Consider the following 72,089-nt stretch of genomic DNA (forward strand, 5'->3'; position numbering starts at 1 on the left):
AGGATTTCTTTTCCTTCTTCTTCCCCTTGTTGCGGGACTCTTCCGATGAAGCCTTCCTGTGGCTTGTAGTGGGCTTGTCGCCGGTCTCCATCTCCTTCTTGGCGTGATCTCCTGACATCACTTCGAGCGGTTAGGCTCTAATGAAGCACCGGGCTCTGATACCAATTGAAAGTCGCCTAGAGGGGGGGTGAATGGGGCGAAACTGAAATTTACAAAGTTAATCACAACTACAAGCCGGGTTAGCGTTAGAAATAATAATGAGTCCGAGAGAGAGGGCACAAAACAAATCGCAAGCGAATAAAGAGTGTGACACACGGATTTGTTTTACCGAGGTTTGGTTCTTGCAAACCTACTCCCCGTTGAGGTGGTCACAAAGACCGGGTCTCTTTCAACCCTTTCCCTCTCTCAAACGGTCCCTCAGACCGAGTGAGCTTCTCTTCTCAATCAATTGGAACACGAAGTTCCCGCAAGGACCACCACACAATTGGTGTCTCTTGCCTCGATTACAAATGAGATGATCACAAGAAAGAATGATAAAGAAGCAATCCAAGCGCAAGAGCTCAAATGAACACAACAAATCACTCTCTCTAATCACTAAAGCTTTGTGTCGAGTTGGGAGAGGATTTGATCTCTTTGGTGTGTCTTGTATTGAATGCTAAGCTCTTGTAAGTAGTTGGAAGGTGGAAAACTTGGATGACTTGAATGTGGGGTGGTTGTGGGTATTTATAACCCCAACCACCAAACTAGCCGTTTGGTGAAGGCTGCTGTCGACGGGCGCACCGGACAGTCCGGTGCGCCAGCCACGTCACCCGGCCGTTAGGGTTCGACCGTTGGAGCTCTGACTGGTGGGGTCGCCTGGCTGTCCGGTGGTGCACCGGATAGGTATTGTAGACTGTCCGGTGCGCCTCCCGCGCGTGCTCTGACTCTGGCGCGCATTGTAGTGCATTAAATGCCTCTGCAGGTGACCGTTGGCGACGTAGTAGCCGTTGCTTCCGCTGGCACACCGGACAGTCCGGTGAATTATAGCAGAGCGCCCTTGGAAATTCCCGAAGGTAGCGAGTTTGGCTTCGACCGCCCTGGTGCACCGGACACTGTCCGGTGGCACACCAGACAGTCCGGTGCGCCAGACCAGGGTGCCTTCCGTGTTGTCTTTTGCTCTATTGTTTGAACCCTTTTTCTTGGTCTTTTTATTGGCTTATTGTGAACCTTTTGCACCTGTAGAACTTATAGACTAGAGCAAACTAGTTAGTCCAATTACTTGTGTTGGGCAATTCAACCACCAAAATCAATTAGGAAATAGGTATAAGCCTAATTCCCTTTCACTTCGCCACTTTCTTGTGTTCGTAGGGTTTAGTCGAGGCCAAGTCAGACACGTCCCTGTTCATCCTCCGTCGCGGTCGGGACACTGCGTACCTCCTCCTCTACGTTGACGATATCGTGCTCACCGCCTCCTCCCCCGAGCTCCTGCGTCACATCATCTCCTGCCTCCAACAGGAGTTTGCGATGAAGGACCTCAGGGCCCTCCACCACTTCCTAGGGGTCACCGTCGAGCGCAGGCCCCAGGGCATGTTCCTTCACCAACGGTAGTACACTGTCGACCTCCTCGAGCACGCTGGCATGGCCGAGTGCAAGCCATGCGTGACCCTAGTGGACACGCAGGGCAAGTGAAAGGGAAATAGGCTTACACCTTTTCCTAAATAATTTTGGTGGTTAAATTGCCCAACTCAAATAATTGAACTAACTAGTTTGTTCTAGATTATAAGTTTTTACAGGTGCCAAAGGTTCAACACAAACCAATAAAAAGTTCAAGAAAGGGTTCAAATAAAAAGAGCAAAATACAACCGAAGGCTGCCCTGGTCTGGCGCACCGGACTGTGTCCGGTGCACCAGGGTGGATTCCCTCAAACTCGCTAGCTTCGGGAATTTGGAGAGCCACTCCGCTATAATTCACCGGACTGTCCGGTGTAGCACCGGACTGTCCGGTGTGCCAAGCGGAGTAACGGCTAACAGCGCCAACGGTCGTCTGCAAAAGGCGAACAGTGATCAACTGTGCGCGACTGCGCGCGCAGAAGTCAGAGCAGGCGCAGAAGGCGCACCGGACAGTGAACAGGACCTGTCCGGTGCACCACCGGACTGTCCGGTGGCCCCACATGTCAGAGCTCCAACGGTCGGAACCCAACGACTGGGTGACGTGGCTGGCGTACCGGACAGTGTCCGGTGCGCCATACGACAGAAGCCCTCACCAATGTCCATTTTGGTGGTTGGGGCTATAAATACCCCCAACCACCACACTTCAATGGATCCAAGTTTTTAGCCATCAAACCTTATACAAGAGCTCTAGGCTTCATTCCAAGACACAAACAAAGAGATCAAATCCTCTCCCAAGTCCGGAATCACTCCAAACAAATTAGTGACTATAGAGAGAGACTTTTGTGTTCTTTTAAGCTCTTGCGCTTGGATCGCTTTTCTTCTTCCTCTATTCTTGTTTCCAACTCACTTGTAATCAAAGCAAGAGACACCAAGTTGTGGTGGTCCTTGTAGTGGACTAAGTGTCCCATTTGATTGAAGAGAAAGGCTCACTCAATCTAAGTGGCCGTTTGAGAGAGGGAAAGGGTTGAAAGAGACCCGGTCTTTGTGAACACCTCAACGGGGAGTAGGTTTGCAAGAACCGAACCTCGGGAAAACAAATCACCGTGTTCATCCACTTTATTTCTTTGTTGATTTGTTTTCCCTCTCTTTCGGACTCGAATTTAATTCTCGCTAACCCCGGTTTGTAGTGTGTGCTTAAGTTTGTAAATTTCAGACTCCGCCTATTCACCCTCCTCTAGGCAACTTTCAGCAAGGTCTCTGCCGCAGGCCCCCCCATCGCTGACCCGACCGGCTACCGCAACCTTGCTGGGGCCCTGCAGTACCTCATCTTCACCCGGCCCGACATCGCTTACGCCGTCCAGCAAGTGTGCCTTCACATGCACAACCCTCGGGAGCCGCACCTCACCGCGATGAAGCGCGTCCTGCGGTACTTGCGTGGCACCATCGACTTCGGGTTCCTTCTCCGCCACTCCTCGGCCACGGAGCTTCGCGTCTATTCCGATGCCGATTGGACGGGCTGTCCAGACACGCGCCGGTCCACCTCGGGCTATGCCTTCTTCCTAGGGGACAACCTCGTCTCCTTGTCATCGAAGCGTCAGCCGGTCGTCTCCTGCTCTAGCGCCAAGGCCGAGTACTGCGCCGTGGCAAACGGCGTGGCTAAGGCAACCTGGCTCCGTCAGCTGCTCCAAGAGCTCCACAGTCCGCTAGCACGGAGCACCCTCGTCTTCTGCGACAACGTCAGCGCCGTCTACCTCTCCACCAACCCCGTCCAACACCAGCGCACGAAGCATGTCGAGATCGATCTTCACTTTGTCTGCGAGCGGGTCGCCTGCTGTGGAGATGTTCGCATCCTCCATATCCCGACCGCCTCCTAGTTCGCCGACGTCTTCATCAAGGGGCTTCCGACGACCGTATTTACGGGGTTTCGGTCTAGTCTCAACATCTACAGTGGCTAGAATTTCGACTGCGGGGGGTGTTAGAGTATTATGGGCCGTATGTGTGCTGGCCCATTAGGGTTCTATATTTTGTACCCGTTACTGTAGCTAGGGATTCCATTCTCTCTGTATTGCAACATTCACCACTGCGCATGCCTGTCCTTCACATTGAAACTTACTAATTCTACTGAGATTTTGCTGCCATGACTTAGATAGGATTCTAATGCTGCTTCTACAATGCAACAATGGTCTTGCTTAAGAATTTGATATTATTGTAAGATTATTGAACTGTCTTCAATTAAGACTACTATCCTTTGGTGATCAAAAGGTTCCTCGTGGGAGGATGCAACCGCCATTGATAAGGTTATTCCAGAGGCTGCGCTACCAGCTTTTTCTTTGGAGGTTACTATCAGACTGTGACACTTTTCTCAACATACATGTTCTGCCTAGAATCAAGTAGTGATTATGTGGTTAAATGTGCATAACATACTTTTTTCGCTTCACTCAACTTACCTGTTCATTCTTCGTGGTATTTTCTTACTGTGGAAATTTGGCTTAATCTGTTGGATCTTTTATGGGCTTGGCCCATTTATTGAATAAACTCTATGGTGTGTAATGGTGGAGAATACCAATAGTACCACATTGGAAGTCCAAGGGTCTTTTGCCTTGACTTATATGGTGGGATTTATTCCACTTAACTTGAGAAGTCAAGAAATGGACAAGGGCGTGCCACACGCGCGCGCGCGCCGCCGCCGTCGCCGGCCGGGCCGGGCGTGGCGTGGCGTGGCGTGGCAGGCAGGCAGGCAGGCGAGCGGGCGTGGTTGTGTTAATTTTTAGCACTCACTAACCGTGTACTTCAGCCGAGTGACCCTGTCTCTTCGTCTGCCGAGTGACCCTGTCTCTTCGTCAGCCAGCCGAGTGACCCTTCTCTTTCAGCTGGCCGACTCATGGCATGACTCGGCGAGTGCTGGCCGACTCATGGCATGACTCGGCGAGAGCTGGCCGACTCTTGGCGTGACTCGGCGACCTTTCTCCTTTAACTTCCCTCTGCGAGAGGTTAAATAGAGGAGCATACCTGTCACTCGGTACACACGAGAAAACACTTTCAGTCTCACAGTCCAGCCGCCGAGTGAGGGTATTTCCATCTCGTGACTCTGCGGGCACAGAGAAGCGAGAGGGCAGGTGCCTCCGAAGCCGGTGTCGTTCGAGACCTTGCACGGGGGATTGGCAATTAGGTTTTTGGGGAGCGTCCATGCGACTGCCCAACGTCCGTCGTTGTCTTCTTCACTGGTTCCTGGCGTCTTCATTTCGTACCGGATGGCAAGAGAAGTTGGACAAGGTTCAGGATCATCGGAGCGCATGGGAGGGTATGATCAATTCAGTTCGTTACTGTTTTACATTCTGCATATTATATATGTCGTGCATAGCTCTATTCTGTCATATTATAATATGTTTGTCGGGGACCATAATTAGGGGTACCCTCAAGACGCCTAATTCTCAGCTGGTAACCCCCATCAGCATAAAGCTGCAAAGGCCTGATGGGTGCGATTAAGTCAGGGATCAGTCCGTTCGAGCGACTCGATCATGCCTCGCCCGAGCCTAGCCTCGGACAAGGGCAGCCGACCCCGGAGGAACTCCGTCTCGCCCGAGGCCCCCCTCCAACGGCGGACACATCTCCGGCTCGCCCGAGGCCCTGCCTTCGCTAAGAAGCAACTCTGACTAAATCGCCGCACCGACCGACCGAATCGCAGGAGCATTTAACGCAAAGGTGGCCTGACACCTTTGTCCTGACACACGCCCCCCGGCAGAGCCGAAGTGACCGCTGTCACTTCGCCGCTCCACTAACCGGCCTGACAAAAGGACAGCGCCGCCTGCGCCACTCCGACTGCAGTGCCACTTGACAGAGTGAGACTGACGGGCAGTCAGGCCCTGCCAAAGGCACCATAGGAAGCTCCGCTCCGCCCGACCCCAGGGCTCGGACTCGGGCTAAGTCCCAGAAGACGGCGAACTCCGCTCCGCCCGACCCCAGGGCTCGGACTCGGGCTAAGTCCCGGAAGACGGCGAACTCCGCTCCGCCCGACCCCAGGGCTCGGACTCGGGCTAAGTTCCGGAAGACGACGAACTCCGCTCCGCCCGACCCCAGGGCTCGGACTCGGGCTAAGTCCCGGAAGACGGCGAACTCCGCTCCGCCCGACCCCAGGGCTCGGACTCGGGCTCAGCCCCAGAAGACGACGAACTCTGCTTCGCCCGACCCCAGGGCTCGGACTCCACCTCGGCCTCTGCCGAACGACCTCCGCCTCGCCCGACCCAGGGGCTCGGACTCGGCCTCGGCCACGGAAGACAGACTCGACCTCGGCTTCGGAGGATCCTCCACGTCGCCCAACCTAGGGCGCAGGCCAGCCACGTCAACAGGAAGCGCCATCATCACCCTACCCCGAGCCGACTCGGGCCGCAGAGAACAAGACCGGTGTCCCATCTGGCTAGCTCCGCCAGATAGGCAATGATGGCGCCTCGCAAGCTCTGTGACGACGGCGGCTCTCAGCTCTCTTACGGAAGCAGGAGGACGTCAGCAAGGACTCAACCGCTCCGACAGCTGTCCCTCCGCCAGGCTCCGTTGCTCCTCCGACGGCCACGACATCATACCAGCTGGGTGCCAAGATCTCTCCGGCTGCCACATCGGCATGTACTTAGGGCACTAGCTCTCCCCTGCTAGACACGTAGCACTCTGCTACACCCCCGTTGTACACCTGGATCCACTCCTTACGACTATAAAAGGAAGGACCAGGGCCCTCTTAGAGAAGGTTGGCCGCGCGGGGACGAGGACGGGACAGGCGCTCTCTTGGGGCCGCTCGCTTCCCTCACCCGCGTGGACGCTTGTAACTCCCTACTGCAAGCGCACCCGACCTGGGCGCGGGACGAACACGAAGGCCGCGGGATTTCCACCTCTCTCACGCCCATCTCCGGCCACCTCGCTTCCCCCCTTCGCGCTCGCCCACGCGCTCGACCCATCTGGGCTGGGGCACGCAGCGACATTCACTCGTCGGCTTAGGGACCCCCCGGTCTCGAAACGCCGACAGTTGGCGCGCCAGGTAGGGGCCTGCTGCGTGTTGACGAATAGCTTCCCGTCAAGCTCCAGATGGGCAGTCTCCAGCAACCTCTCCGACCCGGGACGGTGCTCCGTTTCGGGAGTCTTGAGTTCATGTCCTTCGACGGCAGCTACGACATGATACTCCTTCCACCACCGCGCGACAACGACAATGGCGGCCGGCAGCCCGCCTGCCGGCGGCGGAATCGACGACGTCTTCCCCGCGTGGTGGAAGAACAACATCCGAGCTCGCCCCGTCCTCTCCCCCGCCAACGGAGGAGGAGGCGGGGCAACCAAGGCCAAGCGGGAGGCTGCGCCTCGTCGGCTGTCGAGCGAGTCGACATCCCTAGCACCCCAACGGGGGGCGCGTCGGGCGTCGACCTCGCGTTTGAGACGAAGGCGAGCGCCGTCTCCCCGCGACACGCCAACCCCGAGCAAGTGGACGACGCCAGTGCGCTCGTGGAGAGCTTGCAGGACGTCGCCCTCGTACCTGGGACGGCGGTGCAATCAGTCCCCGACGTGACTATGTCGCTGCTCGCCGACCGAAAGGTACCAACCGATTCCCATCCTACGTCATTTCGACTCAGCCTCAACCCGCCTAGCGACCTTGGTTTGGCGGGCGCTCTCGTAGAGGCGAGATCAAACCCTCTGGGGTTTCGCATGCGGTCGCCTTGGGACCGGCTGACGGACGTCTCGACCTACGGGCCCTCTGGGTCCGAGGAAGATGACGACCCCAACATCTGTTGGGATTTCTCTGGATTTGGCAACCCCAGTGCCATGCGGGACTTCATGACCGCATGTGACTACTGCCTCTCCGACTGTTCCGATGGTAGCCGCAGCCTCGACGACGAGAACTGCGGCCCAAGCCGCGAATGTTTCCACGTCGAGCTAGGGGACCCCTCCGAAGGCAACCATCTCGGCATGCCGGAGGACAGTGATCTCCCTAGGCCGGTGCCTCGCGCCGACATCCCGCGGGAGCTAGCTGTGGTCCCCGTTCCGGCGGGGGGTCACGACCCACAGCTCGAGCAAGTCCGCGGGGCGCAGGCCAGGCTCGACGAGGGAGCAGGAGCGCTTGAGCCGATCCGCCGGGACGTCGGGCAGGTATGGGCGAGTCAACCCCCGGCCGGAGAAATATGTCACCTGCCCCAGGGTTTCCAGCACCGCGTCGCCAACAACGTCAGGGTCAGGCCGCCACCCGCATCCAGTGGGGCCGGTCAGAACCTGGCTGCAGCAGCGATGCTTCTCCGCGCGATGCCGGAGCCATCAACCACCGAGGGTCGGCGAATCCAGGGAGAGCTCAAGAATCTCCTGGAAGGCGCTGCGGTCCGACGGGCCGAGAGCTCTGCTTCCCGAAGGCAGGGATACCCCTCGGAACCTCATGTCGCGACTTCCCGATTCATGCGGGAAGCCTCGGTCTACACCGGGCGCACGCGCAACACCGCGCCTGCGGCCCCGGGCCACCTCGGCAACAAGCACCATCATCGCGACCGTCGGGCCCACCTCGACGAGAGGGTGTGCCGAGGCTACCACCCCAGGCGTGGGGGACGCTACGACAGCGGGGAGGATCGGAGTCCCTCGCCCGAACCATCCGGTCCGCAGGCCTTCAGCCGGGCCATCCGACGGGCGCCGTTCCCGACCCGGTTCCGACCCCCGACTACTATCACAAAGTACTCGGGGGAAACGAGACCGGAACTGTGGCTCGCGGACTACCGCCTGGCCTGCCAACTGGGTGGAACGGACGACGACAACCTCATCATCCGCAACCTCCCCCTGTTCCTCTCCGACACCGCTCGCGCCTGGTTGGAGCACCTGCCTTCGGGGCAGATCTCCAACTGGGATGACCTGGTCCAAGCCTTCGCCGGCAATTTCCAGGGCACGTACGTGCGCCCTGGGAATTCCTGGGACCTCCGAAGTTGCCGGCAGCAGCCGGGAGAGTCTCTCCGGGACTACATCCGGCGATTCTCGAAGCAGCGCACCGAGCTGCCCAACATCACCGACTCGGATGTCATCGGCGCGTTCCTTGCCGGCACCACCTGCCGCGACCTGGTGAGTAAGTTGGGTCGCAAGACCCCCACCAGGGCGAGCGAGCTGATGGACATCGCCACCAAGTTCGCCTCTGGCCAGGAGGCGGTCGAAGCCATCTTCCGAAAGGACAAGCAGCCCCAGGGCCGCCCATCGGAAGATGCTCCCGAGGCGTCTACTCCGCGCGGCGCCAAGAGGAAAGGCAAGAAGAAGTCGCAAGCGAAACGCGACGCCGCCGACACGGACCTTGTCGCCGCCGCCGAGTACAAGAACCCTCAGAAGCCCCCCGGAGGTGCCAACCTCTTCGACAAGATGCTCAAGGAGCCGTGCCCCTATCATCAGGGGCCCGTCAAGCACACCCTTGAGGAGTGCGTCATGCTTCGGCGCCACTTCCACAGGGTCGGGCCACCCGCGGAGGGTGGCAGGGCCCGCGACGACGACAAGAAGGAAGATCACCAAGCAGGAGAGTTCCCCGAGGTCCGCGACTGCTTCATGATCTACGGTGGGCATGCGGCGAATGCCTCGGCTCGGCATCGCAAGCAAGAGCGCCGGGAGGTCTGCTCGGTGAAGGTGGCGGCGCCAGTCTACCTAGACTGGTCCGACAAGCCCATCACCTTCGACCAAGCTGACCACCCCGACCACATGCCGAGCCCGGGGAAATACCCGCTCATCGTCGACCCCATCGTCGGCGACGTCAGGCTCACCAAGGTCCTTATGGACGGGGGCAGCTGCCTCAACATCATCTACGCCGAGACCCTCGGGCTCCTGCGCGTCGATCTGTCCTCCGTCCGAGCAGGCGCTGCGCTCTTCCACGGGATCATTCCCGGGAAGCGCGTCCAGCCCCTCGGACGACTCGACCTTCCCGTCTGCTTCGGAACGCCCTCCAACTTCCGAAGGGAGACTCTGACGTTCGAGGTGGTCGGGTTCCGAGGAACCTACCACGCGGTACTGGGGAGGCCATGCTACGCGAAGTTCATGGCCGTCCCCAACTACACTTACCTGAAGCTCAAGATGCCGGGCCCCAACGGGGTCATCACCGTCGGCCCCACGTACAAACACGCGTTCGAATGCGACGTGGAGTGCGTGGAGTACGCCGAGGCCCTCGCCGAGTCCGAGGCCCTCATCGCCGACCTGGAAAGCCTCTCCAAAGAGGTGCCAGACGTGAAGCGCCATGCTGGCAACTTCGAGCCAGTGGAGATGGTCAAGGCCGTCCCTCTCGACCCCAGTGGCGACACCTCCAAGCAGATCCGGATCGGTTCCGGGCACGACCCCAAATAGGAAGCGGTGCTTGTCGACTTTCTCCGCGCAAACATCGACGTCTTTGCGTGGAGTCCCTCGGACATGCCCGGCATACCGAGGGATGTCGCCGAGCACTCGCTGGGTATTCGGGCCGGAGCCCGACCCGTCAAGCAGCCTCTGCGCCGATTCGACAAGGAGAAGCGCAGAGTGATAGGCGAGGAGATCCACAAGCTAAAAGAAGCGAAAAGCGTCAAGCTCTACCCTGAAAGGTGGGTCCTCGGGGCGCCCCAGGGCATGGTCTTGGAGTTCATTATCTCCAAAAGGGGCATCGAAGCCAACCAGGAGAAGACCCCGACCATCGCACAGCACCCCGAGCCCTTGCTGGGGGTACCCGGGGGCTACACGCACCCCCGGGAAAGGCCGCTTGTCACCGCCGACGTTCTGGAGCCCGGAACGTACAAGCTGGCCGGCGGTCAAGGCGAGGTCTACGGCAACGCTTGGAACGTCCGACAGCTACGTTGCTTCTACCCTTAAGATGTTTTCGAGCTGTTCGTATACCTCGCTCCCACACAAGTCTTAGTCGTCAAGGAAGGGTCGGCCTCGCCTCGGCAGAGCCCGACCCTCCCTCGGGGGCTAAAAAGGGGGAACCCCTCTGCGTCAAGATTGGGTGTACCTCTCCGCATCCAAAATTTTCGATCAAAAAAGGCTTTTGCGTTCTCCCGGCTATGTCAGAAGCAGGGCCCCGAGAAGCGAACGTGGGTACATGTAAGTGGCGAGGCCGACTGAGCCGAGGAACTCCTATGCCTCCGGGTTAGGGACACCTCACTCATCACCCGCCACGAAAAATGACCCAACTCGGGAAGCCACCCTATTATTGACAGGCTAAACCGGACACGCAAAATAAAAGGAAGAAGAGTACGACTTCATGCAATGAAAACAAAGTGTTCAGGCCTCAGCGGCCGCAGTAAGACACACGCACATCCAACAGAAACTGTTTCAGCAAGAGTTAGGCGCCACCTTGGGAAGGAGCCGCGCCCTCAGCTCCGTCCCCGCCTTCGGTAAGGTCCATCTCAGCTTCCGGCGACGGCGCAGGGGGAAGGATCTCCGCCTCAAAGGTGGTCGCCAGCACTGCGCTCGGACCCGCGGCGACCGCGTCGAGCCGCTGAACTTCTGCCAGGGCAGCTTCGTCTTCGTCAGGAAGCCAATACCCCTCACTAACCCGCTCTAGGTCCACAACGTAGTGGGAAGCGAGCACGGCAAAGGCCCGCCTGACGCCGTGGTGTAGCGCCTCGCGGACTCTGCCGCGCGCGTGATCACCCAAGGCTTGAAGGCGGCTTTGAGGGGAGCTTCCTGAAGGGACGTCGCCGGAGCCAAGGATCTGATAAACGTCCGAGACGGCCTCGGACATGGCCGCGAGGTCGGCCTCCCTCTGCTCGGCAGCTCCGGCAAGCGCCTCGGCAAGCGCCTTGGCGGACTCGTCAAGGGCGGACTCGAGCTCTATGAACAGCCAGAAGAAAGATCTCAAACACAAGCGGAGGAAACAGACAAGAACAAGAACCAGGGACGGCCAAGGCGTACCTCCGGCTCGGGCACGCTGCTCCGAGGCAGCGACCTGGGCTGCGGCTAAGTCGGCTGCGAGGGCTTCAGCCCGGCTTTCGGCCTCGGCAGCCCGGTCCCGAGATTGGTCCCGCTCCTCGACGACCTGGACAAACTCCAACCGCTGTTGTTGCGCCTCTGCGCGCGCCGCTGCTGCCTCGGCTCTCAGGTCAGTGCAGAACAACTGGAGGTCCGCTACCTTGGCACCCTGCTGAGAGAGGCGCGCAGTAGCCCCGGCGAGCGAGGTCCTCAGGGATCGCGGCGAGCCCCAGACATCGACCTCGCGGTGGATGAACGACGACTTGGCGGCGCTCCGATCCGTCAGATCCTGGGGAAGGAAACGGGGCGTCACGAAGAACGCCTCGTTCACAGAAAAGAAAAGGTATGCCTGAAACCGTTACCTGGAGGATTTTGGGGACGTCTCTGCAGAAAACCTCCAGCGACAACCGGAGCGACCCCACCGTTGCTTCAGCACACTCGCGGAGCTCATCCCAGGACTGGTCCTCCTGTTCATCGTCGAGGACAGGGTCCGAGGCCTCGCGGGTCCGAAACCGGAGCAACTGGCGCCGGGCCCCGGGGCTCCGCCGCACAGCGATGAGGCTGCCACCCGACTGGACGGGTCGCGCCTCCACGCCCACCTCTTCCGAGGCACTGGGCGCCGACGCATCAGCCGTCTCGACGCCGGCAGCAACCGGCCGCTCTCCGACTGGGATGGCGTCGACTTCGGTAGCAGCAGGCGCCAGCATGGCCGGCACGATAGGCGGGCTCGGGACCACGTCGGCGTCAGCCGCCTCCCCTATCACGATGGCCGCCTCGGCAGAAGAGCCAGCCTCGGGAACCTGCTCCCCAGCGACAGGTGTCACCCGAGCCCCCTGCGGTGAAACGCCCTGCGAAAGGGTCGGCTGAACGACAAGGCCCGGAGCGGCGCTGGCCGCGTAGGCCGGCACCGTCTTAAGGGCCTTCCGGGGTGCCAGGTCGATCTGGCCATGGCTTCGCTTGCTGAGGGAAAAAGGAAAATCATGGCCGAGACATATGAATGGAAAGCCAAGACGAAGACATTCCGAGATACTTACCCGCTCCGGGCCATGATCCACCGCGCCTGGGGGGAAGTTTCTTGGATCCCAGCTCCCGGAACAGCCGCCGAGGTCCGCTTCGCCGGCAACTTCGGCGCCACCCTTGCTTTGGACACCCGGGGAGCAGATTGCCCGGGCACTGTCGCATGACTTGAGGGTCACCTCCATGCGCTGCCGGTACGAGCGGCGGCTCTTGGGGAGCAGACGCCCTGACCTGGCCCCCCGGAGTCACCTCAGCTCCTCCAGCCGAGGGGTCAGGTGCCCTCTCGGGTTGCCCCCGTGCCTCGGGCCGGGACCCCGACGCCCCGACTCCGGGGACTGACGGCGTCGGCCCGCTCGGGGGCTGGCTCGACGGCTCCTGGTTGCACCCCAAGCCGGGGCTGAGGCCGAGATGGGCGGTCATGTCGTCCTCCTCCTCATCATCATCGTCGTCGTCGGGCGTCTCCGGCGACGGCTCCCTCGGGAGTCCCTCCCTCTCCTGCTGGCGACGACGCTTTTCCAAGGCGTCCTGAGCCCGCCTCCGCTCACGGGCCCGAGCCTTCTCCGCGTCCTTCTTCTTCTTCTTCTCCTCCGCGGCGACCCGCCGCGCTGCTCGGTCCACCGCATCCTCTGGGACCCGTGGCCGGGAAGGCTTGTGCCACCCCACCTCCTGAAGAAAGGGGGGAAAGAAGCCCGATCGTAAGAACCAGGAGCAACCCAATGTATGAAGAAGGAAGGAGCGAACACTCACCAGAGTCACGCACCCCTGGTCGGGGCGCATCTGAAGCTGGGAGAAGGCGTGGGGGTCCGGCTTCCCCAACGCAGCCGACACCCGCCATTGGAGGGCGTCGAAGGGAAGAGGATCAGGGGACATCCGTGAGCCCTCCTGGTCAGCCTCCGGGGTCATCTCCCAAAGCGACAGCCGTCGCTCCGCCAAGGGAAGCACCCTCCGACGGTGGATGGCGGCAATCACTCCCGCAGCGGTGAGTCCCCCCTCCCGCAACGCCTCCAAGGCCTGGAGAAGGGGTCCGAGGTTTTTCTGTCTTTCGTGCGGGGTCCCGTGACGCCAGGCGTCGGTGGCGGCGGTGACTACTCGCTGGGAGAACGGCGGGAGCAACTCACCGTCGTTCCGGAGGTAGAACCACCGGCGCTGCCACCCCTTGTTCGAGGACGTAGGATGGCAGGAATATACGAGCTCGGAATATACTGCGACGCCCGCGACTGCCTCAGTAGGAGGGTGCAGCCGCCGGCTCGCACCGCTGCGCGGACCTTCCTCTCCCCCGTCGGCGAGGCAAAAAGCTCGGCGAAAAAGAGATGAGTCCACAAATCCCAATGGGGGGCGATCCCCAAATACCCTTCGCACACCGCTACGAAGATAGCGGCCTGCGAGATGGAGTTGGGGGTGAGGTTATGCAACTCCACCCCATAGTGGTACAGGATCGCCCGCATAAAGCGGCCCGCTGGCACACCGAATCCCCGCTCGTGGAAGGAGACGAAGCTCACGACGTACCCCGGCGGTGGGGATGGAGCGGCTCCGCCCACGGGAGGAATCCATTCTGGTCGCTGCTCATCGGTGAGAGGGCGAAGCAAACCCTCGCCGACCAGCTCCTCCAGATCGCTTGCCGTCACCGTGGAAAAGGGCCATGGATCGCGCGGCGAGATGATGGTCACCCGGTCAGCCATCACCAAAACGGAAGGGATGGCGGCGCAAGGGGCAGGAAGGGCGGTTTTCTCTTCTCTGGCTAAAGTCTCTCGGGTTGCGAAAACCTAAAGGAGGAGGCAGGAAGCGGAGCGAAGAACCGTCACCAGACCCTCTCCCAGGTATATAAAGACCAAGGCGAGACCGTTTCCAGCGTTCCGCCCGGACCGGATGCGGGATTCAAAAAACGCGAAGTGAAACAGCCGTTCCTCGAACGACTCGCACACGCGCAACGGCCGCCCGGCCAACAACTCGCCCTGTCGCATTAACTCCGCGGTGGGACAGGCGGCGCCTCTGGCGGGAGAGGCGGGCGACGCTTTGCCTTCGCCGTAATAACCGCGCCAAAAAAGGTACGCCACATCGTTCGATTTCGTATCCTTTTCCTTTTTTCCTCTTTCTCTATCTCTTGCAACAGGGACCGGGAAAGGGGGATACCCCGAAAAGGATCCTTCCCCGTGAAGGAACCGGGCTCCGAGCCTCCCTACTGATCAGAGGTTCGAAGGCTGGCCCCCCGAGGGGTTCAACAGCCGCCTCAGATCGCGTGGGCCCTACACCCACTACTGGTCAGAGGTTCGAAGGCCGGCCCCCCGAAGGGTTCCACGGCCGCCTCAGGCTACTCGGGCTCCGCGCCCATTACTGATCAGGGGTTCGAAGGCTGGCCCCCGAAGGGTTCACAGCCGCCTCAGACGCCGAGCGAGGGATGACCAGGGGTACGTTCGATACATAACCAAGGCTCGGGCTGCGCTCCCGAGGTACCCTAGGACATTTCCGAGACCAGCGGGAGCGATCTTGTAACGGAATCCCATCAGAGGGAGGCATCGAGCCCTCGGACCCCGTCGCCAGGGGACCGGGTCCGGCAGATCACCCGCAGGTACTTTTGGGCGTGCCTCTGGGCCCCTAGCCGACCCCTAACGAACGGGGCACGAACGTCCACTCGGATTACCCGCTTGCAGCTCACCGGAGACACCATGTTCGGCGCCCATCGAGAGTAACATGGCGCTTTCCCCCCCTCCTTGCGGAAAGGCGACGCAGGGGCGTATGTAAAAAGCCGAGTTTGTCCCTGATCGTCCTCTCGCCCTGTGCGGAGGCTCGGGGGCTGCTCTCGCAAACCCGGCTCCGGCCGAACCGTTGACAGCGTCAACATACCAGCCCGAGAACTTGGGCCCCGACCGTACACCCGGGCTACGGCCAGTTCGCATGAGGGAACAACCAGGCCAGCCGAAGCATTACGCAAGGCATTAAGACCTCGGAGGAGTGAAACCACTCCTCCGAGGCCTCGGGGGCTACACCCGGCGGGTGCGCTCGCGCGCACCCACCGGAACAAAATGCAACCGAGAAAGGCTGGTCCCCTTGCAAAAAAGTGCGACGGAAGCCTCCAAGCGAGTGCTAACACTCCCTTCGAGGCTCGGGGGCTACTGTCGGGGACCATAATTAGGGGTACCCTCAAGACGCCTAATTCTCAGCTGGTAACCCCCATCAGCATAAAGCTGCAAAGGCCTGATGGGTGCGATTAAGTCAGAGATCAGTCCGTTCGAGCGACTCGATCATGCCTCGCCCGAGCCTAGCCTCGGACAAGGGCAGCCGACCCCGGAGGAACTCCGTCTCGCCCGAGGCCCTGCCTTCGCTAAGAAGCAACCCTGACTAAATCGCCGCACCGACCGACCGAATCGCAGGAGCATTTAACGCAAAGGTGGCCTGACACCTTTGTCCTGACACACGCCCCACCGGCAGAGCCGAAGTGACTGCCGTCACTTCGCCGCTCCACTGACCGGCCTGACAAAAGGACAGCGCCGCCTGCGCCACTCCGACTGCAGTGCCACTTGACTGAGTGAGACTGACGGGCAGTCAGGCCCTGCCAAAGGCACCATAGGAAGCTCCGCTCCGCCCGACCCCAGGGCTCGGACTCGGGCTAAGTCCCGGAAGACGGCGAACTCCGCTCTGCCCGACCCCAGGGCTCGGACTCGGGCTAAGTCCCGGAAGACGGCGAACTCCGCTCCGCCCGACCCCAGGGCTCGGACTCGGGCTAAGTCCCGGAAGACGGCGAACTCCGCTCCGCCCGACCCCAGGGCTCGGACTCGGGCTAAGTCCTGGAAGACGGCGAACTCCGCTCCGCCCGACCCCAGGGCTCGGACTCGGGCTAAGTCCCGGAAGACGACGAACTCCGCTCCGCCCGACCCCAGGGCTCGGACTCGGGCTAAGTCCCGGAAGACGGTGAACTCCGCTCCGCCCGACCCTAGGGCTCGGACTCAGGCTCAGCCCCAGAAGACGACGAACTCTGCTTCGCCCGACCCCAGGGCTCGGACTCCACCCCGGCCTCTGCCGAACGACCTCCGCCTCGCCCGACCCAGGGGCTCGGACTCGGCCTCGGCCACGGAAGACAGACTCGACCTCGGCTTCGGAGGAGCCTCCACGTCGCCCAACCTAGGGCGCAGGCCAGCCACGTCAATAGGAAGCGCCATCATCACCCTACCCCGAGCCGACTCGGGCCGCAGAGAACAAGACCGGTGTCCCATCTGGCTAGCTCCGCCAGATAGGCAATGATGGCGCCCCGCAAGCTCTGTGACGACGACGGCTCTCAGCTCTCTTACGGAAGCAGGAGGACGTCAGCAAGGACTCAACCGCTCCGACAGCTGTCCCTCCGCCAGGCTCCGTTGCTCCTCCGACGGCCACGACATCATACCAGCTGGGTGCCAAGATCTCTCCGGCTGCCACATCGGCATGTACTTAGGGCACTAGCTCTCCCCCGCTAGACACGTAGCACTCTGCTACACCCCCGTTGTACACCTGGATCCACTCCTTACGACTATAAAAGGAAGGACCAGGGCCCTCTTAGAGAAGGTTGGCCGCGCGGGGACGAGGACGGGACAGGCGCTCTCTTGGGGCCGCTCGCTTCCCTCACCCGCGTGGACGCTTGTAACCCCCTACTGCAAGCGCACCCGACCTGGGCGCGGGACGAACACGAAGGCCGCGGGATTTCCACCTCTCTCACGCCCATCTCCGGCCACCTCGCTTCCCCCCTTCGCGCTCGCCCACGCGCTCGACCCATCTGGGCTGGGGCACGCAGCGACATTCACTCGTCGGCTTAGGGACCCCCCGGTCTCGAAACGCCGACAATGTTATATCTATCTGTTTTAATTTTACAGTCATTCTGTTTATGTTACTATCTGTTTACTTTCAGTTGTTCTGTAATAATTCATGAAACATGCTTATATACTTATTATATTTATATGCTTTATGTTCTCTTGATCCATATTGGTATGGATCAATTTAAGATCACGATCTCTATGGTTAATTATTCATACGTCATCATTATAATGTTAATTTATGGAATTAAAATGATATGGAAAATGCCTATAATTCTAACAATCCAAAAACCTAATGTTAGGCATTTTTCTGTCAGAGGTTTTGCTGCTGTGCTAAAGCCTGATCCTTTTGATGGTAAAAACTTCTTGATATGGAAAGCTAAGATGGAATTGTGGCTAACTGCAATGTCTTGTTTTCATGCCGCTGAGGGCAAGCCTGCCAACTTACCTCCTGAGGATGAGGCTAAGTTTAAGGCTGAAGACAACCTCTTTCGAGGTGCAGTGATTAGCGCACTTGACACAAAATTCCAGAAAAGCTATATCATCCTTCCCACGTGGAAAGAGCTGTGGGATGCTCTTGTTGGAAAGTTTGGAGTTACTGACGCTGGTAGCGAGCTGTATCTCATGGAGCAGCTGTATGACTACAAGATGGTTGAGAACCGATCTGTAGTGGAACAGGCTCATGAGTTTCAGGCACTAGCTAAGGAACTCGAACTTTTTCCTTGTCCTTTGCCTGACAAGTTTGTGGCTGGCGATATAATCGCCAAGTTGCCACCTTCTTGGAAGGACTTTGCTACCTCTCTCAAACATAAGAGACAAGAGTTCAATGTGGAAGAGCTCATTGGTACTCTTGATGTTGAGGAAAGGGCTAGAACAAAGGACAGTGGAAAAGGTGTTGAGACCTCTACTGCTAATGTGGTGCAGAAGAGAAACTTCTGCAAGTTTAACAAGAAGAAAAACCAGAACAAACAAGAGAATGCAAATAAACCTGTTCATACAGCACAGTTTAAAAAGAAGAACAACAATAACAAGGGAAAGGGAGGATGCTTTGTCTGTGGCAGTGGTCAACATTGGGCAAGAGAGTGCCCTGATCGCAAGTTCACTCAAGACAAGAAATCAGCTAATGTTGTAACCACTGAAACTGAAGGTGGAACATCTGGGTATGGTAATTCTTTACCATTTGTTCTTTCAGTCTGTAATTCACCTGAGTGGTGGGTGGACAGTGGTGCAAACATTCATGTGTGTGCTGATGCCTCTATGTTCAATTCCTACCAGGTCGGGAGGTCTGGCGCCTTGTTGATGGGAAATGGGTCGCGTGCTCATGTTCTTGGTGTTGGTACGGTCATTCTGAAGTTTACTTCGGGAAAGACGGTGCCATTGAAGAGCGTACAACATGTGCCCTCTATCAAAAAGAATCTCGTTAGCGCTTCTATGCTATGTCGAGATGGATACAAAGTTGTTCTTGAGTCTAATAAATGTGTTGTGTCGAAACATGGTACTTTTGTTGGTAAAGGATATGACTGCGGAGGCTTGTTCCGCTTATCACTGCATGATGTGTGTAATAAACTGGTGAATTCTGTTCATTTTTCTGATGAGTCAGATTTATGGCATTCACGTTTTTGTCATGCAAGCTTTGGCTGTCTTATGCGGTTAGCAAATATAAATTTAATTCCTAAATTTAACTTGGTCAAAAAGTCTAAGTGTCATGTGTGTGTTGAATCAAAACAACCCCGCAAGCCTCACAAGGCTGCTGAGGCGAGGAGTTTGGCACCTCTAGAACTTGTTCATTCTGATCTGTGCGAGATGAATGGAATTTTGACCAAAGGTGGTAAAAGATACTTTCTCACTTTTATAGATGACTCCACTAGATTTTGTTATGTGTATCTCTTAAAAACAAAAGATGAAGCGTTCAATTATTTTAAGGCCTATAAAGCTGAAGTTGAGAACCAACTTGAGAGGAAAATAAAACGGTTAAGGTCTGATCGAGGTGGAGAATATTTCTCTAATGTGTTCGATGAGTTCTGCGTGGAACATGGTATTATTCATGAGAGGACACCGCCATTCTCACCACAATCCAATGGGATTGCTGAAAGGAAAAACCGCACTCTAACAGATTTGGTGAATGCCATGTTGAGTACAGCGGGATTATCCAAGGCATGGTGGGGTGAGGCGATTTTGACAGCATGTCATGTCCTGAATAGAGTTCCAACAAAGAACAAAGAGATCACTCCATTTGAGGAATGGGAAAAGAGAAGATTAAATCTCTCATATTTGCGCACTTGGGGTTGCTTGGCTAAAGTGAATGTGCCAATCAACAAAAAGCGTAAACTTGGGCCTAAAACTGTTGATTGTGTATTCCTTGGGTACTCTTTTCACAGCACTGGGTATAGGTTCTTAATTATAAAATCTGATGTGCCTGATATGTATGTTGATACTATCATAGAATCAAGAGACGCAACATTTTTTGAGAATGAGTTTCCCATGAAGAATACACCTAGTGATATAAGTCATGAGACTATAATTCCCCATGAGCACGAACTGTCGATTCCTATAGATCATGCTGAGGATTCTCACGTGCACATCCCTGAGGAGGATGACACTATAGTCACTCGAAAGAGCAAGAGACAGAGGGTTGCAAAATCCTTTGGTAATGACTTTATAGTATACCTTGTGGAAGACACACCAACTACCATTAGTGAGGCATATTCCTCTTCTGATGCTGACTTATGGAAGGAAGCAGTAAGGAGTGAGATGGAATCTATTATGTCTAATGGAACTTGGGAGGTCGTTGATCGTCCTTATGGTTGTCAACCTATAGGTTGCAAATGGATCTTCAAGAAAAAGCTTAGGCCTGATGGTACAATTGAGAGGTACAAGGCAAGGCTTGTGGCCAAAGGATATACCCAAAAGGAGGGTGAAGATTTCTTTGATACCTACTCACCAGTGGCTCGATTGACTACAATTCGCACATTAATAGCCGTGGCAGCCTCTTATGGTCTTATCATTCATCAGATGGATGTTAAGACAGCTTTCCTAAATGGAGAGTTGGATGAGGAGATCTATATGGATCAGCCAGAAGGGTTTATTGCGGATGGTCAAGAGAACAAGGTGTGCAGGTTGATAAAATCATTGTATGGCCTAAAACAAGCACCTAAGCAATGGCATGAAAAGTTTGATAATACTCTTACAGCAGCTGGCTTTGTTGTAAATGAATCTGACACGTGTGTATACTATCGGTATGGTGGGGGTGAGTCTGTTATGCTGTGCCTTTATGTTGATGACATTTTGATCTTTGGATCAAATCTCAATGTGATTGAGGAAGTTAAAAATCTTCTATCGAGCAATTTCGAGATGAAAGATTTGGGAGAGGCTGATGTCATTCTAAACATCAAGCTTGTTAGAGAAGCTGATGGTGGGGTAACTTTGTTACAATCCCATTATGTGGAAAAGGTATTGAGTCGCTTTGGTTTTAGTGACTGTGATCCTGCTCCAACACCTTATGACCCCAGTGTGCTATTAAGAAAGAATCGGAGAATAGCAAGGGATCAATTGACATACTCCCAGATCATTGGCTCGCTCATGTACCTTGCAAGTGCAACAAGGCGAGACATCTCTTATGCTGTGAGTAAGCTAAGTCGGTTTGTGTCGAAACCAGGAGATGATCACTGGCGTGCTCTTGAGAGAGTGTTGCAGTATTTGAAAGGTACTATGACATACGGTATTCATTATACCGGAAACCCAAAAGTGCTGGAAGGCTATTGTGATGCCAACTGGATTTCTGATGCTGATGAGCTTTATGCCACAAGCGGATATGTGTTTCTGTTTGGAGGTGGCGTTGTTTCCTGGAAGTCTTGCAAGCAGACTATCTTAACGAAGTCTACAATGGAAGCAGAACTCGCAGCATTAGACACTGCTGGGGCTGAGGCCGAGTGGCTTCGTGATTTCCTATTGGACTTACCGGTAGTTGAAAAACCGATACCGGCTATTTCCATGAACTGTGACAACCAAACGATGATTACAAAGGTTAACAGTTCTAGGAATAACATGAAGTCTACAAGGCATGTTAAGAGGAGATTGAAATCTGTCATAAAGTTGAAAAACTCCGGAGTTATAACTGTGGATTATGTCCACACATCAAATAATCTGGCAGATCAATTCACTAAGGGTCTATCACGCAATGTGATAGAAAGTGCATCGAGGGAAATGGGTATGAGACCCATGTGAGATCTACTCTAGTGGTAACCTGCTCTATGTGATCGGAGATCCCGTGAAGTAAAGTGGAGAAACAAGCTAGGAGTAGATTGTGAGGAAAGATCCCTTCTTTAACTCATTTCTGATGCACACCTTTCCTATCTGTAAGGCAGGATGGTTTTTACCTTAATGTATTCCAAGAGTCTTATAAAGGTGAGATGTTGTCCTACAGAACATCTTCTAAGGAATACACCTATATGAGTCAGACTGCTAGTCACAGTCTATGAGACTTGGGTAATCCCTAAATACTCATGAAAGGCACTGAAGTGTGACTTATATGCTTCTAAACAGCGGGAATACCCTTTTGCAGCCTAGTATCAGCAAAGGATTTGAGTGAATCTTATTTCGCACAAAACTGTCAATTCAAGGCATAGTCCATTGTTCAGTTGCGAATGAGTGAAACTCTTATTCTAGATGGATGTTCAACTTAACAGTCTCCATCGGAACACTGGTATATCAAAGGATTGTGATTCTGATACTTCATCATTACAAACCCTAGAGTTTGGTGGGGATTGTTGGATCTTTTATGGGCTTGGCCCATTTATTGAATAAACTCTATGGTGTGTAATGGTGGAGAATACCAATAGTACCACATTGAAAGTCCAAGGGTCTTTTGCCTTGACTTATATGGTGGGATTTATTCCACTTAACTTGAGAAGTCAAGAAATGGATAAGGGCGTGCCACACGCGCGCGCGCGCGCCGCCGCCGTCGCCGGCCGGGCCGGGCGTGGCGTGGCGTGGCAGGCAGGCAGGCAGGCAGGCGAGCGAGCGTGGTGTGGTTGTGTTAATTTTTAGCACTCACTAACCGTGTACTTCAGCCGAGTGACCCTGTCTCTTCGTCTGCCGAGTGACCCTGTCTCTTCGTCAGCCAGCCGAGTGACCCTTCTCTTTCAGCTGGCCGATTCATGGCATGACTCGGCGAGTGCTGGCCGACTCATGGCATGACTCGGCGAGAGCTGGCCGACTCTTGGCGTGACTCGGCGACCTTTCTCCTTCAACCTCCCTCTGCGAGAGGTTAAATAGAGGAGCACACCTGTCACTCGGTACACGCGAGAAAACACTTTCAGTCTCACAGTCCAGCCGCCAAGTGAGGGTATTTCCATCTCGTGACTCTGCGGGCACAGAGAAGCGAGAGGGCAGGTGCCTCCGAAGCCGGTGCCGTTCGAGACCTTGCACGGGGGATCGATAATTAGGTTTTTGGGGAGCGTCCACGCGACTGCCCAACGTCCGTCGTTGTCTTCTTCACTAGTTCCTGGCGTCTTCATTTTGTACCGGATGGCAAGAGAAGTTGGACAAGGTTCAGGATCATCGGAGCGCATGGGAGGGTATGATCAATTCAGTTCGTTACTGTTTTACATTCTGCATATTATATATGTCGTGCGTAGCTCTATTCTGTCATATTATAATATGTTATATCTATCTGTTTTAATTTTACAGTCATTCTGTTTATATTACTATCTGTTTACTTTCAGTTGTTCTGTAATAATTCATGAAACATGCTTATATACTTATTATATTTATATGCTTTATGTTCTCTTGATCCATATTGGTATGGATCAATTTAAGATCACGATCTCTATGGTTAATTATTCATACGTCATCATTATAATGTTAATTTATGGAATTAAAATGATATGAAAAATGCCTATAATTCTAACATAATCTACAGTGCTTTTCCGTGCTGTACTGTTATATGCTTCCTCAACTATAGAGGACATGGTTTAAGACTTTAGGTTAGGTATAATGCTTGTGGAGGCATTGGATAATATGTCAGATAATGATGTCTTGTTTAAGACAGTAACTCCTGGCATAGCAGCGGAAAACTCCACCAATTGATGTCTAGATATAGGTTTGTCACTTTGATAAATAACTGGTAGCCACCAGTTCTCAGAAACTCAGAATTTTATCACGTCAATTGTTACTGTTAGTGTTGCACATTGGTTTGCTATGGGAGTATAATTATCATTTACTAGATTTATTATCTTGGAAATAACATTCTAGAATGAGTTACTAGTATTTATTTATTTGGTTATTTCATAAATAGCGATTATAGTATTCGGTTTATTTTCATATGTGCGAATCGGTCTCCAGCTGAGTTGGTTAGATGGCTCTAGTAGAATCCTCGGATCCTGGGTCGATTCCGTGTAGGACCAAATTTTAGATTGGAATTAAAAAGTTCCCCTCGTTTGTGCCACACCAAACTGGTGCCGCTGTATATGGGTAGGGCAGGAGTTCCAAGGTTTTCTCGGCCTTCTTCTTAGCAAAATGCCTGGGAGGCTGTATTACCCCTCGCATATCTAGTTTTTTTTTCATATGTAACATGTAGCAGCACTCACTCAGTTTACAGATCAGCAAAAACTGTCTTGTACTATATGTTTAGCTAAGAATTGTTTGTTAGTATACTTTGGCTGTATAGTTTTACTGTATAGGTTATATGATACAGTGTCTTTTCGTAATACTGAAGGTTTATTTTCTTTCCTCTTATATTTTCTTATTCAGGGACATATTGAATAAACTTAAAAACACCTTTCTCTAATTGCTGTTTGATATCTTTGATACTGCTTTTGTGCGTGCCATTTTTTTCTTGATACTGCTTTTGTGCGTGCCATTTTTTTTTCTATTGGCAGACTACTCGAGACATCATTAGGCAACACATAGCAATGACATTTCTCCATCTTCGAAGTGAAATATCAGGTCCCCCCCTCCCACCATACTTCTGTGTACCTTATTCTGCATTTTTTCTCCAGAACTGACTACATCCGGGGCTTGAAGTTCAGATGTGACTTACCAGTAACTAATTTTTGGTTTAGCTTGTAATGCTACAAGTATACAAGGAAAAAAATCACATCTGTTGTACATGGGTGAGCAGATGCACTGGTTAGGACACATTCAACATCAAATGAGAAGCTAGAAGAGTCACAGCTGCAAACTGCTATGGGGGCAAGCAAAATCAAAGTATCCCAAGGATGCATAGATCTCCTGCAGGTACATTCTTGGAAGCTTCAGGGCTTTTGAATAAACATCTGTTTTCTCATGTTGTCAAGCAACACTATGTTACATGCAATCAAATTTCATAACTTTATCGTGCTCTGTTTTAATGTTCTAATTCTGGCCATGCTGCTTCCAGAGTTTCTTGTAAAGTTGAGAGATTTGGTCATTGATTGGGTACAAGAAGGTTTTCAAGATTTTTTCCAGAAACTTGATGGGCATTTTCATGTGCTTTCTGGGAGAAGCAAAAAAAATCCCCAGGAGTCAACTACTCTGGATTCTGTGCAAATTGATAAGGTTCCAACAATCTTGGTACTTATGCTTGCACAACTTAGTGTCTACATTGAACATACAACAGTTCCTAAAGTTACAGAGGTATGTTGTGTCATTGCCAATCACTTGTCCACTGTCCAATGTGAAACTTCATAATGAAACAATTATGGCTTTTGTTACCTCTTTTAGGAGCTAGCTTCTTCTTTTTTCGGAGGTGGTGCTCGTAGCTACGAATATGGACCACCTTTTGTACCTGGAGAGATATGTCGGCTATATCGTTCATCAGGAGAGAAATTCTTGCACCATGTAGGAAGTATTCTTTATCTTCTGTTTTTTTTCATTCTGTTTTTTTTTCATTGTTACTGGCCTTTATGTAGAGGTTTTATCTCACTGTCCCGTATGATGGTTTATTTTCTTTGCTTCTCATCAACTGCTATGTGTGGAATTAAATAACCACATGAAGATAGAAAAGAAGGCTTGCAGAGTAGTATTTTCTTTTGTACTTTTGGATCTTCTTTTTACAAAAAGTTGGGTGCACTCTTGTAATAGGCAAACAGTGCTATGTGTGCACTGTTTAGTCTTTCAGTTTTTGAGAATCATAAATTTATTGCATTGTGGATAACTGGATACATTTAACTTGGTAAGCAATGTTAGTACATGCATGCATGGTACCTTGTGTCATGAAAACATAGTATCTATAGTACCATACCATTACTTTCTCTAGAATTTTGTTACCAAAACCACAACCAATTTCAGTCTCTAAGCAGCCAAGTCTCAGTTTGCATGTGAAGTGAATCTTCTGTGCCATGGCAGCATAATCAGAAACTCCACTGCTTGTAACCTGAAATAGTTTAATATTTTTCTGCTTTGTACATTTTTTAAAGTTGATCTGACAGTGTCAATAACTGAATATTGTGTTCCTTGGAGCAGTACATAAATATGAAGACTCAGAAGATCTCCAAACTTCTTAATAAGCGATTTACAACACCGGTTTGGATTAAGGTTAGCCTTTGTATTCAACAGGATATTTGTAACCAGTGATTTCGCTTTTTCAGGTTTTGTTGCTCAAATTTGCATTTCCTTTTTCTTTGTATGTTCAACTAAAACAGCACAAGGAACCGAGGGAAGTGAACATGTTTGTTGATCTACTACTTCTTGAGGTTTGTTCAGTTCCTTTTTTATTGCATTATGTCTACTTCTAATGCTACTATGGATACAAATTCATAATTGAGCATGCAGTTCCATGCCATTTTAGGTATTGGAGTCTACTTTCAGAAACATGAGTTCTTTTAGGCTATCTCCAGCAGATCGTGCATATGATCGACAACATTGTTTACAGAGTGCAGTTTGAAATAGGAGGTGGATAGGGGATAGGATGGGACTAATATAGGAGAGCTGCTGGAGACAGCCTTAGTGGAAATTCTGGTTCTAATAAAGTTCTCTCTGAGTAAACAGTTGCCATTTTTATTTTAGATCAATGGTGTGGTATCTGAAGTCAAGCAGATCTTACCTGGTCTAGTTCGGCAGCATCGGCATTCTGATAGCACTGGTAGCACAACTTCCTCCAGAAGCAATCCAATGCGAGAAGAAATGTTGAACCGATCAAACACACATCAAGCTAGAAGTCAGTTTTTAGAAAACCACCTGGCAAAGTTGTTTGAGCAGAAAATGGAAATATTCACCAAAGTTGAATACACACAGGTACCCGCAGATTCCCTCGTCCTTTTAGAAGTAAAAAGTTGTTATCAGTTTTTGGTTTTGATAACAGAATCATGAGATCCGGCTTTAGCATGATAATGCGTACAACCAATACAAGTCGACTATTACAATCGAGAACAGTTGCATGAATAGTGATACTAACTCAAAGGAATAAAATTACAAGACTATGACTAACACTAGCCATACTCAATTCTTGCATTTGAACGACATCCATGGTTTGCGAAGACTTCCATCGCCACCACTTCCAAATCTTGCGAAGCATCGAGGAATTGTTGTTGCGATTTCTCCTTTTGTAGCAGTCTCCAGAATCTTAACCAGTGAGTACATCTGAAAATAACCTGCACAATTGATGAAATTGGTTTATGATTAAAAGCCACCCCATTTTGACTGAGCCAAATAGCCCAAAATAAAGCTGCTATTCCAGAGAGTAATTTTTTTTGTAACCTGGACCCCTATTAGTTCCCCAAGACCCGATAATATGATTAATGCTAACGGGCATTTCTATTTTTAAGTCAAAGTAAATTATTCTCCATATTTGGTTTCATTAATCTTTTAGTTTGTTAAATATTTGGACTAGGGACATAATACTGCATCAGGAATCACAATGGTATCTTGTATTTATGTGGGTTATAATAGAAGTTCAAATGTTTGAATACATGTTCCGATTGTTTTAAGTGAAAACAGTAATTCATAATGCGTTGATAGTTTTGCTGTTGGCTGTTGCCAGAATTTTGTCAAGTGCAATGCATACTTGCTCATGAATTAGTTATTTCCAACAGCTGAGAGGAATATTTGTGTTTACTTGTGCCCTTGTAACAAGTTGAATATAACGAACTTTTTTTTGAACGAAAACGGCAGGAGCTCTGCCCATCATTTAAGGGGAAAGAGTTTAGAGAGTACAAACAACGGTCTGAGACAGTAGCGAAGCTAGCAAATAATTTATCGGGGTCATCAGTATTATCTACTGGATCTTTACTATAGAACTTTTGTTATTAACACCGTTTTTCTATTATATATTCAAAAAATTACCGGGGTCAGCTGACCCCAAAATAAGGGCTGGCTCCGCCCCTGGTCTGAGACCGGACAAGTCACACCCAAGCACACTCAAAGGGAGGCTAAGCCCCACACCCTAAATCCTCCAGGCTAGCAGGAAACAGCAATATGAAAATTACATGGGAAGCAAAGCCCGCCTAAATTGTGAAACATCTTCTTTAATTCTTAAGGCGACTTGGACCGGGGGAAGGGCGACGCTTTCGAAAATCCGTCTTACCGTCCCCAATTGTGACAGTAGTGGAGGCGCTAAAGAGCAATCTGTCAACCCGGTTACAAGGCGCTTCGAAACCTTTCCAAGGGTGATCGTCTCTCGTCCATTCCTTCCAAAGCCAGCGAAGGCGAAGGGCGCGTCCGAACTTGTCAAGGTTGAGAACCCCCAAGCCGCCGAGGGCTTTGGGCTTGCAAACTAGTGGCCATGCGACGAGGCAGTGACCACCATTTGACTCGGCCTTCCCTTTCCAAAGAAAGGAGCGCCGGATCCTGTCAATGCGTTTGCGTGCCCAAACCGCGAGGGAAAAAACCGATAAGTGGTAGGTGGGCATGGAGGACAGAACAGAAGATACGAGCGTGAGCCGGCCAGCTCGGTTTAGAAGATTTCCTTTCCATCCTGCCAGACGGTTGCCAATTTTTTCAATGAGTGGTTGGATGTGGATTTTCCGAAGTGGTCGGGTATAGAGTTGGAGACCTAGGTAACGACAGGGGAAAATCCCCCGAGTCCCGTGGAATGGCTGGAGCACATGATCAAGGTCGATGTCTTCACACCGGATCGGGTGGATGGAGCTCTTTTCAAGGTTAGTAACCAAACCCGAGGTGCATCCAAAGGCGTGTAGGATGTCTCTGACCGCCACAATTTCATCCCTAGAGGGGTTGATGAAGATAGCAGCATCATCAGCATAAAGAGACGTCCTAAGATTGGCTGTGTTTAGCAGAAGGGGGGATATAACGAACTTATAGTCATGCTATAATGTTATCCATGAGAATTGCTAAAGGACCACCTGGGATTATTGTAGATTTTTATTACCTGGTCATTTTGTGCATCATGTAGTATTTATGATCTCTGCCTTTATTTCCTTTTTTACTTGATGTTGATGACTAAATTGAAGTTTCATTTAATTTTGCTTAGGTTGCAGGAAAATACCGCACCATGTTGTGAGATTTACTGATCCTAGCAAATTTTTTCTGTCAACGTTTAAAGTAATATTTTAACAACTTGTAATTAACATTGCAATCATATGAGTTTGTCCCAGTTGGAATGACAAGGTAATTTTTTTAAGTCTGTTCTTCTATAGTTCTCCGGCTTAACCATCTGAACCCTACCAATATGCTTGAATGCTCATCTAGTTTATATCCCAAGCTTCTCAAAATAAATAAAGAAGCATAAAAATGCAGAAGGCATAAAAACCTGCTGATTTACCCTAGTATCAGAATCAGTCGCCTCCAGTTTTGGCCTTTTGGGTTACTGCAAATCCCACAGATTCTTGTAAAATCCACATCAATGCGAACTGCATCTTTTAGTTTTTAGAATGCATTGTCTGAATGTGGTCATAGAACAGCTTATCTATTTATTTTTCTATTACTTATTAGGGCAGATATGCTATAGTTCAAGTATACTTTTCTTCCATCTACAGGAATATCATTTAGCTGTTTTTGACTGGAATTCCTTGTGTTCTGGGTAAATTTCAGGAATCTGTTATTTCAACTGTCCTCAAGCTCTGCCTGAAAAGCCTGCAAGAATTTGTCCGTCTTCAGACTTTCAACAGAAGTGGGTTTCAGCAGATTCAGCTGGATATGGAATTTCTCAAGACCTCTCTTAAGGCCCGTTTGTTTCGTTGAAATTAAATTCTATTTTAATAATTATAATTTACACAAAACTAATTAAGTTTATATATTTATATATGTAATATATTTGTATATTATCCTAAATCATATGAAAAAGATAGTTATATACTACATTTATGTTATAGCGGCGCAAGTAGAAGAGTGTACTATAAGTTGTACATCGGAAAAATAACATTTAAATCTATAGAATCAATTTTCATATCTCACCCCATGAATTTGAGATATACTTATATGATAATTTTGGAAAGTGGTGGAATGTCACATTCTAAAAAAAGTAGCATATTACATTAGTAAGATTCCAATTCCTCAAAATGAAAAGAAACAAACGGGGCCTTAAGGAATTTGTGGATGATGAAGCAGCCATTAGCTTTTTACTCAAAGAGGTCATATACTTTTTCCTGAAAAACGCAGGAGAACCTCTTTCTTAAAGAAGACCGAAAAAATACAAGGCACTCTTTACGGAGGCCAGAAACATGTATACAAAAAAGGATCCGTAAAAACGGAAACCACCACTACAAACTCCATAGACAGCAGCCCTCAAGATTCAGGTGAAGGAGCTGCCAGATAGGATAGCCCTTTGGCCCCTGCAATTTCCCACATTCTCCTCTCTTCATCAGCGAGTCTTAGGCAAGCTGGGTGTTCCGTTATCAAAAACACATCAATTACGGTGTTTCCAAATCATCCAGGCCTGGCACTGTACATTTTGACTTGCCACCGATTGATTTTGCCCGAGACCAGTCAAAACTGCACTTATATGTAATTTATTGTGCTTACCTGTAACTCACATCTTCATATCTCTGCAGATGAACAATGCAGCCCATGAGAGATGCCTTGACCCACTCCCTCTTGAGTCCCCCATATTGGATAAGCTGATAAATGCAAAACTAGCAAAAATTAAAGAGGAAAATCCAAATCTTTCGGTAACTATGCACAGATTGGTACCATTTACTAGAATTCAGTTCTGTCCATTTGAGTCGACTGTCAGAGTTATGTGCAGCTTTATAGAGTTTAGGACACATAACATGTTGCTGACCGCATGTAAATTTGGAGACTGGAGTCAGACTCAGAATTGAATAACACTCCCAAAATGTATAATAGTATACTTAATTTGAGGCGGTTGAGCTCAGCTCGGCATCCCCTTGCTTGTTGTTGAGCTCTAAAAAGAGCGGTGCGGACGGTCCGGCCCCGAGGCCGGACGGTCCGCGGTCTGGACAGTCCGCGGTGGTAACGCGGACGGTCCGCGCGTGCGCAGAATCAGTTAGGGTTCCTAGTTTCTCGCGGGATTTGTTACCTAAAACCACGGGATTAACTCAGAAATCAGTTTGAAGCGGATCCAGACCTCCCCCTTTATATAGATGAAGGGCTACGGCCGATTCAACCCCCAACAATCGAACCAATACCACTTCTATCTCGCATTTATTTCCAGCACAATTAGGAGTAGTTCTAGTCTAGTTCTAGTTTAGCCCTAGTTTAGTATTCCAATCCCCAAATTCTCTGCCTCTCCTCGACTCTACGTCGATTAGAGGAGTCTAGGTCGGTCTGCCCGAGCCTAGACAACTCCTAGGATCTCTGCTCCCCGACGGGGTCCCTCCCGGGAGCGAGATCCAGGCGCCGCCGGCGATCTTCCGCCGCCCCTGCGCACGCGCGGACCGTTCGGCCCTAGGGCGCGGACCGTCCGGCCGTCAGGCAGGGGATCCTAGCTCCTGCACCAGGTCGCGGACCGTCCGGCCCTGTGTCGCGGACCGTCCGCGTCTGACCAGGGAGCACCGCCGCCTCGCGCCAGGTCGCGGACCGTCCGGCTCTGTGCCGCGGACCGTCCGCGCCTGACCAGAGAGCACCGCCGCTGGTTCTTTTGAGTGATTGGCGCCTCCAAAAAGGTGTCAACATACTTTTTGATTATGCCCCCCTGCCTTTTGGTGAAGGTTGACGAACCAAAAGCATATGAACTACACCTGATGTAGGTCACCGGCTTTTCGATATGGAGATTATTCAATAAAGCACCAATATAAAGGCCGTTTCGGGTTATATCTTTCTCGGCCATGACCATTTGATCAATGGATCAAAAGGAATAGAATGGAGGTGCCCCCCAGTCTGGATAGACGAAGGGACTATACATGTACCATGGATTCATCATCGTGCCATTCCATGTTTGAACAGGATAATATACCGACGATGAGTAAATAGGTGGAAAGTACCCTGGTCTCATAGAATGAATAGGCGATGCTTGTTGTGTCGCCTTTCGGGTCGTTTTGTTTGACCGTTTTGTTTTAGCAGGTGACCGGGGTTTCTTTGTTGACCGATCATGTGGAACAGTCTTTTTGCTAGTATTTTTGGAGAGCAACTGATCAAAAGTAGGATCGACTTTGATCAGCCGATTATATGTGCTTTGACCTTGCGTCTTTTTCCTTGCTTTGTGTAGAGGTTGACGCCTTTGGTCATAGGTGGACTGTCCGGCTGAGTTAGCCGGACCGTTTGTCTGAGCACCGGATTGTCCGCACATAGGTGCCGGACCATCTACGATGTTGGGGCTAGGCTGATGTGTTTGGTTCATTAACTGTGCCTGCCCCCCGGCGTCTTCGAACCTTTTAGCCTTCTCGTACGAAGCCTTTCGAGCAATCTCCTTTTGTGATATATCTGACATGCGAGGATTGCTGATGACGATGCCCTTGCCTTTGCCTTTATCGGCCATTTCGGGCCGAACCAAGACCTTTTTGCATGTGAGTTCTATTGTATTAACAGGAAAGGGTTGTGTGTCTACTTGCATCTCCTGAAAAGCCAATCAACCCTCATTTATGGCCGATTGTATCTGTCGACGAAAAACATTACAATCATTGGTGGCATGAGAAAAGGAATTATGCCACTTACAATAAGCACGCCTCTTTAATTCATCAGGAGGAGGAATAGTATGAGTTAATTTAATGTTGTTGTTTTTCAGTAACTCGTCAAATATTTTATCGCATTTGGCAACATTAAAAGTAAACTTAACTTCTTCTTGTCGATTCTTTCGAATCGACTGTAAAGCAGAACACGCTGAAGGTTTAGCCTGTCCTGGCCAAACCAGTTCGGCGGTGTATACATCCGTGGATTCATCGTCCGAATTATCGTATCCCACTAGATGCATCTTATGGCTAGCCGATTTTGATGTTTCCTTACTTCGGCTTTCACATGTCATAGCCCGCTGGTGTAAGTGCACTAGCGAAAAGAATTGGGTGCCATCTAATTTTTCTTTTAAGTAGGGTCGCAACCCATTGAAAGCTAGCCCTGTCAGTTGTTTTTCTGCGACATGAATCTGAAAGCATCGGTTTCTAGTGTCCCGGAATCTCCGGATATAGTCATTAACCGATTCTTCAGGCCCCTGTCGGACTGAAGCTAAGTCAGCCAATTCTAACTCATGTTCTCCTGAGAAGAAGTGTTCATGAAATTTCTGCTCTAATTCTTCCCAAGAGTTAATAGAGTTTGGTGGCAAAGCTGCGTACCATGCAAATGCAGTATCAGTAAGGGACAACGAGAATAAACGAACGCGGTAGGCTTCCCCATCAGCCAATTCTCCCAAGTGTGCTATGAATTGGCTTATATGTTCGTGTGTGCTTTTCCCACCTTCACCAGAAAACTTAGAGAAGTCTGGTATTCTAGTTCCCTGTGGATATGGCACGGTGTCGAATCGGTGGCTATAAGGCTTCCGATACGATTGCCCTGTACCTGACACACTAACACCGAGTTTGTCCCTGAACACCCCCAGCTACTTCGTCTCTGATCCTCTCTGCCATGTCTGGCGACCATCCATTGAGTTTGTGGGTGGAAATCTCAGGTTGCCTGACATCACTCTGTCGACTTTCCTCCCAGGGATGTTTGAGGTGTGTGTTAGGTGTCCTATTAATGTCACCAGCTCCTGCCCTATACCTCTCAGGCTCTCTTGTAGTCGAACAATATTCAGCCCTATGTCCATGAGGTGTATGGTATGATTATAATGTGTTGCTGGTGGGGCACCATAATGTTGCTGCGATGAATGTGGAAACTGTGCATATTGCGCAGTTCTCGGCTCTGCGTACGCATATCCGGATGGTCCGGCGTAAGAGGCCGGATGGTCCGCGACCTGGTCAAACGGTCCGAAGGTATATCCGGAATGCCCAGCCGTATAAGGTGTTACGTGGGTAGTCTCGTACCCAGACCGTCTGTCGTAAAGAACTGGACGGTCCGCGATCAGTCCGAATGGTCCAGGGTTGTACCCGGACGGATCGGTCATATATGGCGCGACTTGGGCAGTCTGCACGTGGACTCGTGTAGAGTCGGATGGTCCGGCGTAATACGTCGGCCGGTTCATGCCATATCCAGACGGTCCGACGTAAGATGGCGGACGGTCCGCAACATATCCGGACGGTCCGGCGTGATGCGTCGGACGGTCCGTGATGGGGCCGAATTGTTCGGGGTTGTACCCTGATGGTCCGGCCATGTACGGTGCGACCTGAGTGTTTTGTGTGCGGGTCTGCATCGGGTCGGACGGTCCGGCGAAACACGCCGGACGGTCCGCGGTATAACCGGACTGTCTAAGATGATGCTCGGACGGTCCGGTCGCGTCCAGTACCTGCCGCGTGCCTAGTGGTTGTGACTGTGATGGTGACACGAAAGCGTGCATCGACATACCATATGATGGCTGGGTCAAGGGTGACCCATTTATAGCCGATGTGTTTGACGCGGGTGGTTCTGTATTAGACTCTCGCGATGGAAAGCTAGGAGCAGCTGATTTCTCGTGTGCACGTAAATGCATTTTAATAGATTCATCTACATATTGCTTTAACTGATCTCCTCGTTGATCCATGAAAGTCGTAAGAGATAGATCTGGAGTACTTACAGCGGGACCCTGAAGTGGAGGTAGGAGAGATTCCATATCGATCTCCCCTTGACGGACGATCTTCTGGTGGCGATCCACCGTGAAGTGTGACAAGTACTTGTCCGCCGCCTCCTTGCGCCGTTCGGAGAGTTTATGCAGCAGTTCCGCCTCTTCCTTGTCGCGTTGTTCGTTCCATTGCCGCATCACCTCCTTCTCATCGCGCATTACGAGGTCTTCAAAGGGCCTTTGGTCATCAGCCGGGAGCGCCTCCATGGCCGGCTTGATGATGTTGGTGGTGGAGATCTTGGTGTGATCCTTAGAACCAGCCATCTATGGGCCGATTTTTAGCAGGTCTAGACACCTAATCCCCAGCGGAGTCGCCAAAAAGTATGTTGACACCTTTTTGGAGGCGCCAATCACTCAAAAGAACCAGCGGCGGTGCTCTCTGGTCAGGCGCGGACGGTCCGCGGCACAGAGCCGGACGGTCCGCGACCTGGCGTGAGGCGGCGGTGCTCCCTGGTCAGACGCGGACGGTCCGCGGCACAGGGCCGGACGGTCCGCGACCTGGTGCAGGAGCTAGGATCCCCTGCCTGACGGCCGGACGGTCCGCGCGTGCGCAGGGGCGGCGGAAGATCGCTGGCGGCGCCTGGATCTCGCTCCCGGGAGGACCTGAAAGGGAAATGTGCCTTTGGGCCATTTCTAAGTATTTTGGTGATTGAGTGCAAACACAAGTGCTTAAATGTGAAAATGTGCCCGTGGTTGAACAAAGTGCAAATCAAAATTAAAGGTATGTTTCTAAGCCTTAGTACATTGGTTTTGTGTACTAATACCTTGTCTAAGTGTTAGAAACAGGAAGAAGAATAAAAGAAAAGAAGTGGAGAGTGGCTGTGTACAGCCAAAGGCTGTTTCGGGCTGGGGCACCGGACTGTCCGGTGTGCACCGGACAGTGTCCGGTGCGCCAGACCAGCGCGGAGCAAACCAGCCGCTCTCGGGTTTTTCTCCGGCGACTTCGGCTAAAATTCACCGGACTGTCCGGTGTGCACCGGACTGTCCGGTGAGCCAACGGTCGGCTGGGCCAACGGTCGGCCGCGCGATTGGCGCGCGACACGTGGCCGAGCCAACGGTCGGAAAGGTACACCGGACTGTCCGGTGTGCACCGGACATGTCCGGTGCGCCAACTGTGCGCAGATCTGCATCAGAAAGCAACGGTCGGATGAGCTTTTTATGGAAACAAATCGGGCACCGGACAGTGTCCGGTGTGCACCGGACTGTCCGGTGCGCCACGAGACTGAAGGCAAAGATGGCCTTCCAGATTTGTTCCCAACGGCTCCTAGCTGCCTTGGGGCTATAAAAGGGACCCCTTGGCGCATGGAGGAGTACCCCAAAGCATTCCTACAACACTTCTAAGCACCAAGACGTCAATCTCACGCGTTCGTTTCATTGTGATAGCATATAGAGCTCTTGTGGAGTTTTTGAGTTGTGTTGCGAGCTCTTTGTGCGACTTGTGTGCGTGTTGTTGCTCTGATCTTTTGAAGTCTTGTGTGCGTTGCTCATTCCCTCCTTACTCCGTGATTCTTTGTGAACATCAAAGTGTAAGGGCGAGAGGCTCCAAGTTGTGGAGATTCCTCGCAAACGGGATAAGAAAAGAAAAGCATAACACTGTGGTATTCAAGTTGATCATTGGATCACTTGAGAGGAGTTGAGTGCAACTCTCGTCCGTTGGGACGCCACAACGTGGAGTAGGCAAGTTTTTGTACTTGGCCGAACCACGGGATAAACCACTGCGTCTTCTCTGTGTTTGATCTTCTGTGGTTATCGTATTGTGCAAGGCCTTCACTCTAGCCACTTGGCATTAACTGTGCTAACTCTTAATCAAGTTTTGTGGCTATAAGTTTAAGTTTTACAGGATCACCTATTCACCCCCCCCTCTAGGTGCTCTCAATTGGTATCGGAGCCGTTCTCTTCAAGAAAGGGACTAACCGCCCGAAGAGATGGATCCTAAGGGGAAGGGAATTGTGATCAACGACAAGGAGAAGGAGTCCTTCGTCAATGAGCCAAGGGATGACAAGTCCAACAACTCGGGCTCGGGCCACAAGCGAAAAGATGGGAAGAAGAAGAAGACAAGACGCATCAAGGAGATCGTCTACTACGACAGCGATGAGTCCTCTTCTTCCCAAAAGGACGACGACAACGACTACAGGAAGACGGTCAATTCGAACTTCTCATTTGATTATTCGCGTATTCCACATAGTTCGAATTCGCATTTGCTTTCCATTCCTCTTGGCAAACCTCCACACTTTGATGGGGAGGACTACGGATTTTGGAGTCACAAAATGCGTAGTCACTTATTCTCTCTCCATCCAAGCATATGGGAGATAGTAGAGAATGGAATGAAATTTGATAGCTCGGATAGCCCTATGCTTATAAATGAACAAATTCATAGAAATGCACAAGCTACTACTGTTCTCTTAGCATCTTTGTGCAGGGAAGAGTACAATAAGGTGAGCGGCTTGGACAATGCCAAGCAGATATGGGACACCCTCAAGATCTCTCACGAGGGGAACGACATCACCATGCTCACCAAGATGGAGTTGGTGGAGGGCGAGCTTGGACGATTCGCCATGATAAGGGGAGAAGAGCCAACTCAAACTTACAACCGGCTCAAGACCCTTATCAACAAAATAAGGAGCTACGGAAGCACGCGTTGGACGGATCACGACGTCGTCCGCCTAATGCTCAGGTCCTTTACCGTTCTTGATCCTCATCTCGTGAACAATATTCGTGAGAATCCCAGGTACACGATGATGACGCCCGAGGAAGTACTTGGAAAATTCGTGAGCGGGCGGATGATGATCAAGGAGGCAAGATACGTCGACGACGCGTTGAACGGTCCACTCCACGAGCCTCAACCCATTGCTCTAAAGGCAACAAGGAACAAGGAGTCGCTACCTAGCAAGGTGGCGCAAGTTGAGGCGGCCGGGCTCAATGATGAAGAGATGGCTCTCATCATCAAGAGATTCAAGACGGTGCTGAAGGGTCACAAGGGGCAGCCAAGCAAGAACAAGACAAAGGGGAAACGCTCATGCTTCAAGTGCGGTAAGATTGGTCATTTTATCGCTAACTGCCCCGATAACGATAGTGACCAGGAACAGGGAAACAAGAGGGAAAAGAAGAAGAATTACAAGAAGGCCAAGGGCGAGGCGCATCTAGGCAAGGAGTGGGATTCGGATTGCTCCTCCTCCGACTCCGACAATGAGGGACTCGCCGCCACTGCCTTCAACAAATCGGCCCTCTTCCCCAACGAGCATCACACTTGCCTCATGGCAAGGGAAAAGAAGGTAATCACTCGTAATACTAATACTTATGATTCTTCTAGTGATGATGAATCTAGTGAGGATGAAATTGATTACTCTAGTTTATTCAAGGGATTGGACAGAACTAAGATAGCTAAGATTAATGAGTTGATTGATGCCTTAAATGAAAAGGATAGAATCTTAGAGAAACAGGAAGACCTTTTATATGAAGAACATGATAAATTTGTTAGTACACAAAATTCACTTGCTCTAGAAGTTAAAAGAAATGGAATACTTTCTTGTGAACTTTCTACTTGTAATGAAACCATTTCTTATTTAAAAGGTGAAATTAATGTTTTAACTGCTAAACTAGAAGTAGCAAGTAACTCTTGTGTTGAAAATATTACAATTTGCACTAGGTGTAAGGATTTTGATGTTAATGCTTGTAGTGAACACTTAGTTTCAATTTCAAAACTAAATGATGAAGTGGCTAGTCTTAATGCTTAACTTAAGACTAGCAAAAGTGATTTTGAAAAACTAAAATTTGCTAGGGATGCCTACACGGTTGGTAGACACCCCTCAATTAAGGATGGGCTTGGCTTCAAGAGGGAAGCCAAGAACTTAACAAGCCATAAGGCTCCCATTCCCGCCAAGGAGAAAGGGAAGGCCCCTATGGCTAGTAGTGCAAAAAGGAACCATGCCTTTATGTATCATGATAGGAGACATGCTAGAAATGCTTGTAATGATTTTGATTCATATGTTTATGATTCTCATGCCATGTTTGCTCCTAGTTCTTCATATGTGTATGATAGAAATGTTACTAGGAGAAATGTTGTTCCTAAAAAGAATGTTATTCATGCTCCTAGGAAAGTAGCAAATGAACCTTCTACCATTTATTATACTTGCAATGCTCCCTTTGCTATTTGTAGAAAGGACAAGAAGGTAATTGCTAGGAAGTTAGGGGCAAGATGCAAGGGAGATAAAACTTGCATTTGGGTCCCTAAGAATATATGTGCTAACCTTGTAGGACCCAACATGAGTTGGGTACCTAAGACCCAAGCCTAAATTTGCCTTGCAGGTTTATGCATCCGGGGGTTCAAGCTGGATTATCGACAGCGGATGCACAAACCATATGACGGGGGAGAAGAAGATGTTCACCTCCTACGTCAAGAATAAAGATTCCCAAGATTCAATTATATTCGGTGATGGGAATCAAGGCAAGGTAAAAGGTTTAGGTAAAATTGCAATTTCAAATGAGCACTCTATTTCTAATGTGTTTTTAGTAGAGTCTCTTGGATATAACTTGCTATCTGTTAGTCAATTATGCAATATGGGGTATAACTGTCTATTCACAAATATAGATGTGTCTGTCTTTAGAAGGTGTGATGGTTCACTAGCATTTAAGGGTGTATTAGACGGCAAACTTTACTTAGTTGATTTTGCAAAAGAGGAGGCCGGTCTAGATGCATGCTTAATTGCTAAGACTAGCATGGGCTGGCTGTGGCATCGCCGCTTAGCACATGTGGGGATGAAGAACCTTCACAAGCTTCTAAAGGGAGAACATGTAATAGGTCTAACTAATGTTCAATTCGAAAAAGATAGACCTTGTGCAGCTTGTCAAGCAGGGAAACAAGTGGGAGGCTCTCATCACACCAAAAATGTGATGACGACATCAAGACCCTTGGAGATGCTGCATATGGACCTCTTCGGACCCGTCGCCTATCTGAGCATAGGAGGAAGTAAGTATGGTCTAGTTATTGTAGATGATTTTTCCCGCTTCACTTGGGTGTTCTTTTTGCAGGAAAAATCCGAAACCCAAGGGACCCTCAAACGCTTCCTCAGGAGAGCTCAAAATGAGTTTGAGCTCAAAGTGAAGAAGATAAGGAGCGACAACGGGTCCGAGTTCAAGAACCTTCAAGTGGAGGAGTTCCTTGAAGAGGAAGGGATCAAGCACGAGTTCTCCGCTCCCTACACACCACAGCAAAATGGTGTGGTAGAGAGGAAGAACAGGACGCTCATCGACATGGCGAGGACGATGCTAGGAGAGTTCAAGACCCCTGAGTGCTTTTGGACGGAAGCCGTGAACACGGCTTGCCACGCCATCAACAGGGTCTACCTTCATCGCATCCTCAAGAATACGTCGTATGAGCTACTAACCGGTAACAAACCCAATGTATCGTACTTTCGTGTATTTGGGAGTAAGTGCTACATTCTAGTAAAGAAGGGTAGAAATTCTAAGTTTGCTCCCAAAGCTGTAGAAGGGTTTTTATTAGGTTATGACTCAAATACAAAGGCGTATAGAGTCTTCAACAAATCATCGGGTTTGGTTGAAGTCTCTGGCGACGTTGTATTTGATGAGACTAATGGCTCTCCAAGAGAGCAAGTGGTTGATTGTGATGATGTAGATGAAGAAGACATTCCAACGGCCGCAATACGCACCATGGCAATTGGAGAAGTGCGGCCACAGGAACAAGATGAACGAGAACAACCTTCTCCCTCAACTATGGTGCATCCCCCAACTCAAGACGATGAACAGGTTCATCAACAGGAGGTGTGTGATCAAGGGGGAGCACAAGATGATCATGTGTTGGAGGAAGAAGCGCAACCGGCACCTCCAACCCAAGTTCGTGCGATGATTCAAAGAGATCATCCCGTCGACCAAATTTTGGGTGACATCAGCAAGGGAGTAACTACTCGATCTCGATTAGTTAATTTTTGTGAGCATTACTCCTTTGTCTCTTCTATTGAGCCTTTCAGGGTAGAAGAGGCCTTGCTAGATCCGGACTGGGTGTTGGCCATGCAAGAGGAGCTCAACAACTTCAAGAGGAATGAAGTTTGGACACTGGTGCCTCGTCCCAAGCAGAATGTTGTGGGAACCAAGTGGGTGTTCCGCAACAAACAGGACGAGCGCGGGGTGGTAACGAGAAACAAGGCTCGACTTGTGGCAAAAGGTTATGCCCAAGTCGCAGGTTTGGATTTCGAGGAGACTTTTGCTCCTGTGGCTAGGCTAGAATCAATTCGTATCTTGCTAGCATATGCCGCTCACCATTCTTTCAGGTTGTACCAAATGGATGTGAAGAGCGCTTTCCTCAACGGGCCTATAAAGGAGGAGGTGTACGTAGAGCAACCCCCTGGCTTCGAGGATGAACGGTACCCCGACCACGTGTGTAAGCTCTCTAAGGCGCTCTATGGACTTAAGCAAGCCCCAAGAGCATGGTATGAATGCCTTAGAGATTTCTTAATTGCTAATGCGTTCAAGGTTGGGAAAGCCGATCCAACTCTTTTCACTAAGACATGTGATGGTGATTTGTTTGTGTGCCAAATTTATGTCGATGACATAATATTTGGTTCTACTAATCAAAAGTCTTGTGAAGAGTTTAGCAGGGTGATGACGCAGAAATTCGAGATGTCGATGATGGGCGAGTTGAACTACTTCCTTGGGTTCCAAGTGAAGCAACTCAAGGACGGCACTTTCATCTCCCAAACGAAGTATACGCAAGATCTGCTAAAGCGGTTTGGGATGAAGGACGCCAAGCCCGCAAAGACTCCGATGGGAACCGACGGACACACCGACCTCAACAAAGGAGGTAAGTCCGTTGATCAAAAAGCATACCGGTCAATGATAGGGTCTTTACTTTATTTATGTGCTAGTAGACCGGATATTATGCTTAGCGTATGCATGTGTGCTAGATTTCAATCCGATCCTAAGGAGTGTCACTTAGTGGCGGTGAAGCGGATTCTTAGATATTTGGTTGCTACGCCTTGCTTCGGGCTCTGGTATCCAAAGGGGTCTACCTTTGACTTGGTTGGATACTCAGACTCCGACTATGCTGGATGTAAGGTCGATAGGAAGAGTACATCGGGGACGTGCCAATTCTTAGGAAGGTCCCTGGTGTCGTGGAACTCTAAGAAACAAACTTCTGTTGCCCTATCCACCGCTGAGGCCGAGTATGTTGCCGCAGGACAGTGTTGCGCGCAACTACTTTGGATGAGGCAAACCCTCAGGGACTTTGGCTACAATCTGAGCAAAGTCCCACTCCTATGTGATAATGAGAGTGCTATCCGTATGGCGGAAAATCCTGTTGAGCACAGCCGCACAAAGCACATAGACATCCGGCATCACTTTTTGAGAGACCACCAGCAAAAGGGAGATATCGAAGTGTTTCATGTTAGCACCGAGAACCAGCTAGCCGATATCTTTACCAAGCCTCTAGATGAGAAGACCTTTTGCAGGCTGCGTAGTGAGCTAAATGTCTTAGATTCGCGGAACTTGGATTGAATTATAGCATACATGTGTTTATGACTTTTGATCATGTTCATTCTGCATTTTGTTGCTTATTGTGGTGCTCAAGTTGTACACACACTCCCTGGACCTCACAAGTCCGTTGCAAAGTGATGCACATGTTTAGGGGGAGTTGTGTTACAACTTGACCCTTTGAGACTAACCATATGCTTGAGTTTGCTTGATTTAGTCTCGAAGGAGAATTGAAAGGGAAAAGGGTGGACTTGGATCATGAAAGACTTCCACTGCACTCCGATGAGAGGGTAACTTATTCCAAGTTCATCTCATGAACTCCTATTGCCATTTGCTCTTAATTGAAGATTTTGGTGAGGCAATGGGGTTATAGGGCCAAAGTTGATCCCGTTTTGGTGCTTGATGCCAAAGGGGGAGAAAATAAAGGCCAAAGGAATAAATGGATCAGCTACCACTTGCGCTTGAGGGATTTGAAAATAGTAGAGTAGAGCTTTTGGTTTGTCAAAACTCTTTCATTATCTCTTTTGTCAAAAGTTAGCTTCTTGTGGGGAGAAGTGTTGATTATGGAAAAAGGGGGAGTTTTTGAAATCTTTGATTAATCTCTTTTGAAATGACTCTCTTTATGCTTCAACATGTGTGTTTGACTTTGAGATAGAGATTTGAGTTTGATTTACAAAAACAAACCAAGTGGTGGCAAAGGATGATCCATATATGCCAAAATCGAATCAAAATGAATTTAGTTTTTATTTGAAGTGATTTTGCACTTGTTCTAGTTGCTTTATGTTGTGTTGGCATAAATCACCAAAAAGGGGGAGATTGAAAGGGAAATGTGCCTTTGGGCCATTTCTAAGTATTTTGGTGATTGAGTGCAAACACAAGTGCTTAAATGTGAAAATGTGCCCGTGGTTGAACAAAGTGCAAATCAAAATTAAAGGTATCTTTCTAAGCCTTAGTACATTGGTTTTGTGTACTAATACCTTGTCTAAGTGTTAGAAACAGGAAGAAGAAGAAAAGAAAAGAAGTGGAGAGTGGCTGTGTACAGCCAAAGGCTGTTTCGGGCTGGGGCACCGGACTGTCCGGTGTGCACCGGACAGTGTCCGGTGCGCCAGACCAGCGCGGAGCAAACCAGCCGCTCTCGGGTTTTTCTCCGGCGACTTCGGCTAAAATTCACCGGACTGTCCGGTGTGCACCGGACTGTCCGGTGAGCCAACGGTCGGCTGGGCCAACGGTCGGCCGCGCGATTGGCGCGCGACACGTGGCCGAGCCAACGGTCGGAAAGGTACACCGGACTGTCCGGTGTGCACCGGACATGTCCGGTGCGCCAACTGTGCGCAGATCTGCATCAGAAAGCAACGGTCGGATGAGCTTTTTATGGAAACAAATCGGGCACCGGACAGTGTCCGGTGTGCACCGGACTGTCCGGTGCGCCACGAGACTGAAGGCAAAGATGGCCTTCCAGATTTGTTCCCAACGGCTCCTAGCTGCCTTGGGGCTATAAAAGGGACCCCTTGGCGCATGGAGGAGTACCCCAAAGCATTCCTACAACACTTCTAAGCACCAAGACGTCAATCTCACGCGTTCGTTTCATTGTGATAGCATATAGAGCTCTTGTGGAGTTTTTGAGTTGTGTTGCGAGCTCTTTGTGCGACTTGTGTGCGTGTTGTTGCTCTGATCTTTTGAAGTCTTGTGTGCGTTGCTCATTCCCTCCTTACTCCGTGATTCTTTGTGAACATCAAAGTGTAAGGGCGAGAGGCTCCAAGTTGTGGAGATTCCTCGCAAACGGGATAAGAAAAGAAAAGCATAACACTGTGGTATTCAAGTTGATCATTGGATCACTTGAGAGGAGTTGAGTGCAACTCTCGTCCGTTGGGACGCCACAACGTGGAGTAGGCAAGTTTTTGTACTTGGCCGAACCACGGGATAAACCACTGTGTCTTCTCTGTGTTTGATCTTCTGTGGTTATCGTATTGTGCAAGGCCTTCACTCTAGCCACTTGGCATTAACTGTGCTAACTCTTAATCAAGTTTTGTGGCTATAAGTTTAAGTTTTACAGGATCACCTATTCACCCCCCCCTCTAGGTGCTCTCAGGACCCCGTCGGGGAGGAGAGATCCTAGGAGTTGTCTAGGCTCGGGCAGACCGACCTAAACTCCTCTAATCGACGTAGAGTCGAGGAGAGGCAGAGAATTTGGGGATTGAAATACTAAACTAGGGCTAAACTAGAACTAGACTAGAACTACTCCTAATTGTGCTGGAAATAAATGCGAGATAGAAGTGGTATTGGTTCGATTGTTGGGGTTCAATCGGCCGTAGCCCTTCATCTATATAAAGGGGAGGTCTGGATCCGCTTCAAACTGATTTCCGAGTTAATCCTGCGGTTTTAGGTAACAAATCCCGCGAGAAACTAGGAACCCTAACTGACTCTGCGCACGCGCGGACCGTCCGCGCCACCACCGCGGACTGTCCGGACCGCGGACCGTCCGGCCTCGGGGCCGGACCGTCCGCACCGCTCTTTTTAGAGCTCAACACTTGTCAAGCGGCCATCAAGTTATTGTGCACTTCTTTTAATCCTGTGTCTGGAGACCTCTGGTCTGAATTTAATCAGATGGGCACCGTGAAGTTTCTGAATGAAAGATAGGTAAATACAGTTTTCTGAGGCCGCTGCATATATAAGAAACTAAGTAAGCATTCTTTAACTGTACTTCTCATGATAAACTTATTTTAAATGATATTGGTATTTCAAGAATGTCTTACTGTACTTCCACCTTTTTTTTTGAAGTAAAACTGTACTTCCACCTTATTGGCAGATTGGATACTATATGGACAAGATCTGAAGGGCACCAAATCTAATAGATTCAGCATTTGGAAAGCGGAGATAGATATCTTGACTTTGTGGAGATGATTTGTTGGGATTGTGATTTTCCCTTGTGCGTCCTGAATTTTTTTTATTTCTCATCGTCTGTTGTATCATCCTTTTTTTCAACTACAGTTTCATGTTGTGCATGCATCTTTTTGAACCTTTGCAACAAATATGCTTATGTGACATGTATTAAAATGAATACCAAACACAATAACATTGGGAAAGCAAACCATCACCGCTGAGGCTAGCCCCAATGGGTAGTAACATTACTCATTAGATGTCACTTAGGACTTCTCACTGATGTGGCGGACTAAAGAAAAGAGAGATAAAAACTGTATCATCCTGAAGATACATTAGGTTATTCTCAATTCATAGTAACATACTCATTTAATATATGACACAAGCATTTTTAATGATGTGGCAATAGAGTTATAGGGGAGAAAGTTTACCTTGAGGGAGATATTGCTTGGACGATCTTAGATATTGAAACCTACATCGTTTAAGTGGCCTACATCTCGCTCATATATGCTAGTATTTAATACTCTATACAGATAAAAAAACAATCTATAAGACTATTTTCACTCTATTATATCTTGTCACAATATCCAAAGGTGATATGACATATAAAATTATATAAGATATAACTATCTCAATGCATGGTATTATAGATTACTTTTTGATCCTCTACAAAATATTAAAAACTAGCATATGTGAGAGTATGAGATGTGGATCACTTGGATGGTTAGAAGTTTAATACATATGATCTCGTGCCAAGTAATATCTCTATTAATATACAATTTTCTTTTTTCTCTTAACAATTTTGCCACGTCATCAAAAATGCTTATATGATATGTATTAAATGTATACGACACGTTAGATTGGGAATATACTAATATCATTATTAAGATAGTTGCATCTTATATAATTTTATATAACATGATAGCTTTAGATAGTATGATAAGATATAATAGACTAGGAATAGCCGTAGTTTGGACACAATATCTAAGGTTAGAAAATCGTGCATAATGCCTGCACCTATTGCCATATAACATATACAGTAATTAATTCTAAAGGGAAAACACCATAATATTATGCATCGTCTGAGTTGTATTGTGATTGCCATGAGAAGGTTCGAAACTAGCCAGGTAATTAGAGATGATTGAGAGCTTATTCGGTTAGGGATAGATTAAAAGTGATTAAATCCTTTTCTAGCCAAAATTAATTAGAAAGAGATTTAATCTCAAGCCCCGTTCGGTTCCTTTGGCGCCTGGAATAGTTTAGGATTAGAATGGTTCACAAATTTGAATTATCTTGATAGCTAGAATGATTTCTACTTTCAATCCAGACTAACCGAATGAGCCCTCAATCCTCTCCGGTTCAAGTGTAATCGAAAAGGTCTGAGGGAGTTAGAATCTCTATCCTATTTAAAATTGAACACAGAGAAAATTTTATCCTTTTTAATCCTCTTCCTCAGCTCTTAGGGATTTGTTTGAGAGCAAAGGTGTTGGGGGAAAATGAATAAGGGTTGTTTTGATGAAATGGAAACTGGAGGAGATCATGAGAGTAAATCACTTGCTATTTAAAATTTAATGGAAATGGATTTTCTCACTCACGAATCCTCTCCAATTCTCACCAAACGGTTCCTATTCTGTTACCTTCTTTTCCTTCTCCTTTTAGTTTCACTTCGGATATAGGAGCGAGGTGTAGTTAATTATTTGCTTCTTACGGTTCCTATTCTGTTACCTTCTTTTCCTTCTCCTTTTAGTTTCACTTCGGATATAGGAGCGAGGTGTAGTTAATTATTTGCTTCTTCGATCTTGTGTCATCCGTCGAGAGAGATACATGCGCATGTTTGGTTGGCTTCTCCCGGTAGCCCAGCTGTATGAGCCAGGTCGGCTTCTCCCGGTAGCCCAGCTATATGAGCCAGGTCGGCGGGAGCCTAACTTCAAAGATGCGATTAATTTACTCGCGCCTGCAGAGCCTAACGTCCTAGCCCAGAGTGCTTTAAGTATCGTGCGAGCCTGACTCCATATCTGCACACAGATAACCAAACACACACCTCGCACACACACATAGAGCCTGGTTGACAACAACCAAACAACAACTCATTGCATCCCGCGATACAAGCACCAGCAAATACAAGCAAACAAACACATAAGCAAACAAACACATGAATACTGATACAGATACCACACAAGCGAGCTAGAGGTAGTTGGAATTTGTATCTTACGTTCATACCATGTAGAGCCAAAAGGTGATGGTTCATACCATATAATTACCGACACGGGAAGCTACCCTACTGCTTGGCAAAAGCCAAACTGAACGCGACACACAAGCGCGGTCCATCGCCAGCGTGTATGTACCTCCTCATCGAAAGGGCAGGCTAGCATTGCCTCTTTTATTAACCCCAAGCCCAGGCCAGATCACAAACTAGACAGCGAAATCTAGTTCTCCATGCGGATGATGCAGCGGATGCCCTCCCCCTTGGCCATCAGGTCGAACGCCTTGTTGATCTCGGCGAACGGGACGCTGTGCGTGATGAACTTCTCCACCTCCAGCTCCTGTGCAGAGCCAAGCAGAATTGCAGGAACGATTCTTAACAGTTTTTCAGCAAAAGCTCGGCAGGTAAGGAAACTGAAGGAACGGCACTTTGCAATTTACCTTTTTCATGTACAGCTCCACCACATTTGGCAGATCAGTGCGTGGCTTATAGTTGCCAAAGAAGGTCCCCTTCAGGGTCCTTTCGTTCAGGAAGTTCATCGGGTGGGTCTTGAACTCAGCGTCCTTATGTGGCACACCCACCAGCACAGCAACACCCCAGCCCTGGATCACGAGCGCGGCAGTTAGAACATGCATGTCTGGATGAAGGGAACCTGGAGAAGGAAAGTAGCTGAGAGTGTATACATATACTTACATCATGAACACATTCGAAAGCTTGGATCATAGCATTAATGTTGCCAGTGCATTCCACACTGCGGTCGACCCCTCCGTTGGTCATCTCAGCAAGTACCTAGACCATAAAGGAATTATTGAATGTTATGGCCAAGTTCAGCATAAGCTGTGATAACCTTTTGTTGTCTTGGGTAAAGAGACAGACCTCCTGCACTGGCTTGTTGTGGTCTTTTGGGTTCACAAATTCAGTGCAACCGAACTTCCTAGCTGAAAAATGGGACAGATGGATGAGCTAATGACTTGTCGAAACAACGTAATAAAATGACTACTCAGTTATTAGACCAAGTCCAGTGTAACCAAACTTCCTAGCTGAAAAAAATGGGACAGATGGATGAGCTACTGACTTGTCGAAACAACGTAATAAAATGACTACTCAGTTATTAGACCAAGGCCAGTGTAACCAAACTTCCTAGCTGAAAAAATGGGACAAATGGATGAACTACTGACTTGTCAAAATAACGTAATAAAATGACTACTCAGTTATTCGACCAAGGCATGCCTTCGATCGAAGGGATACATCATACATATATACATATGTGTGTGTACTGTACCTTCTTCGAATCTGCTGGGGTTCAGGTCGACACCAATGATCCTTGACGCTCCAGCAATCCTTGCACCTTCTGCAGCCTAACCATGCGCAGGGTAATCAGATGCAAACCCAACACACATTCTCATTGCAATTGAAATTCATAGAACAAGCAAATCGTTTCAACACTTACGGCAAGACCAACGGCTCCTAAACCGAAAACAGCCACTGTCGAACCCTTCGGAGGTTTTGCAACATTAATTGATGCACCAAGACCTAAACAGAGAAAGAATTTGTGTAACTCAGCATCTCAAGATAAATGTACCCCAGCATCCACACCAAAATGTAGTAAATGAACTTACCGGTAGAAATACCACAGCTAAGGACGCAAACTTTATCAAGGGGAGCCTGAGGGTTGATCTTTGCAACACAACCCACATGCATGACGGTGTACTCGCTGAAGGTGGAAGTCCCAACAAAGTGGTAGATAGGCTTCCCATTGATTGAAAACCGCGACTTGCCATCGGCAATCATCACACCGCGGTCGGTGTTGATCCTGAGCAGATCACACATGTTGCTCTCTGCCGACTTGCAGTGGGCACACTCCTTGCACTCCCCAGTGAACACAGGAAGGACATGGTCGCCCGGAGCTACGTCAGTCACACCCTCTCCAACACTCTCTATGATACTGGCAAAATCAAGAAATTTCAGGCGGCTAGAATAAGCAAATTTGCCTCAGATAACAGATCTAAAATGATTCTACACAACCCTAGCTGTACGTGCCTTTGTATACTGAAAAAATAGTAAGAGTAAATTAGCTGAAGAAACTGCTAATGAAAGAATCATAGATAAATCTGTCAAAGTCCACTGCCAGTAACCCAGAACATCTGATGTCCACACAGATAATATCCAACCGTTGGTATACCATTTCAAACAAAAACTATTTCTTCTGACTCTTCCACATGCATCTAGTAAAACAGTAAACAAAGACCACCAACCATACCCATAAACTCAGACGCAAAAACATAATAAATATGCAAAATATAAACACAGCACATATATAGTCAGCAACATAGTGAAGTAAATCGGGGAATAGAACATACCCTCCAGCCTCGTGGCCAAAGATCCGAGGGAACACGGGAGTCTGCCCCTAAGACAGATAAGCCGCCAAGAAGGCGCAAGTCAACCGCGAGTTGTTGTATCATATCTACTGACAAAGATCACAAATGGGATGGCTGATTAGATACCTTGGCCTCCCAGAAGTAGACGTCGGTGTGGCAGAGCGAGGTGAAGAGGATCTTGACGCGCACCTCCATGGCCTGCGGAGGCGCTACCTCCACCTCCTCGATCGACAGTGGCTTGCCGGCCTCCCATGCCACCGCAGCTGCACGGGTCCAGGAAAGCAATCGCATAGTCAAGCTAAATCATCAAGATGCAAACTTTTCGCCCTTGCTAAACACGGTAAAATTCGAATGGACATGTGTGGAGCAGCAAAGGCCTTACGTCCGAGAAACAGGGCCACTCAACGAGTTAGTTAAATTCAAAGAAAGAAACGCCTCCTTGCAAGTTGCAACATTCCTAGATCATACTAATGAAAATGACGTCCTTCATTAAAGAACAGGGAAGATAGATTTTTGCTCCATAGATCGTATGATGTGTTCAGCCAGACTGTCGGATGGACCACACGGTAATAGCAGTGCTGGACGATGTTACATCGAGAAAGATTACTAGCCTTTTCATGGGAGTAAAGGATATAAAAGAAATAAGTTCACCACGATTGCAGGATAGCATACAAGATCAGCGCCACTGCGGCACTGTTCATCGAAAAAAAACTGTGGACGAAGCTTTCCCCAAAATTACTCAACGAATCATAAACCAAGATTAGTCAGATCAAGAGACAGAGGAGAAACAAGGCGGACCTTTGCACTTGATCACCTTCCCCGCGGTCGCCATTGCCCCCCTCCGCAAATCTTCGAACAGAATCCCAAATCAATCCACTCCGAGACCCTCAGTCCCTCACCAGTTACGAAACCAATCGATCCAAAGCGAGATGAGCCTGTGAGGAGCGAGAAAATGAGCCCTGATTTATATAGTGGTAGCTCTAAAGGAGGAAGAGATGGGAAACGACGGGAAGGAGGGTGCGGTTTGGCCGCCTGTGGGCAAGCAAACCACGGCGCGGCTTGCGAAACCGGGGCTGCAGCCTCCACCTGGAGTGGAACATAGCCGTGGTCCGTGGACCGTGGTTTTCGCTCGTGGGGGAGGTGGTGGACTGGTGGGGTGCGGACAATCGCCAAGCGGTGGCGGCGGAGGACGGCACTGCGCTGTCGTGGCCGTCGGATGCGCCGCGCTAGCTCGGATCTGCGGCTCGGAGCGCGCGCGTGTGTGGACAAAAAAATTGTTTTCTGTGTACGCGTAGGCGGCTAGGCGGACAGGTGTGCTGCTGAATCATTAGGATTTCTAGACGCCGTGCAGGGGCATGTGGAAGCACCGAAGCAGGAGGGAGCCGAAAAGTTGTAGCACAGCGATGGCATTTCACATTTTCACCCACGCAAGCATGTACTGTTGGCTTTAACAAAAGCCAAATATAGACACGGGACGTACCACTGTTCTTACGAAGAGTTAAACAGAAGCACACCAGTTTTTTAAAAACAGTTTCTATCCTCAGTGTCTAAAAATTAGCTTATAAAAGAATTAGATAAAGGTAACTGGAACTCAGTTTTTTTTAAAATAGTTTCTAGTTTTTTATACATAATTACTAACATATTCTTCGTCTATTTTTAAAATAATGGTAATAGATGTAAATTTCATAAACCCAACAAGGACATTGAGGGCCTATTTATAAGCATCCAATTTCTAAGAAATTGGTTTGTACAAACTAGAGTGATTCCAAATATACTTGTTTATGTCTCAGTTTATAAAAACTGGATTCTTAGTTTCTTAAAAACCAAGAAGCTACTCTCCCATAACTAAAACCAAGAAGCTATTCTCCTTATAAAAAAACTAGAAACTAGGTTCCAAACACCCCACCCAATTTTTTTCATAAAACATTTTCAAGAAAGTGAGGATAGAAAATAGTTTTTTAAAACTGGTGTGCTTCCAAACATGTCGGTGTGCTTCCAAACATATCCTAAGTGACTGTTTGGATCCCAGAAGCTAAAGTAAAAGTGACTAGCCTATTGGATCCCAGGAGCTAACACAAAAGTGGCTAAAGTTTAGTCACTTTCGGGCTAAAGATACAAATAAGAAGAGCTAAAAGTAACTAAAATAGTAAAAATGTATCCTTTTAGTTACTTTTAGCTCCTAAGGTTGAGCTAAACTTAGTCAATTTGCTTTAGCTCCTAGGTCCAAACAGGCCCTAAAGTTTAGTCACTTAGTAGTTAAAGATCCAAATAGGAAAAGCTAAAAGTGACTAGAATGGTTTGCTAAGTGATTTTTGCTTTAGCTCCTAGGATCCAAACAAGCTCTAAAATTGTCTCCAGCAACGTACTCTACGTAAATGTCTATATTATAGATATATTTTTTTAGTTTTTTACATACATATTGGTTATACTCTCATATATATTTTACATATTTTAGTGTTGGGGTTTTTCTCCGCCGAAGGTCTTCAAGGCAAAAACACCTTCGACAAAATGATACAAAATCTTACTGAAGTTATCTTCAGCCTCGGCTCAACTCCTCGAGACAAAGCTCAAGGGCTTTGGCGACAGTGCAAGAAGCCGAAGGTCAATAGCTTCGGCCCAGACCAAGCAAAGAAGGAAAAATGACTAGATAGACCTTATTATTTTTAATTACTTATAAACAAATGTTTGAGGGCATGAATGTAATTGTACCCGGGCTGCGTCCCGCGCCTTTAAATATATGAACAGTACCTCGTACTATTCACGCTGGATTGTATTCACTCTCACGTCATTCTTGCATCCATACCTTCTGCCAAGCCGAATGTATCAATGTAACACAAATATTATTCATATTTTCTCATATTCACTGAATATATAAATATGAATATATTGTTGATTTATAATTGTGATCTTTATTTCCTTATATTTTATTGCTTAATTGTTCACATGATAAAATGATGAAGGTATTCCCTTCATGACCTTCGTCTGAAGATCATTATATCCAAAGGGAAATAATACTTCGAAGGATGAAGGTCTTTAACCAATAACAACTGTGTTGCTTTGTTCTTCATTTATAGCATCTGAGAACAAGTGGCCAACATTGGCGCCCACCTACGATGAACTCACTTCTACAGCTATAACAATGGCTTCGCAAAGCAACCAAGTTGTAGCATCTTTGGCCACGAAGCTAGTGTTTCCAATCACAGGCGGCTCAAGTTCTGAACCAGCCAACAAGAAACAGAAGAAGGAAGCACATAGAAGGGTACATCATGTTGGAGTTCAAGGACCTTTCATCAAGTCCAAGTAGTCGCATATTCCAATCACCTTTTCTCAGGAAGACCTTCAGCTTAAAGATTATCCTCACAACGATGCAATGGTCATATATTGCATCATCAAGGGATTTTTGGTCCATAATGTCTTAGTGGACACATGCAGTGCAACAGATAACATCTTTGCGAAGGCCTTCAGGCAAATGCAAGAGCTAGATGATAAGATACATGATGCAACACACCCTCTTTGTGGTTTCGGAGGGAGATAGATAGTGGCACTTGGCAAGATAACAATGCCAGTCACCTTCGGCTACGTTAACAACACAAGGACATAGCAAGTTGTCTTTGATATTGTTGATATAGAGTACCCATACAATGCAATCATTGGTCGAGGGACGCTCAATGCCTTCGAAGCAATACTCCACCCAGCATACCCTTGCATGAAGATACCTTCGGAACAAGGGCCCATTGCTGTACATGGGAGTCAAGAAGCTGTCAGGAGAGCCGAAGGAAGTTGGATGGATTCTAAGGCTATTCATAATATAGATGAAGTCGAAGCTTATCAGTAGTATAAGCACAAAAGAGAAAAGGTTGCTTCGGTAGACCAACCAAAGCCTATGCTCTTGTGTGGAGACATAGCCGAGCAAAAAGTATTGCTGGGATCTCAACTATCTGATGAACAAGAAAAGACCTTGCTAAGATTTTTGTTTAACAACAAAGATGTTTTTGCTTGGACAGCCAATGACCTCTGCGGTGTCAATAGAGACATCATTGAGCACTCACTCAATGTGGACTCATCCTTTAGACCAAGAAAGCAAAGGCTTCAGAGAATGTCTGATGACAAAGCCGAAGGCACACGAAATGAAGTAAAAAGACTTCTAAGTGCCGACGTTATTAGAGAAGTAACATACCTAGAGTGGTTGGCCAACACTGTCATGGTGAAGAAAGCTAACGGAAAATGGAGAATGTGTATTAATTTTACAGATCTTAACAAGGCATGTCCGAAGGATGAATTCCCATTGCCAAGAATAGATTCCTTAGTGGATGCAGCAGCCACTTCGAAACTCATGAGCTTATTGGATTGATACTCAGGCTATCATCAAATCTGGATGAAAAAGGACGATGAGCCGAAGACAAGCTTCATAACTCCTAGTGGCACTTATTGTTATCTTTAGATGCCTGAGGGGCTCAAGAATGCTGGAGGAAGCTTCAGCAGAATGACTGCCAAAGTTCTTCACTCTCAAATTGGCAAAAATATGCTAACATATGTCGATGACATCATAGTAAAAAGCACAAAACAAGAGAACCATGTTGCTGATTTGCAAGAGACATTTGCCAATTTCAGACAAGCTGGTCTTAAGTTAAATCCAGAGAAATGTGTCTTCGGAGTAAAGAATGACAAGTTTCTTGGCTGCTTGGTGTCAACAAAGGGTATTGAAGCTAACCTAAGCAAAATCGAAGCTATCCTTCGGATAGAGCCGCCAAATTCGAAAAGGGGGGCTCAAAGGTTAGCAGGAAGGCTGGTATCATTGAACAGATTCATTTCAAGATCAACAGAGAGGAATCTACCTTTCTTTGAAATATTGAAATCAGCCGAAGTCTTCCAATGGGGTCCAACCCAACAAAAAGCCTTTGAAGAGATGAAGCAGTATTTGATAGATATAACAACTTTAACTCCACCTTCATCAGGAACCCCATTGCTTCTATACGTGGTTGTTTCTCATACTGCGGTCAGTGCAGCACTTGTACAAGAGAAACAAGATGGCCACATAAAAAAGCAAGCACCGATATACTTCGTCTCCGAAGTACTCAGCCCATCTAAGAAGAATTACACATAATTGGAGAAGGTATTGTATGTTGTATTGATGGCCTCCAGAAAGCTTCGACACTACTTCCAAACATATCATATAATAGTGCCTTCATCACAACCCCTGAAGGACATAATGAGGAACAGAGAAGCCACAGGAAGGGTCGAAAAATGGGCCGCAGAACTCAATGAATTCACCATTGATTATGTACATAGGTCTTCGATTCAATCTCAGGCGTTGTCAGACTTCATTGTCGATTAAACGCTAGGGGCTCAGGATGAAGATAGAATAAATGATATCGAAGCTTGGATGGTATTTTGTGATGGGTCCTGGGGAACCTTCGGTGCAGGGGCAACTGTTGTCCTAGTAGCACCATCCAAAGTTAGAACTCGTTATGCAGTACAATTGGATTTTAGCTGCACAAATAATATTGTAGAGTACGAAGCCCTCCTCTTGGGGCTTCGAAAACTTAAGGCAATGAGTATAAGAAGGGCAGTTTTCAAGACTGATTCACAAGTTATATCAGGTCATGTGGACAAAAGTAGCAAGGCAAGAGATCCGAAGCTTGAAAAATATCTAGATGCAGTCCGAAGGTTGGAAGCTTCTTTTGAAGGTTTCTTTGTAAAGAACATCCCAAGGGGAGAAAATGAGCATGCAGACTTATTGGCTAAATCAGTGGCACAGGGGCTTCCGCTACCTTCGGAGGTGTTTTTTGAAATAATAAAAGCACCATCAGTTGAGCTCATGGAAAGAGCGGTGCTCACGATTTCACTGGTACATAGTGAAGATTGGAGGACTGAGATTGTATCTTTCCTCCAGGGCAACTGTCTTTCAGATGACGAAGGTTATAATAACAGAATGGATGCATGGACAAGACCATATGTAATAATAGAAGGGGAGTTATATAAGCACGGAGTTTGCTCCCCATTGCTCAAGTGTTTATCCAGAACTGAAGGGCAAGAACTACTGAAGGAGATACATGCAGGACTATGTGGGGCCCACATTGGATCTAGGCCCCTATTGGGGAAGGTTTTCAGACAAGGTTTCTACTGGGCGAAGGCAGCTTCGGATGTAGCAGAATTAGTACAAAAATGTGAAAATTGCCAAAGATGCGCCAGAGACCAGAAGCAACCTTCGTCTTTGACTCAACTAATACAACCGACTTGGCCACTGCAAAGATGGGGTTTGGATCTGTTAGGACCACTCCCACCGGCACAGGGCAACTTGAAATATGTTGTGGTGGCGGTGGAATATTTTTCTAAGTGGATTGAAGCAAAGTCTTTGGCTACAATAACTTCGGCCACAGTACAAAAATTCTTCTGGCAAAACATCGTTTGTCGCTTCAGCGTGCCGAAGGCTATCACTGTTGATAATGGAACTCAGTTCGATGTCGAAACTTTCAAAGCCTTTTGTAGCCAAATTGGTACAAAAATACACTTCGCATCAGCGAGTCATCTGGAGTCAAATGGATTGGTAGAAAGGGCAAATGGAATTGTAATAACAGGAATAATGAAGTCAATCTTCAATCAGCCTAAGGGAAAGTGGCCAGATGAATTAATAAAAGTGGTCTCGAACCACAACACTGCTGTATCAAGGTCAATGGGATTTACTCCATTCAAACTTCTGTTCGGTGACGAAACAATTACACCGGAAGAAGAAAGAACGAGTTCAATAAGAACTTTAGCTTCGACAGAGGACGAAGGTGACTGCCAAGTAACAAAGGATACCATAGAAGAGACCAGGCTTCAAGTCATAGAGCACATTAATAAATACCAGGCTGAAACAGTCAAATGGCGTGACAGAAAAGTAAGATTGAAAAACACCAAGCCAGGTCACTTGGTGCTTCGAAGGGTGGCCAACCCTGATATAGTGGGGAAGCTTCATCTTAAATGGGAAGGAGCCTTTCTGGTTGTATCTTCGTCAAGACCTGGCTCTTACAGGTTGAAAGACATGGATGGAAATGACATTCCAAGATCTTGGAATGCAGATGAGCTTCGAAGATATTATGTGTAAACAATGTAATTTTCTTATTATTTCCTTATGGCACCCTTTTCCTTTCAAGTTGGGAGAAAGGTTTTTAACGGGGCCATAGGTTGTAATTTTTATTCTTTGTTTTGGCCTATGCAATATAAAGGCAAAATTCCCCCATATGTAAATTGTAACATCCAGATTCGCACCTTCGAGTGCAAAAAGGGACATGGAGAAGCTCAAAAGTCGTCCCTAAGGGGATGCAGAGCCAAAATATCACCTGAAAGGTGAAGAAGCTACAAAGTCGTTCCTAAGGGAGCGCAAAGTAAGTTCCGAAGCTCAAAAGTTGTTCCTAAGGGAATGTAGAGCTAAGATGACACCTAAGTAAAAGGTGAAGAAGCTCAAAAGTCGTTTCTAAGGGGATGTAGAGCTTGAATGCCACCTAAGTAAAAGGTGGAGAAGCTCCAAAGTCGTTCCTAAGGGGATTCTGAGCTTGGCTCCAAAGTCGTTCCTAAGGGGATGAAGAGCTGAAATACCACCTAAGTAAAAGGTGAAGAGACTCCAAAGTCGTTCCTAAAGGGATGCAGAGTTTGGGTGTGTTTTTGGCATACATTTGCATAGCTCATTACATCATTCATTGCATTCATACAAGCATTCATTAGCCATTCTTAGGATCATCATCATCATCATGACATAAAGTACTAACAGGAAAAGACAGAAGATGTCTGTCTTCGCTGGAAAAAATGCTTCGTTGAAAATGGAGATGCTTTGTCTCAGACAAAACTTCATGGCATATGAAGGTGATTCGTCTTTGATAAAAAAATGCTTCAATGTGAACGAAAAGAATGGAAGGTGTTTTTCGCCTATGGCTCAAAAATTGCAAGTGTTGGTTTCGTCCATATCAAAGCAATTCATACAGGAGCAAATAGGTAAAATTATATTACAAGATATTCACAAATTTGTACAATATTTTGTTCAACTAACAATTACAATTCCTTGCAAAGTAATGCAAAGAGACCCTAAGTTTTCTACAGATAGATACAAAAGAATGTCCTAAGAGTCTTCAGGCCTTCAGAACAAGCTTCGGCTCAGCAACCTTCCTGCAAACAGATGAAGGTATAAGGTAATCAGAAATTTAATAAAGGAAAACCAAGGTAAAAAGACAGGTAAAATAGTCATACTGAATTGAGCAATTTCCTAGCTTCATCCCCAGCCAACTCACGTCCGCCCTTAGCCCAAATTTGTGTAATGAATCTGTTCCCTATACTTCGGGCTTCGGCGGGGATATCAACTATATCTGACGTCGAAAGATTGAAAGTTGGCTTGTTGACTGTCTTGGCATGAGTACATCCAGCCTTCATAAAAGCAGCAGCTGTGCCTCGAGAAGCTACCAGGGCACAAAAATCTCTATGCCCGCTTATAACTTCGTCAAGGGCTTCAACTTTGTTTTCAATATGATTAAAGGCTCTAGGATATCTTCGGTCGAAGGGGTAAACTTTTCAGAAGCAGCTCCAAATGAGTTGAATATCCCCTTAAGCCGGTCAGCACACCGAGTCGCAAAATCTACACACTTGTTCCGAAGGTCCTTAATAGACTCGTACAACTTCGTATTCTTCTCAGTTTTGGCCTCGACTCTTTTTTTAAGTTTCTTCGTCTCCTGGTCGAAGCACCGTGAACTCTCATCCAAGATCGATCGAGCTTCATTTAGTTCCTCGCTTAACTTGGTATTTTGGGATCGTGATTCTGCGAGGGAACTTTCAGCTATTTGCAGTAGGATAGTTTTTTCTTCTAGATAAGTTTCAAGTTCCTTTATTTTTTCCTCTAATCCTTTAACTATAACTTTGTGTTTCATGTCCTCACTATCCTGCTGCATTCTCAGCGCTTTGCTTAGCAGCATGCTCTGCAAACAAATTAAAGTTAGAACACTCAATCTATCTCGAAGGTAATAAAAATCTTGATGAAGATCTTACCTTAAAATTAGAATAAAATAGGCTACCAACAATGTGTTGTCATCGGTAACCACTGATGTTTGCCTCGAGCTTCGGGAATCCGACACTCTTAGAAAGAGTGCCGATTATCTTTGCCCCGGCGCGGTCGCTTATACATCCTAAAATTTCTTCATCAACCCTACCGAAGAGCAAAGATCCCGGCTGGTAACCACAAGATATTACATATTCTTTCAGCTCTTCCTTGTCTTCCTCGGAAAGCTCCTGGCCGCCCACGTGACGAAGGTCAAAATCCCCTTCATCCGAAGGAGTTTTAACAATTTCTTTTTCTTTATCAGGCACTGTGGCCATGGTTTCTTCTGGAGCTACATTTGTCTCCACAGTCACATCTGCAAATACGTCTGACACAAGCCTATCAATATCTGACATTGTTGTTTCGGCTTCATCAGCATCTTTGGCTTCGGCAGCACCTTCAGCTTCAGCTTTGGTATCCGCATGAATCGCTACTTTGGCCGCCGAAGCTGAGGACAGTGTTTGTTCAATTGCTTCCATTACATTTACAATTCGTTGCTTCTTTTGTTCTTTAACTTTCTCCTCTGTAGCCGAAGGCTGTTCTTTTCTCTGTAAAATTTTTGTCAGTTCTCATCCCAGAGGACTTAGCAGCTTGAAGGGTGGGGATTCAGTCATTACCTTCAGGATTTCGGCTGCTTCAGCAGCAGAGGGCGTCAGAGGAGCTTCTTCTCCTGTCTCATCTACCTTCGGTCCGAAGAGGGTATTGTGTCAAGCTTCCACTTTTTAGAAATTGTTGTCTTAAGTTCAGGAGTTGTTTTTTATTTCTTCGAAACTTTTTCATCCTCCTTCACTACCCGAGCAGCTTGCCTACTCAGGATGCTAACAATCCTTTTCCTTTTTACCCCTTCGGCCCCTTTGTCAAGCCTCTTGTAATCCGGGTATTCGAAGTTTAACGTGTCCATCACCCGATTCAGCCTTCGTTTCGGCCGGGTGCCGAAGGCGGTAGTCATTAATTGGTCTTCCTTTTTGGTGTAGTTGCCAAGGATTTCGTTGCACATTGTTTCGATCATTTCTAGCAACTCTTTGCATGGCTTCTTGAATTGCTTCTCAAATTTAAATCAGTAAGGGAGCCGAACAAGTTCGTACTTTTTACCCCCCCCTTCTTTTTCTTAGGCATTCCCCAGCCACTAGAGGTCGGAAATATTCTATTTGCCAGGTACTCTTGTACTAGATCTCTAATGCTGATTTCGGCTGCCACCACTTTGAATTCTACTTCGGCTAACTGGCATGGGGAACCAAGCTGCATGTGGCACAAGGGCCTTGTCATTCCGAAGCTTAACTTCAATGGACTCATGACCATAGTCATTAGCTTCTCCCTTTTCTTCTCGTCTGCTTTTATGTAGAACCATTCGCTTGTCCAACCGGTCGGCCACTTGGTACGATAGCCAATTACCGGGGCCTTCGTATCTTTCTGATATGCGAAGTTGTAGCAGCCGAAGTTATTATGAAGACCATCCGCTCTGCCCTTCGTTTGATAGTGCAGCTCATGCACTTGGCAGAAAGCTTCGACATTAGGACTCATACCCTGGCTTCGGAGAGCCCATATGTAGACTTGTGTAACGATTGCATTAGGTGTCAACTGATGAAAGTATATCTCAAAATTCTTTAAAACCTCTCCAATCATCTCACGAAAAGGGAATCAAAGCCCTGCCCTAAAGAAGCTCTTAAAAACAACGATTTAAGCCTCCCTTGGCTGCGGAACTACCTCCTCCCCGGCAAACCGGACAAGCTTGCTCTCGACTTCGCCAAAGTAGCCCAATTTTTTTATCATAACCATGTCGTCTGCCGTCACAGTAGATTTACCAAATTCAATATGGCTAGGTTTCATTAGGCTCAGAATGGTGTTGTCCTCTTCACCTTCGTTCTCACTTCCTCCTTCAGCAATGATTTGTTCAGCTTCAGCAGTGGAGGGTTAAAGGGGTGATGAAGGAACACAACGAGTTTCAGAGATGGCGATCGAAAGTGGAGAAGAAGGTGTGGGAGATGAACGAAGCCCTAAAAGTCATCCAAGTCGCCATCGAGAAGCAATCGCAGAAGCAACCAGTGGACACCTCATCGACGTCAGTCGGAGATATGTCGGCTTTCGCTCATCTGGGAGTGTCATCGATCGAAGCGATGCTTTGGCAACCTCGCCACCGATTCGTTGAAAACCACCAGAGACCGGGTGGCAGGATCGAAACGATCCAGACACCCCCTCCAGTCGGAGGTACGACCTTCACCCCTGAGCATCCTCAAATGTTTGGTGATTGGGGTTCGCTTGGCATGAATTCGATGGGCAACTAGTCATAGTGGTCGGGATCTGTTATGCCTAACATGAACTTCCCATGTTTTGATGGGTCGAATGCCAAGTTATGGAAACATAGATGTGAAACCTACTTTGATTTCTACTCTGTACCTGTTGAACGTTGGGTTAGAATGGATGTTATGCATTTTGAGGGGTTTGCTCTGTATTGGGTTCAAGCTATGGAATCTCGGGTTAGGGAAATGAACTGGGAGTCCTTATGTGCTGCTGTAAATACTATGTTTAGTAGGGATCAACATAATACCTTGTGTAACACCATAAAAATCATCAACTAAAAATATTGCATTTAGTTATTTATGATAAATAGGGTATTAAATTTTCATTTAAAGTGATTGTTATTTATTTGCATTTTGAATCATTTTTGATTTGCGCATGATTGATTATCGGATGTTTAATATCATTTCTTCTTATATGAAAAATTCTAGTAAATAACATAATAATTAAATAATATAATAATCATTAGTCTAAAAATAAATATTTTATTTATAAGTAATTTTGGATTAATTAGTATGAATTTTTGAGTTATTTAAAATTGTATTTCGATTTTTTTTAAAAAAAACCTCCCTAACCCTAAGGCCCACTAGGGGTCCATCTACCTAACCCTAGCCGTGCCCTCTCCCTAGCTGCTCCCCAAGCCGTCGCCGCCCCCTGCTAACCTCTCCCTCTCCTATTCTCTCTTATCTCACCTCTCTCTCCCCTCGCTTCTCCCCCGCACGCGCCGCACGCCCCGCGCACCAGGAAGCTGCCAGGAGCTCCACCGCCCTCCAGCCCACGCCCTGACCGAGCCCGACCGGCCACGACACTCCCGCGACCCCGACCGGCCTACGCTCCAGCCGTACGTCCCCGACCCCGACGTGCCTGACGAAGACCCTGCGCGAACCCGCGCACTCGCCGCGCGACACTGACTGCCTGTTTCACGCGCCAGGAGCCTAGGCGCCGCACCGACCGCGCCAACCGCAGCTCGCGTCCGTTTCTTCTACGCACGATTAATGGAGCTTCATGCGACATTTTCTTCTTCATTCTTCCATTATCCTCCTTGTAACCGAAGCATCTATGGCGCTTGAAGAACCCGCCGACCATTGAAGCCCCTCGGCCGACCTTCCCTCTCCCTCCGTCTCCCCTATAAATCCGACGCTCTCTCCTCTCTCCCTCCCCTACCCGAGCTCTCTCTCATTCCTCGCACTCTCTCCCTCGTCGTTCATCCCCGGAGCTCGTCGTTTGTCGACAGAGTTCGCCGTTCGTCGCTGGAGTTCGCCGTTCATCGCCGGAGCTACGCCACTCGCCATTCGAAGCCAAGCCCCTGCTCTTCTCCACCCGGCCGAAACCCCGTCGATCCCTCCCCGTCACACGTACGAACCCAAGGTTGAAGACGACCCAAATTAATTTGTGTATTTTCGAAATTCTTTTGATTCGATTCAGGAATTGTATATTTATGTTGTTGTAATATGAACATGTGTGATCCGAAATTCACACGTATGTGCGCTATAGAATTTTTGGTAGATTTATGCGATTATTAGTGCACCGTGATTATTCATGTTAGTCGATGCGATGATTTTTGGATTAGAGAGAAGTATGACGAAAATTTAATAGTCTCACGTTGGTGATAAAAACACTAGATAGGAAATTTTATAGCTAACTTTGGTCACAATTAACTATGGAAACCATTTGGAGAATTATAATCATAGGTTCATTTTAATGGATTTAGTAAACGGTATAGAATTCATGTCATATAAACATTATAGGATTTTAGATGATCTATCTCCGATTATTTTTATTAATATTTTCTTTTAGAAAGAAAGAATAAAATACCACTAGTAGTATGGAAAATAGATTTTTACTAACCAAAATAAACGTGTTCGCGAGTATAGCACTTAAATTATTAGAGTTAGTAAAATACTTGTTTATGTCAAAATAACCTCGTTTATTTTATAAAAAGTCCAATTAGTGATTTATATTGATTTTTAGAATATTAATGTTAATAGATTATTTTTTAGCTATACTCAATAATTAAAGTTAGAAATAAAAAGAATAAAATATATTAGTTTATTTATTAGTAATAACTAGCATTTATTTTCATAAAGGATTTTGATACGTATTAATATTAGTTAAAACTATATTTATAGCACCTACTCATAAATTCACCATTTATGACTCGCAATAATAGCCATAATTGAATTAGTAAGTATTTACGCGTTTAGGACGTATTTATGGTGTGATAAGTGTGATGTGTTAATATATATGTAATGGTGAATGATTATCCTGTACCGGTGTATGTTTATTTATTGGTGTATTTGAAAGAGAAATATGGTTTAACCTTTTCCTATAAATAATTTTGGTGGTTGAATGCCCAACACAAATAATTGGACTAACTAGTTTGCTCTAGATTATATATTCTACAGATGGTAAAGGTTCAAAACAAACAAATAAAAAGATCAAGTTAGGGTTCAAAAAGAAAGGAGCAAAAGAAACCGAAGACACCCTGGTCTGGCGCACCGGCAGTGTCCGGTGCACCAGGGCCGTACGACTTCAAACTCTTCACCTTCGGGTTTCAGAAGCGTCGCTCCGCTATAATTCACCGAACTGTCCGGTGTGCCACCGGACTATCCGGTGCACCAGCGGAGCAACGGCTAGCCAGAGCAACGGTCGCCTGCAACGCTACAGTGCGCGGACAGTTCGCGTAGAAGTCAGAGCAGACGTAGAAGGCGCACCAAACAGTGAACAGTACCTGTCCGGTGCGGCACCGGACTATCCGGTGCGACGTGAAGACAAAGCTCCAATGGTCGAAACCGTCAGAACCCTAACGATTGGGTGACGTGGCTGGCGCACCGGACACTGTCCGGTGCGCCCATCGATAGCAGCCTGCCCCAACGGTTGAATTGGTGGTTAGGGGCTATAAATACCCCCCAACCACTTCCACTCCAACCATCCAAGCATTCACTACTTCTCATTCAATACAAGAGCAATAGACACCACTCCAAAGACACCATTCAAGAGATCGATCCGCTCAAAGTCTCAAAATCAACTCTAGCGCATTTAGACTTGTGAGAGGATCATTTGTGCTTCCTTGTGCTCTTGTTTGCTTGGTTGGCTTTCTTCTTCCTCATTCTTGTTCTCTAAGTGACTTGTAATCAAAGCAAGAGACACCAAGTGTGTGGTGATCCTTGTGGGGTCTAAGTGACCAGTTTGATTAAGGAGAAGCCTCACTCGGTCTAGGTGACCGTTTGAGAGAGGGAAAGGGTTGAAAGAGACTCGGATTTTGTGACCACCTCAACGGGGACTAGGTTTATTAGAACCAAACCTCGGTAAAACAAATCACTGTGTCATCCACTTTACTTTCTTGGTTGATTTGTTTTTCCCCTCTCTTCCGGACTTGGATTTTATTCTAACACTAACCCCGGCTTGTAGTGTGTTTAAAGTTGTAAATTTCAGTTTCCGCCTATCCACCCCCTCTAGGCGACTTTCAATTGGTATCAGAGCCCGATACTTCATTAGAGTCTAACCACTCGAAGTGATGTCGGGAGGATCCACCAAGAGGGAGATGGAAACGACCACAAGCCACGGGAAGGCTCCATCAAGGGAGTCCGGCGCCAAAGGAAGGGAGGACTCACCTCCCCGCGTCAAGTCGCACCGGAGTGGCGACAAGAAGAAGAAGATGAAGAAAGTGGTCTACTACGAGACCGATTCTTCGTCGCCCTCCACCTCCAGCTCCGACGCTCTATCCGTCACTTCTAAGCGCCATGAGCGCAAGAAGTTTAGTAAGATTCCTCTACGCTATCCCCACATTTCTAAACGCACTCCTTTACTTTCCGTCCCATTAGGCAAACCACCGGTTTTTGACGGTGAAGATTATTGTATGTGGAGTGATAAAATGAGACATCATCTAACCTCACTTCACGCAAGCATATGTGATATTGTTGAGTTTGGAGCGCAGGTACCATCCGTGGGGGATGAAGGATATGATTCGGACGAGGTCGCCCAAATCCGGCATTTTGACTCCCAAGCCACCACTATACTCCTCACCTCTCTATGTCGAGAGGAGTATAATAAGGTGCAAGGGCTAAAAAGTGCCAAAGAGATTTGAGATGTACTAAAGACCGCGCACGAAGGGGATGAGGTGAACAAGATCACCAAGCGGGAAACGATCGAGGGGGAGCTCGGTCGATTCATCCTCAACCAAGGAGAGGAGCCACAGGCGATGTACAACCGGCTCAAGACCTTGGTCAACCAAGTGCGCAACCTCAGGAGCACCAAATGGGATGACCATGAAATGATCAAGGTTATTCTAAGATCACTCGTTTTTCGTAATCCTACACAAGTTCAATTAATTTGTGGTGATCCTAGATATAAGCTAATGTTTCTCGAGGAGGTTATAGGAAAGTTTGTGAGCTTTGAATTAATGATCAAAGGCTCCAAACAAATAGTAAACTTGGAGCAAGGCGGCACCTCCACGCCCGAGGTGCAACCCGTCGCATTCAAAGCGACGGAAGACAAGAAAGAAGAGTCTACATCAAGTATACTCTCCATTGATGCCTCCAAGCTCGACAACGAGGAAATGGCGCTCATCATAAAGAGCTTTCACCAAATCCTCAAGCAAAGGAAGGGGAGAGACTACAAGCCCCGTTTCAAAAGAGTGTGCTACAAGTGTGGTAAGCCCGGTCACTTTATTGCAAAATGTCCTATATCTAGTGACAGGGGCGACGACAAGAGAGGGAAGAAGAAGGAGAAGAAGAAGAGATACTACAAGAAGAAGGGTGGCGATGCCCACTTGGTCGGGAATGGGACTCCGACATGAGCTCCACCGACTCCTCCTCCGACGAGGACGCCGCCAACATCGCCGTCAACAAAGGACTTCTCTTCCCCAACGTCGGCCACAAGTACCTCATGGCAAAGGACGGCAAAAGGAAGAATGTAAAATCTAGAGCTTCCACCAAGTATACAACATCTAGTGATGAGGGTAGTTCTAGTGATGATGAAGATAATTTGCTTACTCTTTTTGCCAACCTTAACATGCAACAAAAAGAAAAATTAAATGAATTGATAGGTGCTATTCATAAGAAGGATGAACTTTTGGAAAGCCAAGAGGAATTCCTTATTAAGGAAAATAAAAAGCATGTTAAGGTGAAAAATGTTTATGCTCAGGAGATAGAAAAATGTGAAAATTTGACTAGAGAGCTCAGCATTTTCCATAACACTATTTCCAACCTTAGAACTGAGAATGTTAGTTTAATTGCTAAGGTTGAAAAATCAAATGTTAGCAATGATTCAATTGTCAATCTTAAAATGAAAATGCTAGTTTAATTGCCAAGATTGATAAATTGAATGAATCAATTTCTAGCCTTAGGGATGAAAATGTTAGATTAATTTCTAAGGCTAAAGATTTAAATGTTTGCAATGATGCAATTTCCAGTCTTAGAAATGAGAATGCTATTTTACATGCTAAGATTGATGAATTAAATGCTTGCAAACCATCTACATCTACTGTTGAGCATGTTGCCATTTGTACTAGATGTAAAGATATTAATGTTGATGCTATTCATGATCACCTAGCTTTAATCAAACAACAAAATGATCATATAGCACAACTAACTAGTAAAATTAATGAGCATGAGATAGAAAATTAAAATTTTAAATTTGCTAGGAGCATGCTCTATAATGGGAGACGCCCTGGCATTAAGGATGGCATTGGTTTCCAACAGAGAAGCAATGTCAAAATTAATGCCCCCAAAAGATTGTCTAATTTTGTTAAGGCAAGGCTCCCATGGCTCAGGATAACGAGGGTTGCATTTTATATCCTGCTAGTTATCCTGAGCATAAGATTAGGAGAATTCATGCTAGAAAATCTCATTCTGTTTCACATCATGCTTTTATGTATAAGAATGAGGCATCTAGCTCTAGGCACTCTACCCATGTTAAAATGACAAAAAGAAAACTCCTACTGCATCAAATGAACCTAATGTTTCATTTAAGACTTTTGATGCATCTTATGTTCTTACTAACAAATCAGGCAAGGAAGTTGCCAAATATATTGGGGGCAAACACAAGGGATCAAAGACTTGTGTTTGGGTACCCAAGGTGCTTGTTTCTAATGTGAAAGGACCCAAGACCGTTTGGGTACCTAAGAACAAGGCCTAAATTGTTTTGCAGGTTTATGCATCCGGGGGCTCAAGTTGGATAATTGATAGCGGGTGCACAAACCACATGACGAGGGAGAAAAAGATGTTCTCCTCCTATGAGAAAAACGAAGATCCCCAAAGAGCTATCACATTCGGGGATGGAAATCAAGGTTTGGTCAAAGGACTTGGTAAAATTGCTATATCACTTGACCATTTTATTTCCAATGTTTTTCTTGTAGATTCTTTAGATTACAATTTGCTTTTGGTTTCTCAATTATGTAAAATGGGCTACAACTGTCTTTTTTACGGATATAGGTGTTACTGTCATTGAAGAAGTGATGATTCAGTAGCATTTAAGGGAGTATTAGAGGGTCAGCTATACTTAGTTGATTTTAATAGAGCTGAACTCGATACTTGCTTAATTGTTAAGACTAATATGGGTTGGATCTGGCATCGCCGACTAGCCCATGTTGGGATGAAGAATCTTCACAAGCTTCTAAAAGGAGAACACATTTTGGGACTAACAAATGTTCATTTTGAGAAAGACAGGGTTTGTAGCGCATGTCAAGTAGGAAAGCAAGTTGGCTCCCATCATCCTCACAAGAACATCATGACGACCGACAAGCCGCTTGAGCTACTCCACATGGATTTATTCGTCCCGATCGCTTACATAAGCATCGGCGGGAGTAAGTATTGTCTTGTAATTGTGGATGATTATTCTCGCTTCATTTGGGTATTCTTTTTACAGGAAAAATCTCAAACCCAAGAGACTTTGAAGGGATTCTTGAGACGGGCTCATAATGAGTTCGGATGAGAATCAAAAAGATAAGAAGCGACAATGGGACGAAATTCAAGAACTCACAAATAGAAGGCTTTCTTGAGGAGGAGGGCATCAAGCATGAGTTCTCTTCTCCCTACACACCTCAACAAAATGGTGTAGTGGAGAGGAAGAATAGAACTTTATTGGACATGGCGAGGACCATGCTTGATGAGTATAAGACTCCAGACCGGTTTTGGGCTGAGGTGATTAACACCGCCTGCTACTCCATCAACCGGCTCTACCTTCACCGAATCCTCAAGAAGACATCTTATGAACTCCTCACTGATAAAAAGCCAAATGTTTCATATTTTAGAGTCTTTGGTAGCAAATGTTTTATTCTTATTAAAAGAGGTAGAAAATCTAAATTTGCTCCTAAGGTTGTAGAAGGCTTTTTACTTGGTTATGATTCAAACACAAGGGCATATAGAGTCTTCAACAAATCCACTGGATTAGTTGAGGTTTCTTGTGACATTGTGTTTGATGAAAATAATGGCTCCCAAGTGGAGCAAGTTGATCTTGATGAATTAGATGATGAAGAGGCTCCATGTGTCACGCTAAGAAACATGTCCATTGGGGATGTGTGTCCTAAGGAATCCGAAGAGCCCACACAAGCACAAGATCAACCGTCATTTTCCATGCAAGCATCCCCACCAACCCAAGATGAGGATCAAGCTCAAAACAATGAAGAAGAAGATCAAGAATATGAGCCACCTCAAGAGGACGACAATGATCAAGGGGGAGATGAAGTTGATAAGGACAAGGAAGATGATCAAGAAGTACAAGGTCAAAGACCGCCACACCCAAGAGTCCACCAAGCGATTCAAAGAGATCACCCCGTGAACTCAATCCTCGGCGATATTCATAAGGGGGTAACAACTCAATCTTGAGTCGCTCATTTTTGTGAACATTACTCTTTTGTGTCCTCTATTGAGCCATAGAGGGTGGAGGATGCATTAAGAGATTCGGATTGGGTGCTGGCAATGCAAGAGGAGCTCAACAACTTCACGAGGAATGAGGTACGACACTTAGTTCCACGTCCTAACCAAAATGTTGTAGGAACCAAGTGGGTTTTCCGCAACAAGCAAGATGAGCATGGTGTGGTGACAAGGAACAAAGCCCGACTTGTTGGCAAGGGATATTCACAAGTCGAAGGTTTGGGTTTCGGTGAAACCTATGCACTCGTAGATAGGCTTGAGTCAATTCGTATATTACTTGCCTATGCTACTTACCATGGCTTTAAGCTATATCAAATGGACGTGAAGAGTTCCTTCCTCAATGGACCAATCAAGGAAGAGGTCTATGTTGAGCAACCTCCCAGCTTTGAAGATAGTGAGTATCCTAACCATGTGTATAAACTCTCAAAAGGCGCTTTATGAGCTCAAGCAAGCCCCAAGAGCATGGTATGAATGCCTGCGAGATTTCCTTATCACTAATGGCTTCAAAGTTGGTAAAGTCGATCCTACACTCTTTACTAAAACTATTGCAAAAGATTTGTTTGTATGCCAAATTTATGTTGATGATAAAGAGTTTAGTAGGATCATGATTCAAAAATTCGAGATGTCTATGATGGGGGAGTTGAAGTATTTTCTAGGATTTCAAGTCAAGCAACTCCAAGAAGGCACCTTCATCAACCAAACAAAGTATATTCAAGACATACTCAACAAGTTTGGAATGAAGGATGCTAAGCCCATCAAGACACCCATGGGAACTAATGGGCATCTCGACCTCGACACGGGAGGTAAATTCGTAGATCAAAAGATATACCGGTCGATGATAGGATCTTTACTCTATTTATGTGCATCTTGACTAGATTTTATGCTTTCTGTATGCATGTGTGCAAGGTTCCAAGCCGATCCTAAGGAAGTTCACCTTAGGGCCATGAAAAGAATCATGAGATACTTAGTTTATACGCCTAAGTTTGGACTTTGGTACCCCAAGGATCCACTTTTGATTTAATAGGATATTCAGATACCGATTGGGAAGGGTGTAAAATTGATAGGAAGAGCACATCAGGGACTTGTCAGTTTCTGGGGAGATCCCTGGTGTCTTGGGCTTCAAAGAAACAAACCTCAGTAGCTCTTTCCACCGCCGAAGCCGAGTACATTGCCGCAGGCCATTGCTGTGCACAATTACTTTGGATGAGGCAAACCCTCAGGGACTATGGCTACAAATTGAGCAAAGTCCCTCTCCTATGTGACAATGAGAGTGCAATCTGCATGGCGGATAATCGCGTTGAACACAGACGCACTAAGTACATAGACATTCGGTATCACTTTTTGAGGGATCACCAACAAAAGGGGGATATCGAGATAGCTTATGTTAGCACCAAAGAACAATTAGCCGATATCTTTACCAAACCATTAGATGAGAAAACCTTTACCAAACTTAGGAATGAGCTAAACATTCTTGATTCTCGGAATTTTGATTGAAACACACACATAGCTCATCTATATACCTTTGATCATATCTCTTTCACTTAGGTACAAATGCATAATTCTTATTCTGTGTGTATCAAGGCTATGACTAATGTGTTTTGAAGTGTACTTCTACTAAGTCATAGATTAAAAGGGAAATGGAGTTCTTCGGCGAAGACAAGGCTTCCACTCCACTATATTAGTATCGTTTACCCTTCGTCGTTACTCCACACCACTCTTCGATTGGTATAATCTTCACTCACATTTTATTTACCAATGGAGGAGAAAGTCAAAGGGCTCTCAAAAGACTCCGTTTTTGGCGATTAATGCCAAAGGGGGAGAAATATTAAGCCCAAAGCAAAAGGACCGCACCACCACCAATTTCAAAATATTCAAGAATTTTCCAAATTGGTATCTAAATGTATTTGATCTGATTTGGTATTTACAAAAATTGGTAAAACCCTCTTGAAAGCTAAGAGGAGAATTTAATTCAGGAGGAGTTTTGTCTAGTCAAAGGAAAAGCAATTGAAACAGGGGGAGAAAATTTCAATCTTGAAAAATGCTTCACATACCTTTGACTATTTGCAAAAAGACTTTGAAAAGATTTTCCAAAAGAATTTGCAAAAACAAAACAAGTGGTGCAAGCGTGGTCCAAAATGTTAAAATAAAAGAAAACCAACCATGCATATCTAGTAGAAGTATAAATTGGTTTAATTCCAAGCAACCTTTACACTTACCTTATGCAAACTAGTTCAATTCTGCACTTATATATTTGCTTTGGTTTGTGTTGGCATCAATCACCAAAAAGGGGGAGATTGAAAGGGAAATAGGGTTTAACCTTTTCCTATAAATAATTTTGGTGGTTGAATGCCCAACATAAATAATTGGACTGACTAGTTTGCTCTAGATTATATATTCTACAGGTGCTAAAGATTCAAAACAAACCAATAAAAAGATCAAGTTAGGGTTCAAAAAGAAAGGAGCAAAAGAAACCGAAGAGAACCCTGGTCTGGCGCACCGGACTGTCCGGTGTGCCACCGGACTGTGTCCGGTGTGCCAGGGCCATACGACTTCAAACTTTTCACCTTCGGGTTTCAGAAGTGTCGCTCCGCTATAATTCACCGGACTGTCCGGTGTGCCACCGGTCTGTCCGGTGCACCAGCGAAGCAACGGCTTGACAGGGCAACGGTCACCTGCAACACTACAATGCACGGACAGTTCACGCAGAAGTCAGAGCAGCCGCAGAAGGCGCACCGGACAGTGAACAGTACATGTCCGGTGCGGCACCGGACTGTCCGATGCGACATGAAGACAAAGCTCCAACGGTCGAAACCGTTAGAACCTTAACGATTGGGTGACGTGGCTGGCGCACCGGACACTGTCCGATGCGCCCATCGACAGCAGCCTGCCCCAACGGTTGAATTGGTGGTTGAAGGCTATAAATACCCCCAACTACTTCCACTCCAACCATCCAAGCATTCACTACTTCTCATTCAATACAAGAGAAATAGACACCACTCCAAAGACACCATTCAAGAGATCGATCCGCTCAAAGTCTCAAAATCAACTCTAGCGCATTTAGACTTGTGAGAGGATCATTTGTGTTTTCTTGTGCTCTTGTTTGCTTGGTTGGCTTTCTTCTTACTCATTCTTGTTCTCTAAGTGACTTGTAATCAAAGCAAGAGACACCAAGTGTGTGGTGATCCTTGTGGGGTCTAAGTGACCCGTTTGATTAAGGAGAAGCCTCATTCGGTCTAGGTGACCGTTTGAGAGAGGGAAAGGGTTGAAAGAGACCCGGTCTTTGTGACCACCTCAATGGGAACTAGGTTCATTGGAATCAAACCTCGGTAAAACAAATCACCGTGTCATCCGCTTTACTTTCTTGGTTGATTTATTTTTTCCCTCTCTTCCGGACTTGGATTTTATTCTAACACTAACCTCGGCTTGTAGTGTGTTTAAAGTTGTAAATTTTAGTTTCTGCCTATCCACCCCCCTCTAGGTGACTTTTAGTATGTTTCCACTTTGTATGGCAATGTACAACGTTATTAGAAGCTGATTGTGTGGTAGAGGATTCGAATTTGGTTGAGGATGAATCGTAGGACACACTTGAGCAAGGCAAGTGGA

The 72,089-nt window shown here is 47.5% G+C and overlaps 1 protein-coding gene and 1 pseudogene across 3 annotated transcripts; one reads left to right on the plus strand and one right to left on the minus strand.

The window, feature by feature from the left end:
* Positions 1 to 2,998: 2,998 nt before the first annotated feature.
* LOC103645599 (vacuolar protein sorting-associated protein 51 homolog) lies at positions 2,999 to 44,631 on the plus strand (annotated as a pseudogene).
* A 2,109-nt stretch (positions 44,632 to 46,740) lies between these two features.
* On the minus strand, positions 46,741 to 50,502 carry LOC542363 (alcohol dehydrogenase 1). 3 transcript variants are annotated; one of them, XM_008650471.3, is made up of 11 exons: positions 50,264 to 50,502; positions 50,055 to 50,191; positions 49,383 to 49,519; positions 49,239 to 49,285; positions 48,498 to 48,823; positions 48,329 to 48,411; positions 48,161 to 48,236; positions 47,755 to 47,816; positions 47,572 to 47,667; positions 47,319 to 47,480; positions 46,741 to 47,218 (listed from the first exon to the last, which is right to left on the minus strand). In XM_008650471.3, the coding sequence occupies exons 2-11, from the start codon at positions 50,086 to 50,088 to the stop codon at positions 47,102 to 47,104; spliced, it is 1,140 nt and encodes a 379-aa protein (XP_008648693.1). In that variant the 5' UTR covers positions 50,089 to 50,191; positions 50,264 to 50,502; the 3' UTR covers positions 46,741 to 47,101. The 3 variants fall into 3 exon arrangements, with proteins under 3 accessions (XP_008648693.1, XP_023156252.1, NP_001105409.2); XM_023300484.2 differs by having other exon boundaries at positions 50,305 to 50,385; NM_001111939.2 differs by having other exon boundaries at positions 46,756 to 47,218; positions 50,055 to 50,381.
* Positions 50,503 to 72,089: the final 21,587 nt, after the last annotated feature.

Source organism: Zea mays, chromosome 1, assembly GCF_902167145.1.
Source record: "Zea mays cultivar B73 chromosome 1, Zm-B73-REFERENCE-NAM-5.0, whole genome shotgun sequence".
NCBI classification, from domain to species: Eukaryota; Viridiplantae; Streptophyta; class Magnoliopsida; order Poales; family Poaceae; genus Zea; species Zea mays.

Bases quoted from the DNA above. Each gene is read 5' to 3' on its own strand.
- LOC542363 (XM_008650471.3), bottom strand. From the start codon at position 50,088: ATGGCGACCGCGGGGAAGGTGATCAAGTGCAAAG. The intron at 49,520-50,054 runs GTCCGCCTTGTT...GGACCCGTGCAG, and splicing joins GAAGGTGATCAAGTGCAAAG to CTGCGGTGGCATGGGAGGCC. The intron at 49,286-49,382 runs GTATCTAATCAG...TATCTGTCTTAG, and splicing joins TCTACTTCTGGGAGGCCAAG to GGGCAGACTCCCGTGTTCCC.